Source organism: Ambystoma mexicanum, chromosome 14, assembly GCF_040938575.1.
Source record: "Ambystoma mexicanum isolate Mex_15411 chromosome 14, UKY_AmexF1_1, whole genome shotgun sequence".
NCBI lineage: Eukaryota > Metazoa > Chordata > Amphibia > Caudata > Ambystomatidae > Ambystoma > Ambystoma mexicanum.
The window spans coordinates 574045089-574117177 of NC_090940.1; positions in this window are offsets into that span (position 1 = coordinate 574045089).

The following is a 72089-nucleotide window of genomic DNA, read 5'->3' on the forward strand; positions in this document are numbered from 1 at the left end:
ATGGAAAAATAACTCCACAAAAATTTTAAACACAGAAAGCAAAAACAATCTGACTTTAATATTTAAGAAATGTATCTTCCCTGTTTATATAAAAGGGAAATGGGCGGATAAGCGTGTGTGTGTCTGTGTGTGTCTGTGTTCCAAATATTCTGCATACTTGCCAACATGCTACAAACCTGAAATGTGGGATATTGGTAGGTTCTGTGGTGTAGACAATGTAACAACTATAAAATATACCTTTGTTGTATTTTCTTTTAAGCGGTATGCAAAGTTTACCCCTGCCGTATGGCTCTTTGCACTGTAGTTCTACGTTCATTGTTCTTAAAGTTCAACTGCTCATGAAAACTTCAGCAGTTAATTGCTCCTAAACTTTCCATCTCAACAGTACGAAGATTTCATGCTTCAGCCGTACACATACAGGTACGATACTTCAAGATTACCCGCTTCAGCCCTACACCTCTCAACGCTCCAACTCAAAGTGGCTGGAACCAATTTCCAGGATTCATGCTTTTATCATGGTCAGCTTTATGTGGCTTGCTCCAGAGTGCAAAACAGAGACAATTTGTTCACACTAGGTCCCACAGAAAAGACTAGCACTATTGTCTAGAAAGAAGCAATTATTTAGTTCATTAAATGAACTTCAAACTAGGACTGAAGTAGGAATTACCGAACAAAGCACTGGTACACCTGCTAGTAAATATATATGTATGACATGTTGTAATTTAATATTTCTATGAATATATTTTGTTATAACATGATGAGCTAGTTTTAATTAAGTAATATGCCCCGAGCAGCGGAGGCATTACTGACTCAGGTAATGCCCTGGGGCTCATAGTTATAGGCCCGAGCGAAGCAAGGTCATTAAGAAAGGCCCTGGGGCATTACCTGTGTCAGTAATGCCCCCGCCGTGAGGGGCATATTGCTATTAGCACCCCGGCCTGCAATATCTGCGTGACCGGGGCACTAAAAGCATTTTGTTCCTGTCCTGAAACGCTGAAGCATTTTGGGACAGAAAAAAAAGAAAAGAAACTACCAAGAAGTCCATTTTCCCTTTCCATGATGGCCATTGGGAGCGGACGTGCTGAGAACAGAAGTGTTCCCAACGCGTCTGCTCCTGAAACAAAAGGAGCAGAAGGTAAGTGGGGTCGGGGGGGTGGGAGGGGAAGAAAAGAAAACGTACCTGCGTACCAGCCGTGTGGAAGCGTGGAGCGTGGATGGCCCGCTCCGAGTCTCCACACGGCTGGAGGCTGCCATCGTCCCCCACCGGGGACGAAAGAGCAAGAAGGTAAGTGGGGTGGGGAGGGCAGGGAGAAGGGAGGAGGGAGGAAAGGGAGAAAAAAACACAAAAAAAGCCTTAGCTGAGTCCCCGGCAGGGGGCCAAGTCAGCCTCTCAGCCGTGGGGAGGCTTGGAGTGGGGATGGCCCCGCTTCGAGCCTCCTCATTTGCTGAGGGGCTGCCACGCCCGCCCCACCGAGGACAAGGCTCTGGAATCCAAGCCGAGAATCCAAGGATTCTCGGCCGGGTAACGACCGGCGAGAGCCAATCAGAATGCGTGTTGCATTCTGCTTGACTTTTACCGGGTACTAATATGTAACATGTTTACCATAAATTCCAAACATTGGGCTCCTTACAGTTATTCTTACAGTTTATACAACATTTTTATTTTGAGCACAATTTAATATTGTACTAGTTTGTTGCAATGTCGTTCCCCTTTTATGCAAAACTACAAATTCATGGGTTTAGTTGTGGGTAATGTAATTTCAATTCTCTGCACTGACACGTTAAATGTAAGCCCTTTCTACATGGTTTCCTTCCATGATTAAGCGGCAGGAGTAAGCAAAGCGTTGGTTATTTGCTTGTTGCTCTTTATTACATTTTATGCAATGAAGAAAGTGTTGTTGCATATATATTTTATATGCAACAACTTTAGAGGCCCTTGGTCGATCCTAATTACATTTTCCAAAAAGATTGCATGGTATGCGCTCATCCCCTAAATTGGAAAATTTACGGCAGATTTGCTAAACCATTTAGAGGTTCTAGATGAAAAAAATTGTTTTATGGCGGGAGAGAAAAAGGTGCATGGTTTGAACAGTAACAGAGCGACAGTCGCTGAATGGTTTTGCACCAAACAAGAAACAAGTTGGACAAAAATCTGTGCAGATGATATTAGTGGTATTGTATTGTTAATCTGTCAGGCACTTCTCCAAACCCTTCTCCTTCAAATGTTCTTGATAGAAATAGACATATCGGTCTAAACAAAGTTCACATATATCCCAGATATTGCAATGCAGCACTAAGGGTTTCCAGAAATGAAACTCTGTCATTTTCATTTTTTTTTGGTTCGATACAAACTATTCCTGCGATAATACAGCAGGAATGAAAACAAGAAAAGTGCACAAAATGCTATTTGCAGGAGGGAAAAGGGAGGTTTCATATCAGGGTAGCGTTAGGTAGAAAAGCTGGGGTTGAATCTTTGGAGAGGACTAGAGAGGTGTTTTTAAGTCAAAACATTTTCATCTTACGCTGAAATCTCAGGGGATTCCCACGGATGAGGAGCAACGATACTGCAGTAACAGAAGTGTGAATTGGGAAGCAAAGAAGGTGACGTATTATTAGGAGAGGGACTGGGGCAAATTGCCCTAAGTTGGTGTGTGAGAAGACACCCAAAATATGGTGAGGGTGCATATGCAGAATTAGAGCGGGCTTAAAAGAAATGTATTTTTAAAGGCCCTTTTGCCTTCGTCATACAGCGAGAATCAAAGCACGTTGCATTGCTGCAGTAATAATTCCCGGGGGACCACCAGAGCAATTGTTCCCATAGAAATATTTCTGTGGCAAAATCCTGCAAAAGGAAAGAAGCACACAAAGAAAACACTAACTCCATGAGCCACCGTCTTTTTGTAACATGACTGGTTTGAAGTGGCAAGCCTAATGGGCACAAAGTGGCACTGGCCATGGGTAGTTGGACGGAGTAGTTGACTACTGAAGGTGGGGCAATGACCGCGGTCGAAGGACATGGCAGTGGGACACGGGGAAAATCTCATTGGGTGCACCTAAAAAACCCGAAATTGGCGCTAAGTGGGTCATGGTCTTTTATTTTATCCTAAATTTGTTCAATGGGGATATATATATATACACTGAAAACACTTAGTTAAGTTGCACTAATAAAAGTGCAACTTAACAAAGTCCACATTATGGTTAAGTTGCACTAATAAAAACCTATGAAATTCAGTGAAAATGCATTGTTACAGGGACGTTATGGTTACAATTAAAATCAAAACCCTCCATAAATTCACCAGTCATGGTAAGATAACACCTTAACTCACACCATCACTCTGCACTGCTAAGACTAACACTCAGGACATCAAAGATGACATCATACATGTAATTGATGACATCACTGATGACAATTTATGTGAAATACATTTTGATGAAAAGTCCCTACATGGGGTTGTGTTCATAATGTTGGTAACAAGATGTCGGAGGGTGATTGTGAGACCTATCGTGAACTACTTAATGTATTAAAGAATGTACTAATCTAAACAAAACATAATATTGGAGGGTTGTTGTTAATACAGGAACCTAACCATACATACACATAGGCAACAGCTGCAGCATGCACCATAGAATGATAATATTTTTAATCTGGTGATTTTGAATAGTAAAATAATGAATGCTACCTTATCAGAGTTTTGAGCAATGTTAAAGATGGAATAAATAGCTGAACATGCAAGACTTACTACAGACTTTTGTTAGTACAAACAGTACCTATGAAGACCCACAATGCATGCAAATCCGAGGCACATACAGGGAAACTAAAGTAAGGAAGAAAGAAACAAGATCACCAGAAAATGTCAATAACATTAAAGTTCATCTTCGTGTATACAAATGAATTGGTTGTTTGAGGCCTGCTTATTGACCTGTGCATGTGCACAATGAGTTAAGACCAGACCCTAAGGAAAGTACTTTAAGAGTATACAACAAGGTTAACATCTAGATATTTAGCACCTTTTGCATTTACTTTCATATTCTGACTGTCAGTGAACTAAAACCCCTGGCCTAGATATGTCAGTGAACCCACACAAGTGGCCTATATAAGTGATGTCATCAATGGCATTGTGATGTCATCTTTGACGTCCTCTGTGTTAGTTTTAGCAGTGCAGGGTGGTGGAGCGAGTTATGGTTGCTTAGCTTACCATAACTGGCGAATATCTGGGGTTTTTCCGTTTTAATTGTAACCATAACATCCCTATAACAAAGTCTTTCCACATGATAATGTGCCTAAAGGAAGACATTTTCAGGGTGTTGTGTATTTTAATGCAATTCATGTTAATAGAAAAAAAAATGTAAAGGATCTTGAAGTCTGATTGTTGTATGTGTAAGGAAACAGCTCCCTCTAGCAGTGATACCATGAAATACACATTTTGTTCACCTGGAAGATGAACTTGAAGTCCTATTGTATGAGTAAGGCAACAGTTCCCACTAGCAGTGATAAAAGGTGAGGCAGGCAGAACGGCTTCCGACAAACATACATCTTGCCATTTATTATTTAGTATGATTTATAGTACAACATTAATTCTTTCTCTATGGATGGATGCGTAGGTGGATATGATGGTATCTCAATGTGTGCAAAACAATTCAACCAGAATCCATCGCAATTTTTTTGCAGCTGATAGTGCAAGCTGGCAGATGATGGAGCCAAACAGAAACATGTGACGTGCGGTTTCAGTTCATTCTCTCACAAAATGTGCCTTCATCACAATGGCTTGTTTTCAGCACTTTGACACAGCCACAGTTAAGTAATGGGATTTTAAAATAATACAGATTTCACTTTTGCTCAGCACTGCTATGCGTGCATAAATGTTTGGCATCCTCGGATGAACCTGTGAAATGTGCCACCCATTGTGAGGAAGAATGCATATATGTATATATATATATGACACTAAACAATGCTGCCTTTTGATGCATTGTTTTTTTGGCTATTGACTAGGATTGCAGGGGTGGGGACAGTGTAACAATAATTTCAGTGCTAATGCTCAACACATTTTTAGATGGGAGGGGAGCGATAGACTATCTTGAACGTCAGTGGGTCGGGCTATTGATGCAGGGAAACATTATTCACATGGGTTATCTAGGCTGAAGATTGGGGGTGGGGGGTGGGGAGGGATATTGTAATGCACTGCAGAAACTGCCAATGGTCTAGTCCAGTGGAGGGTAACCCGCAGCCTTTCAGCTTTGTTGGCCTACTACTCCCATCATCCCTAGCCAGTATAGCCAAAGGTGAGGGATCAAGGAAGCTCTAGACCTACACATCGGGTGGGAGGGAGGTTGCCCACCACTTGCCTAGTCTGCATGCGGGAGCAAGGGTGGAATTGATACTTTCTCCTCCATGCCATTCTCCCCCTTTGCTGGTTAGATTATTGTTTCGCTGCTCCTGATGCCAGTAATTCAGCAATGGGAGTAAAGGGGGGTGGAGGACACCGAGATACTTAGTCAAGGTGAAGGGGGTTTCATGACACCCCTACAGCCCCCTACCAGCTCTTGACACTTGAAGTCTACACTTACCCCTGAACTTGCCACAAGCTGGCCAAACCTTTTACCTATTTATTTATTTATGTATTTATTTATTTATGTATTTAAGTATTTATGTATTTATTTATTTATGTATTTATTTATTTATTTATTACTGTTGATCCATGTGTTGAATACCCCCTCCCCCATTGCCCTCACACCTTTCCCTTATCCTCCTCCCTTCACTTGCATGATCTCAATGTCACCTGGCCTACTAAGATAGTTGTCTTTGTCTTCCCTCTGTTTCCCCTCCAAGGCCTCGTCGCTTCTCGAAACACTTGTATATAGGCGCGTTATAAATGCCATATCATATCATATTGTGTTTTCAGTCTTACTGGTCAAGGCCTTTGTTGATTTTGGAGCGGGGATGACACTGGTGCCATGCTAGGCTCATCTCAATGTCAATAGCCAGGCTGCTGAGGCCCCAAAACATTGTTCTATATTTTGTTATCTAGGAACCGGGTACTGGCTGTTGATTGGAGGGCAATAGTGCAATACTGCTTACAATGCCAATAGTTTAGGCTGCGTGGTGTTGTAATGGTGGGAGTGATTGCATTCTTCCTGGTGCCAGTCGCCTATTTTGCTGATGAGTGTAAGGGTCCATTCTTCCAGATGTCAGTGATTAAAGCACTGAGTTATGGGGGATGGGAAGCACTGAGATACTTTGCACTCATTTTATGTGATCTAATCTAGTGGGGTGGGAGTAGTGAAGCATTGCTCCCCCCGTCGGTGTTCTGCACTTCATCATTAGTCTTGGGGTAACCTAGCGGTAAATCTTCAGAATTACCACAAGCCTTTGTTACCATTAACGTCACTCAGACCGTCGGCATTTCCACAGGATCACGAGTGTTGGCAAGGCAGTATGGATTGTGTTGTGTATTTACTGCAAGCAGTAAATCCGCAGAGTTTTGGCAACAAGGTGAAAAATATACCTCCAGCTTAGTGCTTAAGAAAAACTATAACCTTACTTGGAAACTTGTGGCATGGTAATGCAATGTTAAAGATTGGATAATGCAATGACTGGAACTTTAACACCATTTTTACTGCACTGCCATACTTGCAATGTTATGATATGATAGGATAGTTTATTTATACAGCGCCTATACACAATGTGTTTCAAAGTGCTACAAGGCAAGGGAGGGAACAAGGGAAAATACAATGACATTCTTACAGGCCATGAACAGTAAGGATGTGAAATTAACTATAGTACTTGGCCTGACGATATTTCAGATAGTGCAAGTGCTAAGACATAGAAAAGGAAGGGAGGGGGAGAGTGGGAAGGAAATGGAAACAGACAGGCGACTACAGTACTAGGCCTGATGACATTTCTGGTAGAGCAGGAGAAAAAACATGTGTTTGTGGCCTAAGATGCCATATGGAGCACAGTGATATCAGCAGTTAGAATCAAGCTCCTTGCTACAGGATGTTGGAGGTAAGTGATACTTTTTTTCCCTTGAGCGAAAAGTTTTGGGTTGGCTTAGTTTAAAGAGGCATTGCTCTGCAGCTGAAACTGTCCCTGTTGCAGACCTGGGGGAGGATGGAGGTCATTAATACTTTGCTAGGAGGTAAGAGGTTCCAGCCTACTGCGCCTGTGCTACGTTGATGTCATAAGCTCAGACAGCCAGCAGGTGATAAGGGAAAGGTATACATATTTGCCATTATCACTGGTCGAACCTATTAGGGCCTGATGCAATGTTACCATTCCGAGATAATTTAGGCTGCTCCAGTATTGATACATTCTTACAAGCATTAGTTGTCCATTGTCCCTGGACGTAGTGACATATACTCGTAGCACAGTCTGAAGGCTTTGATGCATTATTGCCAGTATCAATAGCACAGTCAGCTGGGACAGTGATACACTGTTGCTATTGTCAGTGGTTCCACCTGCTGCTGAAATTGACTGAATGCCGTATAAGTCAAACACCCAAGCAGCAGAACAGGCAGGAAGCAAAGCAATGTGGTCGGAGTGTGTGGTGGCCGATGTTGCCATGAGGCGCATGGTGCTGGAGAAGTGGCAGATCATTGTGTGGTGTTTGCTGAAGACCCTACATCCTTATTCTCCACAGATCTGGATGATAAGGATATACATGGTGCAGCTGTGCATTTCGTCACTTCCTACTTGAACCTCAAAAGTATGAACCTGGAATGAAGGCTAAGAAGAATAGGGTAAAACAAGCAGGTTTGTTCTCTGCTTCCCCCCTCTCCCCTCTTCTTAACCAATGGCTCTTTGAGACAGCCGAAGAGGCATTATAGTACCTTCTGTGGAGTCCAGCTATGGTAGGGAAGTTGTGAGTAAGTGGCGGGGCATGTATTTGGCAAGCAGTGGGTGGAGCTTTCATTTTAAAGGTGCAGAGGAATATTTTCAAGGATTTTTCTCTTTGTATTCATTCTAAATGTCCCTTGCCTATGCCCATTTTCTTCCTGAATCCAGCTTATCCAAGCATCTTTCTGAAACAGGCACCTTTCTCTCTAGTGGTTAAATCCAATAACAGCCCCACCACCATACATAATTAAACATACACACGGCTCACACTCAATCGCTGCTTTTGTACAGACTCGGACGAAGATGCCCTATTAGCATTTGCCGTACATCACCATGTGGTACTGTTATGTCATGGGCCTTAAAGTGTGATGCATAGAAAACAGGGCTCTCTGTACATTAAATCATTCCCCTACGGGGTTAAGCCTACTCCATTCTGGAAGACATGATTTCTGTGATCTTCTTCCTTGTCGGGGCCTCTTTGCGGTGCTGCTCCTCTCTCGATCTTAGCACACCACAAAATCTTTTTCCCAGGAAATTCTTACTCCAGCCATACTGTGGAACATACATAACATGCATGTAACAGGCAAAACTGTGAACTCTCGAGTGGACACCTTCCCATAGAACAGATCATTAAACTCTGTTTGTTCTCGTAGAAGGGTACCCGTACCTCTTTTTCTATGTTTTGGAAACTTAGGGTTGGTCACCCTAAGTTACCCACGGTTATCCAGACGTGGACCCCTTGCTCACTGTGTTCAGAGAGGCACAACTCCAACTCACTGATGAGGCCCAAGTAGGCCGAAACACATGTCTGGGGTTGCTCTTGATACTTTTGCTCAAAGGAGCATTGCCTGTCATTTCGGTGCTGGACTGCTGAAGTGGGCGGGACAAAGACTGATATGCAAATGGATATTCCTCCTTTGTGAATGGTACACTGAGCTACAATGTGGCTGCAGACTCTCGAGTGGGCACATTGCCATAGAACAGGTCATTAAGTCGTGTTTGTTCTCACAGAGGGGCACCCATACCTCTTTTTCTATGCATTTAACAGGTGTGACCTCTTCATAAATTATGAATTGTTCCCTCCTCTTTATAGTCAATGCATCTCAGTGAGTCAATGCAACATTCAGCAATGACCTTCTTACTCACTAAAAGTATGTAGCTACTGCTTGGGAAGGAAGTTGGAACGGGGCAGTATATTCAAAGAATTAAACTCTTATGTCATATATTGGGTTCAGTTTGCATCTCAGGCCTTCAGCCTTATAAGTGTGGTGCATTGAATACCATTGATTTTGATAATAGCAACACCGAACATTCCAGTGCCTGGAAGTACGTGGTGCGGGGGGGTTGAATCAGCAGTAAGCCCGAAACACTCCAAATAGATAGCTTGAAGGTCTTGATAACGGCTAGATCCGCTGACTTGGGACTTTACACTAAGCAATGAACTTGCAGACTGAAGCCCAACCTCAGGAAAGGGTGCTCTCCCGGTCACCCCGTTATCCGACCTACCAATCAGGACGTCCATTGCCATTCATGGAGACTTTAGATGCTCTACTGCAGCCATTTTACCACGCTGCAATCCCTCTTCAGACTCCTTCTCAACCCCTGCAGTTTGAGATGATGAGCAAGCTCTGTAAAGTGCTATGCAAGCTATCTATGGAAATTTAGACCTGTGGGCGGAATGATAGGCGTGCACCCATGCTAACATCTGATATCCTTGCAATGGGAAGAGACTTGACCCTAACTGTAATAAACAGACTTGTCCATTTTGTTTTTCCCCTGTCCTCCTGTCAAAGTGTAGGAACATTCGCTGAACTCACTGACTTTCTCCTTTAATGGGAAATTTGCCCCCTAGGCAAATATGACACAGGACGATCTACTAAAAAGAAATCACAAACTGTATCTAACATTGTAATTATTTTCCATTAATGATATTATGATCTCTGATTTTGTAAAGGTTTTGATTAAATTAAATACAAATATTAAAAATATATTTGTACGCACATATATATATATATATACACCAAGAAAGTTATGGGGGATTTAAAAAGGTTTGAAAAATCCCTTTCACCTGAAATGTGAAAGTAGGAATGTCCATTTGAGTAAAGTCACACATTCCACAATGCCAGCTACAAGCCATCGCTGGAAGTTCACCTCCAGTTCGGAACCACATATATATATACACACACACACACTAGGGGGGATTGGGCACCCTGGTGCTTTCGGTGCCCAACCCCAGGAGCCCCCCCCCCGAGGTTTGTGTCACTCGCCCCCCCCGGTCCCCAGGGGACTGCTGTGTGTAGGACTTGGCGGCTTAGGAGCTTGTATGGATACCACCAAGGGCTTGCTTCATTCGCTTCCCCCGCCTTGGGGAATCCAAAAGTTGGACATTATACCAGTATACCGGGCAGGAATGTGGGACGGAATTACAGCAGACCCATATCTTTAGGACATATAATGACCCCAAGTCAAAGCATCATAGTACCGTCTCTTACACTTACGTCACTTACACAAGTTCATCACACAACTTAATCAGCAAATAAAAGTTAAGACACTTAAAATGCCTTGGCAATTGTAGATTTGGACTGCATACCAGAAAGTTGGGCGCATGTGGGATGGAATGACACCAGACTCACATGAAACATTACACAAAATCGTCACTTATAGACAACTTCATACACACCTTCATCAATGAATGAACTCCAGTGAATAGACTTCAAATGCTTCACTTATGCACACCTTCATCAGTGGATAAACTCCAGTAAATTGACTTCAAATCACTCAGAAAGTATATCACTGAAGTGGGCTAAATATGGAACGGAATGACACTAGTTCCATGTTTGTAGGATATACGTTGACCCCAATTTCAAGCGTTACAAAAATTGTTACATAAAACCGTCACTTATGACTTTTTATTATAGGGTATATATTCAATTTTCAAATAAATAGATCCTCAGACCTGCTCAATAGACCATAGTAGCTTATGGTTGGCACATAGAGCATCCCAGAAAGGCCCAGCTATACCTTGAAAGTTAACTTCTTTTTTGTTGGTTTACGCTGTCACAAGAGACATAGAATAATCATGTATTTGGCATATTGGGCCAGCAGAGATTAAAGCACAGTTAAAGTTTTGTGAGATATATTTTGATTAATACTTTAATTCTGCATTAGGTGCTCATTACCAATATAATGCCCTCTGGCCGAGAGTCCCACCCTGCAATAACGGGCAGCCAACAGGCAGTGTTCTCAAAACTCAAATTTAGCTACAGAAAAATTGGAGGTTAGATCAAGAAAAAAGTGATCCCCAGTTCTATGCATGGGAAGTCACCACAATGTTACTCAAACACAGAAATCTTGTGCACAAAAACAACTGACCTGCCTGCACAAATCTTACTATTTCTCACACACCAACACCAATTTACATAAATCAATTATCTCTTTATATAACCTTCAGATTACTTATTTGTTTTTTACATTTTTGTAATGCCCAGACCCAAGGGAATCACAGTGCATAGGTGAAGAAAAGTACATCGAAAATCAGCAAATGCAAAACACAGATTCAGATGATATTCATATTTGTCGAACAACCAGGTCTTGTCTGTTTTTTTTAAAGGTGGTGAGAGGTTGTTCGTTTCTGATGTGTACAGGTTTAGAGTTCCATAGCGAGTGAGCCGTGATGCAGAAGTTGACATTGCTGGCTTTTTTGCTCTTAAAGCGGGGGGTGATCAATAGTGTACTAGCTTTGGATCTGAGCACTCGCACGGGAACCGTTTTGGTGATGCATTTGTTGAGGTAGGGGGGAGCCTCAGTGTGGATGCAGCAGTGTGCGATAGAGTTCTGAAGTTCACCCAAGCTTTTATGAGGAGCCAATAAAGCATGCCAAGTATGATTCATAGGATGCCCATAAAGTGCCATGTTTCTCATTGATATAGTTTTTTTGTTTTGTATGTTTTGTTTATTCTTTTATAATGTGCACCAGACCCAGAGATATCAGGGCACAACAGTTAAGGTAATGCAAAGCTTGATTAACAGGTTGCAAACATAGCAATACGATGTAGGCAAGGTAATAATACAAATGTGATACACAGAAGGTACAAAAATGCTGTGAAAATATACATAGGTGAAAATATAGTACAGGTGTAGCAGAAAATACATAGGTGTAGTACTTACAAATAAGATACACGTGTGTAAACATCTATACAGGTAAGATTTGCGGGTTCCAGAGTGTAATCATAGGTATAGGATGTGGGATACATATGTGGGATACATTAGTTATCATTCAACGTGAGCCATTGGATATAACATAGTCTGAACTTTGGATAGGATTGTTCTTCTCTAATGGAATGTAGTAAGGAGTTCCAGAGTTGGGCAGCTTTGACAAGGAAACTGTTGCCAACAGCCTTAGAAAGCTTGAATCTGGGGATAGTTCAGGAGTAAATGGAGAAAAACTGTGTCTCTGCACAGGAATTATGTACAGACACCTGACTAGTCTTGTGTGATTCGCTGTAAAATGTAGTTTTCAAAATGCATTCAAATATGTCAAAACATGGAAATTAAAGGTACTGTGGTGAGATTTTCAAGTCCCCAAAGCAGACAAGCCCACCTGTCGAAGTGAGATGATGAAGTGCTCTCCTCCCGTAGTGTCCCAAAGCACTCCCACATTCCATGGTCCTATCAGCACACAGGGGTGAGTGGGGTAGTGAGCATTAACCAATCTCTTCTGTGGGAATTAAGACAAGTGTGTGATGTCATTTGCACTATAACTAAGTCATCTCACCTCAGAGCTGGACTTTTCCCACTAATTCCAAGAAATGACCTGCTGCCTAAATCTGGAGAAACATCCCAGCAGAAGGAGGCCTAATGTTGGAGTGGATACAGGAGCCAGGAGACATAGAAACTGGTTGAGGCCCCTTGGAAGGAAAGATTGGAGACCCTTGACTGACCCCTATGGCGGTCCCAGCAGTGGTGTCCTGATGCTCTCTGATGTCTAGTCCAGACCACTCCTGTATGTAGAAATATACCAAGCAATAGATTGTGTAGGCCCTGTATTCTTTCAGCATTGTCTGAGTTATTTCTCCATTGAAGAATATGCTGTTTGCCTGTGTATTTTAGTTATTGTTCCCTTGAAAAATCTCCCATTTGCCTGTGTAGATCCTTAGCATATTGATCAAAGTAAATCAATTGATTCTCCCTTTTAATTCACAGGATCCGTATTGTTGGCATTCGAAACCAACAATCATTTCCCAGTGTGTTGTGAGCCAGTATAGTCATAAAGATTTGCCAAAAGAATTAACTTCAAAAAGCCTTGTTTCCATGTTTGTCCCATTGTAAGATGCAAAACAAAATTGTCCCTTTTTTCCCATTGTAAGGTACAAAACTAATTCCCATCTGCATTTTCTTCCTTCCATTGCAGTTGTGCTAAACATGATTAAAACCGATTTTCACATTCTGGTCTGACCATAATCCTAAAGCCCTATTTGTTCCTGTCAGGTATAGAAAAAACAAATTCCCCATTTTTTTCCATTCTTCCCCATAGCAGTTGTGCTAAACCATTCAAACCGATTTTACCTTTGTGCTCTGCAAAACACGTTTTCCCATTCCCTTTCTGTTCCCCATGATGTTTCTGTGAGCACTACCCAGAAAACGATGTTCCCACTGTGTTCACACTGCCTGCCACTGCTTTCCATTCAAAAGAGTCAAGCTTAGTGGATGTTTGGAGGGTGAGGGTTGCTGGGAGAAAAGTATAATTCTGTTCATTTCCTTTTGTGCTTTGAATTGTTCATTGCTTGTATTGGGGAGTGATATAAAAGGTAGTTAGTGTAACTGCATAGTCTGGTGCCAGCTCTGTGGTGGTACTTTACTAAAAAGGATATTTTGTCTTTGTGAGGCCATAACATTGGTGACTGATGTAATCTGTTTGTTCTAATTTGCAGCAGGCGAGTGTGTGCATCACCTTCTCGGTAATCCGGAACACCAGAAAGGGTATAGGGCATAGAAATGGGACACTTCGTCAGATATAGGAAGAAACAAGTATATATATATATACATATATATATATATATAAATTCAATTCAATTAAAAAAACTTTGTTAAAGGGACGTTATGGTTACAAGTAAAACCGAAACACCTCAGAAATTCACCAGATTTGCCAGTTATGGTAAGCTAAGCAACCACTGTGCACTGCTAAAACTAACACTCAGGACATCACTGATAACATCACATATCTGAGCAACTCACTGACATATTTAGGCCAGGTGGTTTTGTTCACTGACAGTCAAAATATTACAATTCAAAAGGTGCTATGTATCTAGATGTTACCCTTGTCGTATGTTCTTAAAGTACTTTCCATAGGGTTTGGTCCCAGTTCATTGTGCACATACATGGGGCAATAAGCAGGCCTCAAACACACAATTCATTTGTGTACATGAAGATGAACTTTAAAGTTATTACCATTTTCTGGCGATGCAGTTTCTTTCTTCCTTACTTTAGTTTCCCTGTATGTGCCTCTGATTTGCATGTATTGTGGGTCTTTATATATACATTGGCTGTACTAGCACAAGTGTGTAGTAAGACTTGAATTGTTAGCTAGCTATTACATGCTTAACATTACTCAAAACTCTGATAAGGTACCATTCATTATTTTACTATCCACAATTACAAGATCATAAATATTGTACTTCTTTTTTTATTTTTATTTTTTATTTTTTTATTTTGATATAGCTGAATAAATCAACTTTTCAAAATCACTGACAAGTAAAAAATAACAATTTCGTTAAACACAATAAGATCAAACATGATACAGAAAGAGAAGGTTTGGAAGTTAGAGTACATAAAATGAGATAAAAAAGGAGCAATTAAATGAATAACTAAAATGGGTAACAGAAACACAACAAGGCCAAGGTATTGATAATTAATTCTGAATTCAAAAACCACTCTATAATGTACTAGCAATATGACAAAATTAGGTATGTATCTCTTCAGGTAAAACAGCTTCTAAAAAATGTACCAAGGCCTTTATAACCGAGAATCTGACACTCTTAAATAAAATGCTCCATATCTCATTGTCATCCTTTTCCATATACAAACTCAACAAATTGTTACAAAATTTCTCTCGAATAGCCTTTAGATTAGGGCATGACACAATTATGTGTTGCAGAGTTTCCTTTACACTTTGATTCTCGCAGAAGCGACAGAAGTTAAGGTCAGCACCCATAATTTTACGCCTGACCAGCACTTCTCTCGTCAACCATAAATTTAGCCTCATCCGCAATAGTTTGTTGCGAATGTTTGCAGATGGACTTTTCAAAAGATAGCCAGCCACTTGACCCAAACATTTTGTTCCAAAGAGGTTGGCATCAAAATCTCTGTATGTCACACACAGATCGTAATTTGTGATCCAATCCAGTAATAACACTTTTTTTTTGCACAAACCGGATTTTCAATAAGGAACTGTAAAGAGATGTTGGCTTGAACTAGGGTGTCCAAAACAAGATTTCGCCATTTTGAAGGAAAAACAGCAAGGGAAATAGACAGATGGCGAGCTACCGTGCTCAGAATGTTATTGTTGGCCAGTCCAAGGAGGCTTTTACGAAAAAAGGAGCACATTCTCCATTTGACTCTGCTATGCAGAGAGTTCAAACCCAGCTCGAACCGTAATATGGGCAGGGGCGAACATTTCGGAAGACGCAAAACCCTTTTCCAAAAGGTGGCCTCAAGTCTATTCCATGTGCTGTCATTTGAATATAACTTGGCTTCAGCACGATAGAGTAGAATGGGAACAACCTTCTGCTCATAAAACATCAGAATATGTTTTAACGTGAATTTCCCATACTTATGAACAAGAATTTTGGCTTGGGATATCAGACTCAGTAATTTTGAGTATAACATATGCAGAGATTTGCCATCACAAACGGTGTTTTGAATAAAAACTCCCAGGTATTTATATTTCGAGACAATTTCCATAGTTTCTTGTTGCAGAGACCATATCCCGTTGTAAGTTTTGCAATTACCAAGAGGCCTACAGACCAGGATCTGGGATTTGGACAAATTTACTGTTAGATAATTTGTCTCAGCATAATCTGATAAGGCAATTAGCAAATTCTGTAAGCCTCTAGGAGTTTGAGAAGACAAAACCAGGTCATCAGCATACAGCATCCATGGGATACGCTGGCCACCCAACTCCAGAGCATCAGCTTTGATTCCAAGGAATGAAAGACCCATATCAAGATTGAAAAGGTTAAACAGTATGGAAGCCAGTATGCATCCCTGCTTAAGTCCCACAAAAGTCGGAAAAGAGGCAGACAGAAGGCCTTCGAGTGTTAGCCTGATTCTCATAGTGGTGTCCGTGTGTAAATGAATGATTAAGGCCAAGAGTGAGGATGGACAACCAAGTGCTTTTAACTTAGAAAAAAGAAGATCACGATTTATGGAGTCAAAGGCTGACCGGAAATCAATAAACACAAAGTACAGAGTTTGCTTCCTGGAGGCATATTGAGACTTGAGCATATTGATGGTAATTATGTTGGGGGATCGTGCCGAGACCACTAACAAAACCAGATTGAAGAGGGTCCCGTTTGAAATGATTCTTTGTCCAATCATTCAGTTCTCTCAGAATAAGACGACAAAAAATCTTTCCCGAGACATTGAGTAATGAGATGGGTCTATAGCTGGCCGGGTCGGCAAGGTCACCCTTCTTATAAATCGGAATGACAATTGATTGCTTCCATGATATCGGGATTTTTTGCAAGATGTTGATCGATTCAAACATGAGATGTAAAATGTCTGCCCAGATATCCGAAAATTGCTTCAAATGCACATTTGATAGGCCATCAGGGCCAGGTGCCCTAGAGTTGCTAGCTTGATTGATGAAATATAAAATGTCTTCTTTGTCAAAGCATAGATGGAACGGGAGCTCAGACTTCAAAACAGGAGCAGAAGGGTGTGCTCGAGGGATAGCGAATAAGTCAGAGTAATAGCGTACCCACATATCCTCTGACACATCATTTGTTTGAATGGCAACCTGGTGACCTGATATTGCTCGAATTATAATATGCAAAGACTGGGAAGAATTTTTAGATGCCAAAAATGCTAACATGTTACTTCCATCAGTTTGGAATAATTTGGCCTTCATGCCTCTTGCCCAATTCCTGTAGTTGGTTTGTATGCGAGAAAGAGCAGCCCAACGTAGGTCTGGAGGGAGCTTTAAGGCTTTCCTTTTTTCAGCCCGAACCAAAGATTTTTTGAGTCTGATTTCATGATCAGTGATGTGCAAATGCGGTGTTTGTCTTTGTTTGTGTATAGTAGAGCTCGGTTGGAAAAGCTGCATTAGATCATAATACACAACATCTGACGGGAAGTCACTCACAGCATTACTCTTTAGTTCAGCATGATAGCATAGCCTAAAGGCTTTCAAGGATTTTTCAGACCACGTTAGGCGATTTCTAGCAGGATTTACCTCATAGGACCCCTTAAGATAGGACAGTTGAGAATTGGGTATAGTCATATTCGAACAGCAGGTTGTGTGCAAAATGTTGTGATCACTCACTTCTGATTCAATAATTTGGAAATATGTAACCATGTTTAGCAATGCGCGTTGACATAGGTAAAATCAATGATCCCCTGGCTACATGTGCGATGCCAGGTACGTCTAGGTGGAATATCCTGTGGAAGGGCACCATTTAACATGTAGAGATTGCGTGATTCAGTGAAGGTTAGCCACATGTCAAGGCGTTTTTGCTGAGATTTAGAGTGAGGACACAAACAATGTAAGTTTAAATCACCCGCTAAGTAGATCAAATCTATAAGCCCATCTATGGTGATGATATCGAAAGCCTTGGTTAACGATTCCATAAAATAGTCATCACAGATGCCCATAGGGTTCCAATAAATGTTAATTACGGCACATGTAAGGCTTACCCCCACAATTCTGGACATTTGTACAAAATCATTTGGACAAAAGCACGGGGCAATTTTTAGGCCAGAAGACTGCTTGACAGCCTTTAACAGACCAGAGGTTGGACCTCCCAAGAGGTGCTTCACTGCTGGTACCAAACAAACATCAAAATTGTTCCAAGAAGGTGGACTGGACAACCAGGATTCTTGGAGCAAAATCACATCATGATCCGACAGATGCAAGGTACGATTGTTCAATAAGTGCCGATTTCCTCTGGAATTCCAGCTGACAAAGGAAAGATCTGATTTTAAGGGATTTGGATGCTAACATTGCTTGCTCTGACAGTGACAACTGCAAGGTTGTGCAGATCGAATTTGGGACTTGTTTGATTGTTGGATCATGTGCGCATCCTGCTGACGCATAAATGATCTTTGTGATGCGTCAGGAGTAGGTAGTAGTGTAAAGCCAAGGTCAGCAAATTGGGACTTCACAGCCCAAATAGCATTCACCACCACCCTCGAGTTGATCCAGAGATTTACAGAGGACTGATTTGATGGGACTGCGAACTCAACAAGTTCTATATTCATGGAACCAATATCATCGAGCTCATGGATCTCACGAAAAATCGACAACACAGAGGCCCGATTAAGGTTATACTGTTTAGTAGGCAAAGGCTGACAGCTAAGGGTCAAAGAGTGTACCGCCGGGCGCTTAAAACGTGCGGAGGTAGGTTTCTGTTTAACTGATGGTGGTAACTCATTTGGGATTGGGTGAGGAATATTACATACTTTCGGCTGTGGGGCACATTGAGAGGCGGGGGACGTCTCCAAAAACTTGGTCAACATTGTCTGCATCAGTCTTTCCATGTCATCAGAAGTGACAAAGTTAGAGACATTAGCAGATTCTCCCTTCTGTGAAGGCGCCAGAGAGCCAGTAATCGCTGCATCAGTCGAGACAGGCACACTGGCTTTCTTCAAAATTGGAACCACTGAGGGTGATGGTTTATGGGAAACAGCCGGTGCCGGCTGTGCAAAAGTTACATTTTTAGAGACAGCTTTGGAGGGCAGATATTCATCAACTGCCTTTCTTATCTCTTTGCGACGGTTTTCTCCGTTTAGTAAGTTCTGAGCCAAGGAGGCATTAGAAATTGAATTATTTACAGGTGGATTGCAGGTACTGGACGCATTAAACGTGAGACAGCTTGTTGTTGACTTGATGGAAGTTTTTTGAGACATCTGATCAGCCACACTTATCAATTTACTTAAAGGGCTGTAAGCCATAACAGGATCAGTAGGAGCAGGACATATCTTAGCTTTTTTAGCCTGCATATGTTGAGAATATTTTCTTGTGATCGCTTTAGAGGCCAAGACAGTGGGAGTAACTGAAGTTGAAAGCTTAATAATAAAAGCTTTAGTTTGAGAAGTGCGATATTTTTTGTTTTCTTTTTTCTGATTTAACAAGGGAGTCTTTTTGGAGAAAAATCCCTCCTTGACAGGAAGGGAGGTTTTTGCCTCAAAAAGAGAGTAAGTGGGTTTCTTCTGCAGGTCAGTAGTTGTTTCATGTGCATTATCCATGATGTCAATTATAGGATCAAGTATAAGGGTATAGGCTGATAAGTTTGTATAGACGAGACAGCCAAAAAGGATGTCTGAGAAAATACAGACTTTTTAGTAATTGGTACTGCTTCTGAAGGACTCAGGCTCTCAAGTCTATTTGAAATTGTAAATTGGTTAGCAAGTAACTGGTCAAGCTGATTTGAATGAACTTCAGACTTTATAACTAAAACTTCAAACAGTTTAGCCAGCGCTAAAATGGCATTATTCATAGATGTGAGCGCAATGCTAGCGCTCACAGTCTGAGAATCAGTGCTACCAACATCAGTGGAGCATTTTGCAGCCACTTTTCTGGGAGTCGGAGCACTAAAGGACAAATTTGCGACAGAATTAACAGGACTGACATTTGTGAAAAGTGTGGGTGACTTGGACAGATTTTCAGAGATGGTATGAGGTGAAAAAGCCGAGGCATTAGTGTCCAATTCAATTACAGGTATGTCCTGAAGAACAGGACTCAGAGATGGTTTAGCAGTAGATGTAACACTTACAGATGAGACAGAAATATTAAGTGCATCAGAGGGCCGAACCGCAACACCAGTTAAAATATTTGTTAAGATGATGCTATCAGTAAGGGAAACATTTTCTTTTGCATAAGTAACTGAGGGGCCAGGCATTGTCACAGATTTTAAAGTCTCACCGTTTGTGCCCTCTACCACAGCATCTGAGGGCATTGTTTGACCACGTATACCTTTCCCAAAAGTGCTGGTTTTCGTGGCATGTCCATGCGAAGGGTCTTTTAGGTCCGTAGCTGCCAAAACCGGATGTCCAAGGGTTGTAGCAGAAGGATTTCCAGTAGTTCGTGTGGTGTTTTCTAGATGACTAGAGTCCCTGCAAAACGAACAAATGTTCATTCCTAGAAGAAGATCAGCTCTGCTCTTTGTAGAACTTATGGCGCTTGTGCGCGGAGTAGAGCTAAGACGTGGTTTTTTTGTAGCTGCAGGAGAAAAGGTTTGGGAACTGCTCACACCATTGGTGCTATGTAATGCAGTTACCGCCGGCATTCCGGCTTTCAAGGAGTTTATGCCTCGTTTCATGGTTGAGAGAGAGTGAGATTACAATCTAGGTGCTTAACGCTTTGCCCCGACGAGCGCGGAAAAGCGGCAAAGCGGGACTTAGACCGGGACTTGCTCCAGTGCGTGCACGCGGTGAGTGCGCGAAAGCAGTTAAATGGAGCCGCCCACAAAATTTGCATGCAATGCCTAAAAAAGAAAATCACAATAAGTACAGAGTCCAAGTACAATCGTGGTATACTTGTGGTATACTGCTGGTTAAGATCACCTTCTGGTCGCTGTAGTGCGAGTGTCCCAAAAGTTCCAAAGTTCAATGTGCACGAAGCACAAAACACGAAGAGAGCAATTGTACTTCTATGGTGCATGCTGAAGCCATTGACTATGTGTATGTATGTATGTATGATTAGGTTCCTGTATTAACAACAACACTCCTATATAATGTTGTGATTAGATGAGTGCATACTTTAATAGAGTAAGTAGTTCATCCCGATCACCCCTAACACCTTGTTACCAACATTATATACCTAACCCCTGTAGGGATTTTCATCAAAATTAATTTCATGTGATGTCATCAGTGATGTCAACAATGTCATTTCTGATGTCATCTTTGATGTCCTGGGTGTGAGTCTTAGCAGTCCATGGTGGTGGCACGAGTTATGGTTGCTTAGCTTACTATAACTGGCAAATTTCTGCGGTTTTACGGTTTTACTTGTAACGATAAAGTATTTTTATAGGTTTTTATTAGTGCAACTTAACCATAACGTCCCTTTAACAAAGTTGTTTTTCAGTGAATTTCATGGGTTTTTACCTGTGCATGCTAGTTTCCTACAACTTATTAATAGCATACTTACCCCAATATAGCAACAATCTTGACCAATTTACAAAGTTTCTCTTTAAAACTCTGCCATTTCCCACCTTCTAGCATTATTTTTAACACTTCTGTACAAGTTTTACAACTTTTTTCACTGATTTTGTGTTTGTCAACATCCGCGAACATCTGACGTCATCATGAACTTTTCGGACAGTGTCACGTGACAGCACTCGCACCCGGTATGATGATGTGTTCGCGAACGCGTCCGCACTTCGCGATCAGGTCCGTGCTTTGCGGATAGTTCTGAACTGCACTTTCTAAAGATCTAGGAAATGTCAAGCTCAAAATGTTCCCCTTGCGCAGCTCCTACACCTATTCTTACTCATTATCCATTAACAATTACAGATACCCCTTTGCTGCATAATGTACGACTTGTAAGAAATGTAATTAAGTACTCTAAGTCTGTAAACATTGTAAAATTATGTCTTAGACAAATGCATATGATGTGATTTATATCTTAGACAAATGTATATTTTGTAAAATGTTTAAACTTTATTCCTGTCATTATACCTTTGAAACCTTCCTATGTAAGAATTGCGCCCAGATGCCCCCGGTCTTGGAGCGCCATACAAATAAACGATATACAAATACAAAACAATCTAGTACAGAGCACATACTTGGAGGAATATAAGCGAAAATGCTACTTATCTTAAAAATGGCATCAACTATTGCCATCCCTGGTCCCCAAGAGCCAAAAGCAGCTGGAGGACCTATAGAACAAAAAAAGCACAGTACTTCCAAAGACAATGAAGAGGACCAAGGAGATGAGGTAGAGGACGTGCCTACCTCTAGCACCAAAAGAGAATCATGGGTGGGGCAGTTATTTATCACTGTTGGGAATGTACCAAAGGCTAAAGCTACCAAAGTGAAATGCACTGAGTGCAACATTGTTCTCAGTCGCAGGCAACCTGGACAGTACTCCTATGGGACCACCTCCATGCGCCGCCACACCCATTCCAATCACCGAAATGCTCTCAGAAAGGCTGTTCCTTTATTAGCAAGTAGGAGGCTGTCTTCCTCCACCTCATATTCCTCAACCAATACTGTAACCACACAGACTACTTCTGTGGGACACAAACTCCCACCAGCTACTTTGCAAGCAATCCAAGAGGCTGTTGATCCATATCTTTCGAAGACAACAGTCCTCTGTATATACAGCAACGCACCACTCTGCAGGGGGCAGCAATTTCGAAGTGCTTTTGAAGCTGTAATAAAGGAGCATGAGAAACACTGTCCCCTACCTTAAATGTAACACACACAGAGCATCTTCCGCTGTCCTCCTGCCCCTCCATATTAGTGCTTGGTGCCTCTTCCCTAATTTCCCTCCTCACCTTAAGTTCTAACATCTCCTGCAAAAAAACCACAACAATCAAAAAACAACAAGAAAGTTTCCTTTAGGAACCGCCTTTCACAGTTAAAAAATAGAATTAAAAAATATCTTATATACTCGATGTACTTTACGTTTCTCTGTAAAGTACATAGACTCAATAAGGTTTTCCAACATTTCCATTAGCATTTTTTGTTATGCTAACAGCAATCATGTGGCAATCATCCCCCGTTCTAGGGACTGGAACGGGGGGTAACAGCCAAGCACCCCAAGTTATTGGCCCAAACCAAGTGAGGGCGGACAGCAAGGGCTCCGGACCGTTATCCCCCCATTACAGCCCCTGCAATGGGGGATGAAGGCCATTACCACCCTAAGTTGCCAAAGCGGTAGCTTGGGGAGCTAAAAAAAAGGATGTTTCTTCCTACACCGGGATGCGCGTGGTGTCCCGCTGTAGGAAGGAACATTTTTTTCCAGGATGGCCACCATGAAAGGGAAGGCGGGCCAACATTATGCCATGACTCAGACAATCTGGCCACTGCCCATGGCCACAGACTATACCTCATTCACCAAAGGTATATCACTATTTTTTGTATCTACATTATGACACTTGTCAAAAAAGAAAACACAGACACATTTGCAAAACCATGCTTTCATGTCCTTGCCAATGCACCTTACACAAATTTACTGAAACTCCACCAGACATTGGAAAAACATTTATATCTAGATCTAAAGTTGTTTTGCAAACTTCTGTGCAGATTCGTCCAATGTCACTGCATCAGCCTCTACAATATTTTGAGACCCCCCTCTAATTTTGGCCTCTCCTGACAAAATCGCACCAAACATTGCAAAAGAACATTTATATCTAGAGCTAAAATCTGCTTGCAAAGTTTTGTGCACATTTGTCAAATGGCACCACACTTATAAGCCTTTACCATATCTTGAGACTCCCCTCTTATTTTGTTCCCTCTTAACAAAACAACACCACACTTTCCATACCCATTCAGAATCAGGTCTAGAATGGCATTCCAAAATGTCATGCAGTTTCATTGTGTGAGGCCAAAGTAATAAGCCATCCAAAAACTCCTTTTCACCAACCCTGTAGTGCACAAATAAGAACAGATGCCACTGCACATCTAAGATGTGGACATCGGAGAAAAAAGACGCCATTTTTTTGTCTTTTCAAGGCCATATCCCATCCCATCCTCATCACCCCTCACCTCCCCACAGATTGTAGGAAGAGTTTGAAAAGGGCAACGTTGTGTTTTTAATATGTTTTTATCGCAATGTTTCGCGGACACCGGCACCTGTCCATGAATCCAACATGGTGGGTGTTTCCAAACATCTGACGCACTTCACGCGTTTCACCATCCAATCAGCAGCCGCGTCCGATGTCCGCAGACATCACATCACCCTCTGGACCAATCAGAGGCCCATCCACAGACCGAACCCACATATAACTATTTTTCTTTGTACTTACTTTTTGGTCATTTAAAAAAAAAAAAAAAAAAACTACTGGATGGATTTACACCAAAGTTTTCAGAAACACACTTTAGGGACCAATTCGCCACTCCTCCTGCAAATTTGGTGAAAATCTGTCAAGCAGTTTGGGCTGTAGGTGTGAGCAACATTTATTTTCCTTTGCATCTATAGGAAAAACCACACATTTTGGGACCCTCACTAGAACTTTGCCCCTCTTGATGAAACCTCACCACAGGATCAATCTGATGGGGCCATATACTTGTTTGGTGAGGTTTGGTCCAAGGGGAGCTAAGTTGTAAGGCAACCAAAAAGTGCTCTTCCTATGGGTTGAGCAACTTAACCATAACTATAGGGCACCTACAGCAGGCCTTATAATTCAGTGAACAAACTTTGATAAAGGGACAGTATGGTTACAAGTAAAACTCAAAAACCCGAGACATTTGCCAGTTATGGTAAGCTAAGTAACCAAAACTCGCACCACCACCTTAGGGAAGTGAGTCTGTGGACCGAACCCATATATCACTCATTTTGTTTTTATCTGTTTTTTAAAAAAACTCCTGGACGGATTTACACAAAATTTACAAAAGCACACTTTCGCTCCCAAGGCACCACTCCTTGGTGAAACTCTGCCAGTGGTTTGGGCTGTAGGCGTGAACAACATTTGTGTTCCCATTGCTTATATGAGGAAAACCACTGATTTTTGTACCCCCCTATAACTTTACCCCTGCTGGGAAAAATCTCACCAGACATTGCAGAATCAATCCGAGCGGGCCATATACTATGTTTGCAAAGTTTCGTGAGGATTCGTCCAAGGGGGAAAAGGTATAAGCTGTCCAAAATGTGCTCTTCCTATGGGTTGGGCAACTTAACCATAACTACACAGCCACTACCGCAGGCTGCGTAATAACAATTCCTGAGTAATACTAGAATTTCTAGTTGCACTTCTAACCCTTTTCAGTCAATAACAACAACTCCCCTGCCTTACTATAAAATCACCTTTGCAAATGAATCAAAGAAAAACCCAATAACAGCAACTATTTCTAGAATCAGAGACTGCTGCAGGTCCTACATTTCTTTGGCATACATGTGATACTGTGGCTTTCTAAAATATGAGCACCACTTGCAATATTCTTAACAAAACTTCTGCATATTTATGGGTTATGTTTCCAAGTCACAAGGTACACAATTTCAGTTCCCCCACACAACCGGAAATGTTTTAGATTACATTTAACAAATATGTATGTATGTATTTATTTATGCATTTTATTTATTTATTATTTATTATTTATGTATTTATTTATTTAGACATGTGTTAGGTGCACCGAACTCGAGGGCATCTAGGCGCTGATCCCAAACTCCCAGAGGGGTCCCCTAATGAGCTGTTTAAAAATAAGGTGCCAACTGAGATTTATAGTCAAACTTTTTTCGGGCAAAATAAATTGTTCCTCTTAACTTGCTCTCAATTTAAAATAACGTTGGCCTTCACAGAACATATATTATCAAATGTATCGTCATTAGTTCATCGTATGGAGCTCTTCGTACCATGGTCTTATGTTGACAAAATAGGTGAAAGTCGCTTAGGGTAAGTTGTCAATATTACGTATTCATTTACACTCTCAGCGCAAGGAAACATTCCCTTTTTTACAGCACCCTCACAGCAGAGAATCTACTTTTAGAAATTTGCAGGCCGATTCATGGAATAATTAGTGTGGCACAAGTGGCCAAAAACGTGCGAATCGCAGTGGAATAGCGAAAATCGCAGTGCAAGTGCGAAAATCGCACATCGATTCATGGAAGGCCGTGCGCGAGAAAACCATCGGATGTGCGATAATAAAGTGCGCGGCGCACGTTAGCGCACAGGCCATCTAACTGCGTGCGCCAGGTCACAGCGAAAATCGCACAGGCCACAGCGAAAATCGCACATAGTGCGGCACACGCAACAAAAGTAGGCGGAACACGGGGCGTAACACTCGGAATGGGGAACAACTTGCCAAAATGTGGTCGTCACGGGGGAAGTACAGGGTACAAGTGCGCGGAACGCCCACACGCTCGCCTACAACACGTATTCATGGAATAGAATAGGGCAAAAAAGCGCACGCTCAAACCAGCGCACAGGCACAAACACGACCGCCACAAGAAAGCAGGCGGTAGCGTCTCTGCGCCTGTAAGAAATGTGCGCCAAAAGGTGCGGCAAAAAATAGCACCTATATACTGCCATGATGAATGTCCCATACTGTGGCCCTCCAGGACAAATGACGTGCAAAGGGGTACCCACAAACACGGACACCCGCTGACAAAAAATACGTGTGCGTGTATACCGGGGTGCGCGGGAAGTCTCACACGCAAATTGGCAGGGCATGTGAATTCCAGGGGTTTGCGGGAAGTTCCACACGCGATTTGTCAGGGTACGTGGATTACAGGGGTGCGCGGGAAGTTCCACACACGATTTGGCCGTGTACGTGGATTCCAGGGGTGCGCGGGAAGTTCCACACGCGATTTGGCCGGGTACGTGGATTTCAGGGGTGCGCGGGAAGTTCCACGCGCGATTTGTCAGGGTATGTGGATTTCAGTGGTGCGCGGGAAGTTCCACACGCGATTTGGCCGTGTACGTGGATTTCAGGGGTGCGCGGGAAGTACCACACGCGATTTGGCCGGGTACGTGGATTTCAGGGGTGCGCGGGAAGTTCCACACGCGATTTGTCAGGGTACATGAATTTCAGGGGTGCGCGGGAAGTTCCACACTCGATTTGGCCGTGTACGTGGATTTCAGGGGTGCGCGGGAGGTCCCACACGCGATTCGGCCGGGTACGTGGATTTCAGGGGTCCGCGGGAAGTCCCACACGCGATTTGTCAGGGTACGTGGATTTCAGTTGTGCGCGGGAAATTCTACACACGATTTGGCTGTGTGCTCCCAGGTATTCCCTGTACACCCTCGATGGCCCCTGCAGGCAGCACACACCACAGGGGACTACCCTGCACACCTGCTCATGTCACCCAGCACCCCCACCCCCCAGCATCCAGGGGCACCCTCCACCAGGCCCCCACTCATGTCTCCCACCACCCCCACCCCCCAGCCACCATGGGCAGCCCCGACCAGGCCCCCACTCATGTCTCCCACCCACCCCCACCCCCCAGCCACCATGGGCAGCCCCCACCAGGCCCCCACTCATGTCTCCCACCCACCCCCACCCCCCAGCCACCATGGGCAGCCCCCACCAGGCCCCCACTCATGTCCCCTATCACCCCCACCCCCCAGCAGTGCAGGGGCACCCTCCACCAGGCCCCCACTCATGTCCCCCTGCACCCCCACCCCCCAGCAGTGCAGGGGCACCCTCCACCAGGCCCCCACTCATGTCCCCCTGCACCCCCACCCCCCAGCATCCAGGGGCACCCTCCACCAGGCCCCCACTCATGTCCCCTATCACCCCCACCCCCCGCCACCAGGGGCAGCCTCCACCAGGCCCCCACTCATGTCTACCACCACCCCCACCCCCAGCCACCAGGGGCACCCTCCACCAGGCCCCCACTCATGTCTCCCACCACCCCCACCCCCAAGCAGTGCAGGGGCAGCCTCCACCAGGCCCCCACTCAGGTCTACCACCACCCCCACCCCCCAGCAACCAGGGGCAGCCCCCACCAGGCCCCCACTCATGTCTCCCACCCACCCCCCCCCAGCCACCATGGGCAGCCCCCACCAGGCCCCCACTCATGTCCCCTATCACCCCCACCCCCCAGCCACCAGGGGCACCCTCCACCAGGCCCCCACTCATGTCTACCACCACCCCCACCCCCGAGCCACCAGGGGCAGCCCCCACCAGGCCCCCACTCATGTCTCCCACCCACCCCCACCCACCAGCCACCATGGGCAGCCCCCACCAGGCCCCCACTCATGTCCCCTATCACCCCCACCCCCCAGCAGTGCAGGGGCACCCTCCACCAGGCCCCCACTCATGTCTCCCACCACCCCCACCCCCCAGCAGTGCAGGGGCACCCTCCACCAGGCCCCCACCCCCCAGCATCCAGGGGCACCTTCCACCAGGCCCCCACTCATGGCCCCTATCACCCCCACCCCCCCGCCACCAGGGGCAGCCTCCACCAGGCCCCCACTCATGTCTCCCACCACCCCCACCCCCTAGCAGTGCAGGGGCAGCCTCCACCAGGCCCCCACTCATGTCTCCCACCCCCCCCACCCCCCAGCAGTGCAGGGGCAGCCTCCACCAGGCCCCCACTCATGTCCCCTATCACCCCCACCCCCCAGCAGTGCAGGGGCACCCTCCACCAGGCCCCCACTCATGGCCCCTATGACCCCCACCCCCCCCCGCCACAAGGGGCAGCCTCCACCAGGCCCCCACCCATGTCTCCCACCACCCCCACCCCCCATCCACCATGGGCAGCCCCCACCAGGCCCCCACTCATGTCTCCCACCCCCACCCCCCAGCCACCATGGGCAGCCCCCACCAGGCCCCCACTCATGTCCCCTATCACCCCCACCCCCCAGCAGTGCAGGGGCACCCTCCACCAGGCCCCCACTCATGTCTCCCACCACCCACACCCCCCAGCAGTGCAGGGGCACCCTCCACCAGGCACCCACTCATGTCTGCCACCACCCCCACCCCCCAGCCACCAGGGGCAGCCCCCACCAGGCCCCCACTCATGGCCCCTATCACCCCCACCCCCCAGCATCCAGGGGCACCCTCGACCAGGCCCCCACTCATGGCCCCTATCACCCCCACCCCCCAGTATTCAGGGGCACCCTCCACCAGGCCCACACTCATGGCCCCTATCACCCCCACCCCCCAGCCACCAGGGGCACCCTTAACCAGGCCCCCACTCATGTCTCCCACCACCCCCACCCCCCAGCAGTGCGGGGGCAGCCTCCACCAGGCCCCCACTCATGTCCCCTATCACCCCCACCCCCCAGCAGTGCAGGGGCACCCTCCACCAGGCCCCCACTCATGGCCCCTATCACCCCCACCCCCCCCAGCCACCATGGGCAGCCCCCACCAGGCCCCCACTCATGTCTCCCACCCACCCCCACCCCCCAGCCACCATGGGCAGCCCCCACCAGGCCCCCACTCATGTCCCCCATCACCCCCACCCCCCAGCCACCAGGGGCACCCTCCACCAGGCCCCCACTCATGTCTACCACCACCCCCACCCCCAGCCACCAGGGGCAGCCCCCACCAGGCCCCCACTCATGTCTCCCACCCACCCCCACCCCCCAGCCACCATGGGCAGCCCCCACCAGGCCCCCACTCATGTCTAACCACCCACTCCCCACCCCCAGCCACCATGGGCAGCCCCCTCCAGGCCCCCACTCATGTCCCCTATCACCCCCACCCCCCAGCCACCAGGGGCACCCTCCACCAGGCCCCCACTCATGTCTCCCACCACCCCCACCCCCCAGCAGTGCAGGGGCAGCCTCCACCAGGCCCCCACTCATGTCTCCCACCACCCCCACCCCCCAGCAGTGCAGGGGCAGCCTCCACCAGGCCCCCACTCATGTCTAGCACCACCCCCACCCCCCAGCCACCAGGGGCAGACCCCACCAGGCCCCCACTCATGGCCCCTATCACCCCCACCCCCCAGCATTCAGGGGCACCCTCCACCAGGCCCCCACTCATGGCCCCTATCACCCCCACCCCCCGCCACCAGGGGCAGCCTCCACCAGGCCCCCACTCATGTCTCCCACCACCCCCACCCACCAGCAGTGCAGGGGCAACCTCCACCAGGCCCCCACTCATGTCTCCCACCCCCCCCACCCCCCAGCAGTGCAGGGGCAGCCTCCACCAGGCCCCCACTCATGTCCCCTATCACCCCCACCCCCCAGCAGTGCAGGGGCACCCTCCACCAGGCCCCCACTCATGGCCCCTATGACCCCCACCCCCCCGCCACAAGGGGCAGCCTCCACCAGGCCCCCACCCATGTCTCCCACCACCCCCACCCCCCATCCACCATGGGCAGCCCCCACCAGGCCCCCACTCATGTCTCCCACCCCCACCTCCCAGCCACCATGGGCAGCCCCCACCAGGCCCCCACTCATGTCCCCTATCACCCCCACCCCCCAGCAGTGCAGGGGCACCCTCCACCAGGCCCCCACTCATGTCTCCCACCACCCCCACCCCCCAGCAGTGCAGGGGCACCCTCCACCAGGCCCCCACTCATGTCTGCCACCACCCCCACCCCCCAGCCACCAGGGGCAGCCCCCACCAGGCCCCCACTCATGGCCCCTATCACCCCCACCCCCCAGCATCCAGGGGCACCCTCGACCAGGCCCCCACTCATGGCCCCTATCACCCCCACCCCCCAGTATTCAGGGGCACCCTCCACCAGGCCCACACTCATGGCCCCTATCACCCCCACCCCCCAGCCACCAGGGGCACCCTTAACCAGGCCCCCACTCATGTCTCCCACCACCCCCACCCCCCAGCAGTGCAGGGGCACCCTCCACCAGGCCCCCACTCATGGCCCCTATCACCCCCACCCCCGCCCAGCCACCATGGGCAGCCCCCACCAGGCCCCCACTCATGTCGACCACCCACCCCCACCCCCCAGCCACCATGGGCAGCCCCCACCAGGCCCCCACTCATGTCCCCCATCACCCCCACCCCCCAGCCACCAGGGGCACCCTCCACCAGGCCCCCACTCATGTCTACCACCACCCCCACCCCCAGCCACCAGGGGCAGCCCCCACCAGGCCCCCACTCATGTCTCCCACCCACCCCCACCCCCCAGCCACCATGGGCAGCCCCCACCAGGCCCCCACTCATGTCTAACCACCCACTCCCCACCCCCAGCCACCATGGGCAGCCCCCTCCAGGCCCCCACTCATGTCCCCTATCACCCCCACCCCCCAGCCACCAGGGGCACCCTCCACCAGGCCCCCACTCATGTCTCCCACCACCCCCACCCCCCAGCAGTGCAGGGGCAGCCTCCACCAGGCCCCCACTCATGTCTCCCACCACCCCCACCCCCCAGCAGTGCAGGGGCAGCCTCCACCAGGCCCCCACTCATGTCTAGCACCACCCCCACCCCCCAGCCACCAGGGGCAGACCCCACGAGGCCCCCACTCATGGCCCCTATCACCCCAACCCCCCAGCATCCAGGGGCACCCTCCACCAGGCCCCCACTCATGGCCCCTATCACCCCCACCCCCCCGCCACCAGGGGCAGCCTCCACCAGGCCCCCACTCATGTCTCCCACCACCCCCACCCACCAGCAGTGCAGGGGCAACCTCCACCAGGCCCCCACTCATGTCTCCCACCACCCCCACCCACCAGCAGTGCAGGGGCAGCCTCCACCAGGCCCCCACTCATGTCCCCTATCACCCCCACCCCTCAGCAGTGCAGGGGCACCCTCCACCAGGCCCCCACTCATGGCCCCTATCACCCCCACCCCCCCGCCACCAGGGGCAGCCTCCACCAGGCCCCCACCCATGTCTCCCACCACCCCCACCCCCCAGCCACCATAGGCAGCCCCCACCAGGCCCCCACTCATGTCTCCCACCCACCCCCAGCCACCAGGGGCACCCTCCACCAGGCCCCCACTCATGTCTCCCACCACCCCCACCCCCCAGCAGTGCAGGGGCACCCTCCACCAGGCCCCCACTCATGTCTACCACCACCCCCACCCCCCAGCCACCAGGGGCAGCCCCCACCAGGCCCCCACTCATGGCCCCTATCACCCCCACCCCCCAGCATCCAGGGGCACCCTCCACCAGGCCCCCACTCATGGCCCCGATCACCCCCACCCCCCAGCATCCAGGGGCACCCTCCACCAGGCCCACACTCATGGCCCCTATCACCCCCACCCCCCAGCCACCAGGGGCACCCTCCACCAGGCCCCCACTCATGTCTCCCACCACCCCCACCCCCCAGCAGTGCAGGGGCAGCCTCCACCAGGCCCCCACTCATGTCCCCTATCACCCCCACCCCCCAGCAGTGCAGGGGCACCCTCCACCAGGCCCCCACTCATGGCCCCTATCACCCCCACCCCCCGCCACCAGGGGCAGCCTCCACCAGGCCCCCACCCATGTCTCCCACCACCCCACCCCCCAGCCACCATGGGCAGCCCCCACCCGGCCCCCACTCATGTCTCCCACCCACCCCCCAGCCACCATGGGCAGCCCCCACCAGGCCCCCACTCATGTCCCCTATCACCCCCACCTCCCAGCCACCAGGGGCACCCTCCACCAGGCCCCCACTCATGTCTACCACCACCCCCAGCCCCCAGCCACCAGGGGCAGCCCCCACCAGGCCCCCACTCATTTCTCCCACCCACCCCCACCCCCCAGCCACCATGGGCAGCCCCCACCAGGCCCCCACTCATGTCTCCCACCCACCCCCCTCAGCCACCATGGGCAGCACCCACCAGGCCCCCACTCATGTCCCCTATCACCCCCACCCCCCAGCCACCAGGGGCACCCTCCACCAGGCCCCCACTCATGTCTTCCACCACCTCCACCCCCCAGCAGTGCAGGGGCAGCCTCCACCAGGCCCCCACTCATGTCTCCCACCACCCCCACCCCCCAGCAGTGCAGGGGCAGCCTCCACCAGGCCCCCACTCATGTCCCCTATCACCCCCAACCCCCAGCAGTGCAGGGGCACCCTCCACCAGGCCCCCACTCATTGCCCCTATCACCCCCACCCCCCTGCCACCAGGGGCAGCCTCCACCAGGCCCCCACTCATGTCTCCCACCACCCCCACCCCCCAGCCACCAGGGGCAGCCTCCACCAGGCCCCCACCCATGTCCCCCTGCACCCAGGTCCTCACAATCACCAACCATGTGCGTAATGGTCAGCCTCCACGCCAAAAGGCCCTACCAAGTAACCCATTCACCCACATGGAAATGAAAATTACATGTTACACCCCCAACGTACATAAAGCAAATGAACCCATGTCTGTCACACACAATGGTTGCAAATGAATTTGAAAACACCCAACATGACATGCATGAAACCAATGAGATGATACCACACAGTGAAGTATGAAAACAAAAATGTATTAAAAAAATATGAATGCAAATAAAATGAAACAAACTACAATGCCAATGAAAAAAAATAAAGGTGCATGTCCGTCCCAAAAAATGAAAAAACACCAAATCCCAAAAAAAGTACTTCAAAGTCACATTAAAAATGAAATCAATCCGACAGAAAAAAAATAAAATCCAAACACCATTGCTCCATGGAGAAGAAAAAATAAAATTAAAAAATAAAACAATCCAATGAAGAACTATGTACAAAATATCCAAGGGTCCATGAGCCCAACTGAACAAAGGAAACCTACAAAAAACCCTAACTAAAATGCAACTATATACAAAAAGTGGAGCAGTGTCCGTCGACTCCAAATCATAAGAACAAACAAAGGAAACCTAAAACTAAAGAACTATATACAAAGGCGGCGGGCAAGTCCAGCGGCTCACTCTGTGGTGTTCCGGGCCAGGGCATCATCAAACTCCTCGTCTATGTCCCGCAGGCGGTCCTGTTCCATGGCCCCGAGGGTCCGCAGGGACGACGCCATCTGCTCCTCCAACCCCCTGCGGATTGCCTCGAGGCACTCGGCCCGCCTCAGGGCCCTCCGCATGGAGTTCTCCTGCCTGACCATCGTGAGCCGCTCCTCTTCCGCCCGCCGCCGCTCCGCACCTATCTGCTGGCCCAACCGCAGCCACACGGAAGACACTTCCTGTCTTGGGTCCTCCTGCCCTCCGGCCGATGCCTGCCCCTCCGATGTTGATGGCCCCGAGCCATGATGCCTCCCACGTTGACTCTGCTGCTGCCTCCGACGCAACTGCCTCTGCCCGCACGATGGCATCCAGGCTGATGGAATCCACCAACGCCGTCGTGCACGTGCCCTGCCTGATGATGCCGGCACATCCTCCATCTGCTGGGGTACAGTTGCTGTGGTGTCCACCCCTGCTTGACCTCCGACTCCCGACTGTGGCAGGGATGGGATCCCCACCGAGCTGGCTGCATAGGTCAGGGCAGGTCCACAGGGGGCTCTGGTGGCATCTGGGCCGGAAGACGGCAAGGAGAACGACTGGCGTATAGCCTCCACAGAGGAGGAGAGGGCCGCCAGATTGGCCAACACATGCAGGAAACCCCCGAACATGGAAGATCCCAATTGGGCCACGTCGGCACGGTGCTCTTCGTGATGATGTGCGTGCTCCTCCCGGGAAGCACGCACGTCATCACGAATTGCACCCGCGCGCATCGCAACCCCAATCAGGACCTTCTCCATACGGACACGGGTCCCCTCGTCCGCAGGTGGAGGGGAGTCAGGTGACATGGACATCCCCTCTACCTGCGGACGGGCCTGGGACGGGGCAACCCTGCTGGTGCATGGTGGTGCACTCACAGGGTCAGGGACAGCGACATGCACAGGCCCCTCCACGGTGACCTGTGCTGCCTCCTGCCCCTGGCCCTGGACTGCACCACTTGCACCAGCAGGGATGCCCCCACCAGGCCCCATGTGTCCCCTGTGGCGGCCTCCTCCTCCTCTGTGGAAACCGCCAACCTGGATGGCTCCTCACCGTCTTCCACCAAAGCAGGCACCTGTGGGGGCTCACCCACCCCTTCCGCTGCAGCCGTGGGGGCATCCCCGCCGCCTTGCTCCACAGCGCCGTCTCCGCCCTCTTCTTCACTAGCCGCTGCGTAGAGGGAGACAAAGAACACAAGCATCAGGGTACTGTACAATGGCCCCCTAGACAGGAAGCAATAGCAGATGAGTACCACTGTCAAAGTACACTTCCATCATGTCCCTCCACAACACATGGGTCAGTCCAGGCAAAACACACACAGTAACAGGCATGGTGCATGCCATGGACATTTCCATACATGCCCAATGGACTCTTGAAACATACAATGATATGGAACTCACATGCATCATGGGTCATGCCTATCACATGCACACACTTCACCTTAGTCACATCCATCTGGCCCCAAACACAACAAACACAGCGGATACAAGGGTAACTAGGCTGCATCAGTGAATCTGTGCATTGTCACACACATGTGTCATGCATCCATGGCATGCACAAGTCACAGGCACGCAGGTCAGGCACACAGACATGGCTACCATATATGTACCTGCCATCAGCACCCAATCCGTCACCCCCACCCATGTCCAGGAACAGAGACTGGCATGCTCTCATGTCTAAAATCTGCATAGGGCTCCCCATGTGGCATTTAAACACATGCAACAACCATGTGGTTCACACATCACTGGTCGCACATGTATTACCATGATGTCCCTGCACACATACATGCATACATGGCCTATGTCACACATACAGGCAAGTATCAGAGAACCAGCACACCGCAACATGCCTTGTCTCACACAGCAATGCTTGGACACTTACCGCTCAACTCCAGACGGGTCTCCCTCTCAAGGATCTGGGCGTGGAGCGCTGGGCGTACGCGTTCCAGGACCCTCATTTGGATGGAACTCATGCGGCCCCGGCCCCCCTCCACGAGGCACCGGGCCTTCACGAGGGTCCTGGACCTCAAGTCCTCCCAGCGCTTCTTGATCTTCTGGACGTCGCAGGTTGCCACCCCCTCCGCGTTGATGGCAACCACACAGTCGGCCCAGATCCTCTCCCGTCCTTCCTTGCTGGCGCGGGACGATCCAAAGAGGGCATCATACTGCCCCAGGACATGCTCCACCAGGACACCAACTTCGGTGGCAGTGAAGCTGGTGCCCCTCTGGCCTGGGGTTGCCACTGGTGCCAGATGTGGAAGTGCCCGACATGGCAACCCCAGAGGCAGGTGTGGGTGGGCAACTGGGTCCTGGGACTGGGCTGTGGAGCGATGTAATCCCAGTCGGGAGTCTTCAGTTCCAGCAGGGGTGGACACAGCAACTGGACCCCTGCAGATGGCTGATGTGCAGGCACCAAATGGCAGGGCACGGTGGCAGCAGGCAGGCAGGCAGCAGCAGATGGCACGTGGGAGGCTGCTCGGGGCACTGGGGGGCAGTAATTGGGCCTTCTGGGCAGGAGCGTGGTCTTCCGTGTGTTTTCGCGTGGCCAGCTTGATACGGAGTGATTTGGCATGTGAAAATCCTGCACGTCAGCGTGAAAATCGAGGATAGGCCCTTAGCGCGTAAGCGCGTCAGCACGCATACGCGATTCTATTGGACCAAAGGCCCTCAGCGCGTAAGCGCGTCTGTGATGTGACCCGCATGGGTGTTTCCCACACAGCACGTGATGACAGAGCACACGTGGAAAGACTGCACGTCAGAGTGTCATCGCGTGTAATTGGACAAAAGTGCGCGTACACGCGATTGGCCTATGTACGTGTATATCAGGGGTGCGCGGGCACTTACACACGCAAGTACGTCAGCGCACCTGTATCCCGGGGTGCGTGGGAATTTCCACACGCTATTGGACTGGGTACTGGATTTCAGGGGTGCGCGGGTCACACGCTCGCCTACAACACGCGCAACGCATAAATTTGCGCGCTAACAAAATAACAAGCTCAGACCCAGGATGAACATACCGTTCCTAGCAGCAGTGGGCGTGGGCTACCAAAGGAGGAGGAGGAGGATAGTCAGGGCCAGAATATTCACACCCAGAACCAGCCTTTTCGGGATGCCTGATGACCAGGTGTATGGGAGGTACAGGTTTCCACCACACATAATACTGGACCTGGTGAGTGAGTGGGAGGATGACCTCACATCACCCACCCTGTGCTCCCAAGCACTCAGCCCCCTGTAGAAGGTCCTCAATGTACTGCACTTCTTAGCCACTGGATCATTTCAGCGGACAAGTGCCATAGTGGGTGGGGTATCACAGGCCACCCAGTCACGCTGCCTACACCAGGTCTTGAACATCATCACTGCATGCCCATCAGTCCGCAGGCACATATACCTGCCCAGAACACCTGCAGAAAGGCATGCTGCCGCACTGGATTTTTACGGTGTGGCACGATTCCCCAAAGTGCTAGGTGCCATCGACTGCACCCATGTGGCTCTACGTTCCCCCAGGGCATCAGAGCACATCTATAGGAACCGCAAGCACTGGCATTCCATCAACGTGCAGGTAGTATGTAATGCCAAGGGAATCATCACCTCAGTATATGCCAACTATCCCGGGTCCACCCACGACAGCTTCATTTACCGAATGTCCACCCTAAGCCGGGACCTAGAAGCTGGGCGGCATGGCGATACATGGCTGCTTGGTGAGTATGAATGCCACTGCACATGCATGCATGTCAGATACTGAGCAAGGTCACAACCCCACCAATGATACCAATCACCACCTCCACAGGGGACAGTGCCTACCCTCTCAGCCCCCACATGATGACGCCAATTCGGAACCCCACCACGCCACCCCAGGTAAGATATAACACAGCCCACATTACAACCCGGGGCATAGTGGAGCGCACATTCGGAGTGCTAAAGTCACCCTTTCGCTCCCTTGACCGTTCTGGCGGGCAGCTGTTGTACGCTCCCCCAGTAGTGTGCAGGATCATAGTGGCAGCATGTGTCCTGCACAACGTTGCAACACGCCGGGGCCTGGCCGTGGACATGGTGGTGGCCCCACATCCCCAACCACATGCACAGCCGCTGCGCATGGGAGGGGAAAGGGCACGGGGGAGGCAGCCCGTACACAGCTAGTGGCTAATTACTTCACATAGAAATCACACCCCTGTGGAGTGCACACTGCCCTGGCACATTCCATCTGACAATCAATGATGACTCAACCTGACACTGATCCTGAATGTCTGGAGAATCAACCGTGAAAACCATATCAGCCTGAGATTGTTCACCTGGAAGTGTTACAATGTGTGCATCCCTACCCACACAGACACCACCAATGCAGTTTTGTGAAGAAACACATTCAAGCAGCTAAAATGAATACCCACTTGCAAAATGCAACAAGAAGACAGTGCCATGTCAGCCAACCCATCCCCAGCACCGCCACACGACACACCGTGCCATGTCATGCTATTTGCAGGTAAACAAAGTAATCCCCACAACATGACACTAGTGTCACAATGTACAGTGTCCCTAATAGAAACTTGCAACACCTGAAATGCTCACAGTAATGCAGGACCAACAACAAACTTGAGCAGGTACTACCATTAACATGACATCACAAATGTAATAAATTAGTAGTCTCACCACCTGGAAATGCCTGCACTCCCACCACTACCAACTGTGCAGTGTTGGCGCCATGTAGAGTTGTAGGTGCACTGCTGCCAACATGGACCCCATCTCCAAACTAGAGGGCCTTGTGTAGACATGCGGAAGGGACCTGCAAATTGGGAGGTAGACAAAGATGATGAGTTACACATCAATGCAACATGCAGTGTACAACACAACAGCAATATGCATTAGGAATGTATACACAGTATTGACTAGACTACCCACACATGTAGTGGGAGTCCATTGTCACCATGTACGTCAATGTCACTTGGGCACACCCTTTGCAAGCCCATGGAAACGGGAAGCAGGAGGGGTGTGTGTGACTCAAACCCAAGCATCTGAACCAAATACATGAGAAGCCTGCATGTGCCCAGAAACAATGCAGCGTATTCCCACAGGAACCACGGAAGGCAACAAATTGTCCCAAAAAAATTGGGAAAAAAATAATTAAAAATAAAAATAAAAATAAAAATAAAAATAAAATAAAATAAAAAATGGCCATTGATGGGCCCGGGGGGGTTGGGGAGGCCACCCAGGAGGTCCGAGGACAGGGTGCACACCAAAACCCACCTGTGTGGATCCTGGGAAAAAAAAAACACCTCCATGGGCTCATGGCCCACACGGCTACCCTATTGTGGGAGTATCACTGCTGTCGCTATTATCACCTTGTGCAGCTGCATCCGGAGGTGGTTGCACTATGGGAGGCAGCCCACGCAAGGCCCTAGTCTGCTCCTCCATGGCTGCAAGCATGCGGGTGTGGTAGGTCTCGTTCTGGAGGATGAGTGTGCGGAGGTCCCCATGCAACAACTCACGGGATGCCCGGACCTCCGCCCTCGTTGCCTGCATCTCAGCTGAGAGCGTACGGGTGAGACGCTCCAGCTGCAGTTCTGTCCTTTGGTGTGTTGAAGCCTCAAGCTCAACAAGAGTCGTCCTGAGGTGAAGGAGCTCCTGCCTCAGGGCTTCCCTGTGGCCCTGGGACTCTATGGAGATGGCCTCCTGCAGAGTCGCCAGTGCCGCCCGCCTGTCCCTGTTGGACGCCAACATGTCCTCCCTGTGTGACTGGCAGATGGAGTCGGTTGCCTGCTGTAGTCGCTCCATCAGCCTTTCAGGGGGGACAATGGAAGTGGCCACCCTATCCATGGCCTGAGCCATCATCTCGGATGATGCTGCCTGTTGGGTTGCCATACCGTAAATGGATTGCTCCCATGCGGTATTGCCAGGTGGCGTACGGCCACCACGTCGGCGGGCACCACACCTGTCTGGGGCAAGGCGAACTGTGCCTTGCTGTGTCGGCACTGCCTGAGGCTGCAGGACTGCATTCCCCCTCTGATCTGCTGGCCCAGGAACAGGATCAGATGTCGCGGAGTGTGACCCTGCATCCGGACCCCCAAAGGCGTAGCTGCCAACACTGACATCCCCATTGAGGGTTCTGACCCTGGTGCAGGTGGGTGGGACAGAACAGAATCCCTCCCTGGAACACTCACCTGCGACGGCACGTAGGTCTCATCATCCGAATCAACACCTGAGTACAGCTCGGGGGAGGTGCAGCCAGAGAAACCCCTTGAGAGCACGACCTGCAGCACTTGTGGGTTCTCACCCACCACCACACCACGTCCCTCACTGGTGGTTGGTCGGCCCTCGGACCCCTCCTGGGTCTGCACCATCTCCACAACCCCAACAGTATCAGGTGCGTCTTCCCCTGCAAAGACATCAAAACAAAGAAATGGAAACGGGCATTAGCACCATGGCACACAATGAGGGCTGAGAAGCAAGAGAACCAGTACTTGATTGACACATGTCCCACATGACTAAAACCCTCCCATGCATGCACCCTCACTGCGTATGAAGGGGAGGCAAATGGCAAACATTGATGACACCAAGATGGAAGATGAACACATTTTCTGCATGCTGCCTGGCAGTGGCATCACACATTGGCCTGTGATTGCCAGGTGAAACACACATGCCATCACACAGATGGCATGTACCATTGCTATTGAGTGAAGATGGAGAGGAGGGCAGCACCTATTCATTCAGTCCAGTTCCCGCATGTAATAGCTTTTCTAATTCAAACAGGTCAGATTTTTCACCTGGAGCTGCCAGTCCAAAATGGTCCAATTGCACAGGGACATGTGTGAACAAATGATATCCAGGTAACAAAGTCACTCCACTTTACCATAGCCATGTCAGACATGTGACTAGAGGACTGCGAAATGCCTAGTAAAAGTGGTGGAATGCAAACAATCTGACTGAATGAACAGTGAAAAATAAGCAACAATGTTGTGGCAAGGTGACACTTCAAGGGCAACTGGTGTGCAGTTGGGCTAGATGTCTACTGTTGGCAGAAGGGATACTGCTATAGCCAAATGCAGCTGCGCAGGATGCATTGCATGAAGCACATGGCTGACCCATACGACTCAGGCACACACACTCTCACCTGGCACACAAACAGAAGCCCTCACACACACACCATGCACATGGATGACACACACATGCATGTGTACTCACCGGACAATGCCTCGTAATCAGGCAGATCTCCCACGCCTTGGATCTGTTCCTCTGTGACGTAGGTCCCAGCGACTGACTCATGTGGAGTGAGTTCCATGTCTACTACTGGAGACCCACCTCCAGTCACTAGAGTTGCGGCATGACTTGAGGCCAGCTTACTCTTTGCCCTGCGCTTTAGGTCATTCCAGCGCTTATAGCAATCATTGGCTGTGCGCCTCACGATTCCAAGGGCACTTACGATGTCCGCAACGGTCTGCCAGTGTGCCTGGCGTTGTGCAGGTGTGGTCTTGGATCCTGCAACAATGACCATCTCGTTATCATGTGCGGACACATACTCGACAAGTGCATTCAGTTCGTCATCCGTGAAGCTGGGCTTCCTCGATGGGCCGGACTGTGTAGCCGTGTCTGGGGCATCAGCCTGTGCCGGACGAGCACTCTTCCTCTTCCGCTTGGAAGGTGGTGGTGATCCTGAGTGTCCTGCGCCGCTCTGGACACTAGGGGCAGGAGCCCTGGTGGACTCTGTATCAGGAGTGTGGGATTGCACACTCAGCATGGGAGTTGGTGCAGGCGTTGGCTCAAGTGTAATGGTGTCAGGGGGAATGTCAGCAGGATGGACTAGGACCGACACTGTCCTGGCTGGGTGTGTGAGAGCTGGGGTGGATGGAGCCGCAGCTGCCCCTGCAGCCTGTCCGCCCTGCCTACTTGGGGCAGCAGATGACCTTGCTGCCCCAGATTCACGTGGCATGATGACATCAACGTGCACCAGCGCACGTGTCATAGGCCTGCTGACCTGGAAGTCAGCCATGGAGTCAGCCAGGTCTGGTGCCACAATGAGCTGGTCCAACAAGGGCTGAGCATGGATGGTGTCAGCCACATCAGCCTCAACGGGAGGGGGTGGGGGGATTATGGGTGCCCTTGACTGGTCCTCCACACATGGGGGGACAGGCTCACCCTGCAAGTAACGACCACGTCCCCTACCGGATCCACCACGGCCACCACTTGTGGCTCTTCCACCTTTGCCACCCTTACGGAATCCTCACCTCCCAGCCATGGCACTGATGTTAATGTGCGTATGGGAGTGGCTGTAAACTATTGTCCTGGGCAATTGGGGGTCAAAGGGGTTGGGTACCAGATGGTAATTGTACCCTAGTGCTCTAACAAGGCTGAATGTAACCCCTGGGGAAAGATGACGGGTCACGCTACGCACAGGAGCCCCAAAAAAGGGAGATGATGTGCACGCAACCCCTCGTAGACCACGTGTGCAGAAAGAAAAACCTGCACTCCGCTGTGGCACCCAGTAACACAAGAATGAACGTATGCGTGTCACACGCAGCCTAGAATGACCTCTGAAGGGGTAGGCTACACACGGGGCAAGCACAGATGTTAGATACGTGCGTGACTCACCGTCTGCCAGGTAAAAGAGCGTGAAAAAGGAGCGCGTTTGGTTGGCAACACCCCCGCCAAAAGAAGATTTGTACGCTGTCTGAGGAGACAGGACAACAGTAGAAGGGAACACTGTTTGAGGGAACAGGCCCAGGTAAACCAGTAAAAGAGAAAAAAGAGAAAAGGCTGTCAGAGGTAACAGGGAATACAAACTTGAAACTCCGTGAAGTAAATCGCGTGTGAAACGACAAGAAGTACAGAATTCACCCACTCGCTCTCCACGAAAAGCACGTACAAGGAAATGGTGTTCTACACATACCTTTTATACAGGCCCACACGTCCAGCGTCACTTACGCGGCGTGTACGCGCTAGGGCCATTTCCACCAATTACACGCTTTGTCACTTCTGCGTGTAGGGCCATTTCCACCAATTACACGCTTTGTCACTGCCGCGTGTACGCGCAATGCCCATTCCCACCAATTACACGCTTTGACACTCAGACGTGTCTTTCATTTTTTTAACACGCAACATTTTCAAACGTGTGCCCAATTCAACGTGCACGTGACTTCATAGACGCGCATACGCTGGCGACGCGTTTACGCGCTAAGGGCCTTTGGTCCAATGACATCGCATATGTGTGCTGCCGTGCATACGCGCATGGCCCTTTCCTCGTATTACACGCGGACGTGCAGTTTTTCACGCGTGCTGAAATGCGCATGCACGTCTGTACGCGTCACGTCACAGGGGCGCTTGCGCTTGAGGGGCCTTCTGTCCAATGAAAATGCGTATGCGTGCAGACACGCTTACGCGCTAAGGGCCTTTCCTCGAATTACACGCTGACGTGCAGATTTTTCACGTGCCAAATCACTCCGTATCAAGCTGGCCACGCGTATGCACACGGAAGACCACGCTCCTGCCCAGAAGGCCGAACTACTGCCCCCCAGAGCCCCGAGCACGCTCCCACCTGCCATCTGCTGCTGCCTGACTGCCTGCTGCCCACGTGCACTGCCATTTGCTGCCTGCACATCAGCCACGGGTGCTGTTGCTGTGACCACCCCTGCTGGAACCGAAGACTCACGATTGGGATTCCATCGCTCCACAGCCCAGCCCCAGGACCCAGTTGCCCACCCACTCCTGCCTCTGGGGTTGTCATGTCGGGGCAAACACCATCTGTGACCACTGACAACCCCCGGCCAGAGAGGCAGAGGGGCACCAGCTTCAGTGCCACCGAAGTTGGTGTCCTGGTGGAGCAAGTCCTGGGGCAGTATGATGCCCTCTTCGGAAGTTCCCGCGCCGACAAGGAAGGACGGACTCGGATCTGGACTGACATCATGACTGCCATCAACGCGGAGGGGGTGGCAGTCCGCGACTTACAACATGTCAGGAAGCGCTGGGAGGACTTCAGGTCCAGGACCCTGAACAAGGCCGGCGCCTCTTGAAGGCAGCGGATGCCAAGGGGCGCCAGGGCCACTTGTCGGAAGAACAGATGAGGGTCCTGGAACACATATCCCCAGCGCTCCACATCCAGGTCCTAGAGAAGCAGACCCGTCTGGAGTCGAGCGGTGAGTGTACATGCATCCTGATTGTGAGCAGTGCGTGTGGTGATTATTCGGTAGTGTGCAGGTTGCACATCTGTTTGTATGGGGTCGAGTATGGGTGGGGGTGTACAGGGCCGTGGGGCTGACACATGCGAGGGCTGTAATGTGTGAGACATGGATGGTGCTTGTGTGTGTAGGCTTGCATGCCAAATGCAGTTGTGTGGGCACACATGTTTGGATGAATGTGTATGTAAGTAGACATGTCCGTGATGTCACGCATGTATGTTGTTTTCGGCTGCATGTATCAGCACTGTGTACATGTGCATGTGTGTGTATTTGACAAGGGTGCAACAGTGATGCAACATGTATGCATGTGACAGCGGTATGTGGAAGCCTGATTGGCAGATGTGACATGGATGCCCGTCTGAACAGTGCGACACTTGGCAGAGGTGTACACATGCATGCAAGTGTGGTGGTGTGTGTACATGTGTGGTGCACTTCCTGTGTTGCATGTGATGTCGGGCTCACCTTTGGCTGCTCATGCTGTTGTATGTGTAGGGATGGTGGTGGCAGTTGCGATATGGCTGTGGTATGGCTCATGTGTGCGAGTTGTAATGACATGTGTGTTGGGGATTGTGATGACATGTCTGAGGTTTGCCAATGCCACTCATGTGCAATTGTCATGTGTGTATGTGTCCATTGTACAGTGCCCTGATGCCTGTGTTTTGTTTCTCCCTGTCTGCAGCGTCAACTGATGAAGAGGGCAGAGAAGGTGCTGTGGAGCACAGCGGCGGGATCCCACCGCCAGCCGGAGACGCAAGGCCCGGCTCCCCTCCCGTGTTGTCATCTCGTCGGGGAGTGAGGAGTCCGGTGCCGCGTCCCAGGCCGCAGCTGCCAGGGGGAGGTGCAAGAGGCGGAGGTTGGAGTTGGACTCGTTGGCAGCAGAAGGGGCAGCTGGGACCCCACAGGGTCCAACAGGGGAAGATGGCACGGAGTCATCCAGGTTGGTGGGGGGTTTGGTAGAGGAGGAGGCCGTGCAAGCACCAGAGACGGGGTCTGGAGGTGGGGATCCCACTGGTGCTAGTGGTGCATTGCAGGACCGGGGACAGGAGGCAGCACAGGCCGCCGCGGAGGTGCCTGTGGGCAATCCTGTCCCTGATCCTGCCCCTGCATCATCTTGCACCAGCAGGGATGCCTACGTCCAGACCCGTTTTCAGGCAGGGGATGAGCTGACGTCAACTGGCCTTCCTCTGCCTCCGGACATGGCTATCCAGGTCCGGGTTGAGCCTGTCCTGGCTGGTGTGGCGTTGCGTCAAAGGGCCATGCGAGGTGACCTGCAGTCTTTTCATGGAGAGACTGCACGTCATCTCGAATGGATCGTTGACCACGTCAGCCTGCTGGGACAGGTCACCCAGGCCGGATTCCTCCGTCTGATGGGGCTTGCTCCGACCCCCTCCTCAACTGGACCCCCTACGCGCCAGTCGTCCTCTGTGCCATCTTCCCACCCATCAGTCACCTGGGTGCCCTGTGGAGCTGCCTCTGACGGTGCGGCCAGGCTGGTGGAGGAGGCATCCCTGCCACAGTCGGGAGTCGGACGTCCAGCAGGGGTGGCCACATCTACGACTGCACCCCAGCCGGCGGAGGATGTGCAGGCAGCAGGAGGCAGTGCACGGGCAGAGGCAGAGCAGCAGCAGCCACATGGTGGAAGCCATGAAGGCTCGGGGCCTTCGACATCGGAGGGGCAGGCATCGGCCGGAGGGCAGGAGGACCCAGGACAGAGAGTGTCTTCCGTGTGGCATCGGTTGGGCCACGCCTTGGATGCGGAGCGGCGGCGGGCGGAAGAGGCGCGGCTCACAATGGTCAGGGCGGAGAACTCCATGCGGAGGGCCCTGAGGCGGGTCGAGTGCCTCGAGGCAATCCGCAGGGGGTTGGAGGAGGACACGGCGTCGTCCCTGCGGACCCTCGGGGCCATGGAACAGGACCGCCTCCGGGACATCGAACAGGAGTTCGATGATGCCCTGGCCCGGAACACCACGGAGTGAGCCGCTGGACTTGCCCGCCGCCTTTGTATATAGTTCTTTAGTTTTAGGTTTCCTTTGTTTGTTCTTATGATTTGGAGTCGACGGACACTGCTCCACTTTTTGTATATAGTTGCATTTTAGTTAGGGTTTTTTGTAGGTTTCCTTTGTTCAGTTGGGCTCATGGACCCTTGGAAGTTTTGTACATAGTTCTTCATTGGATTGATTTTATTTTTCATTTGACTTTGGACAACATTTTTTTGGATTAGGATTTGGTGTTTTTATTTTTTTAAACGGACATGCAGCTTATCTTTTTTTCATTGCCATTGTAGTTTGTTTCATTTCTTTTGCATTCTTATTTTTTTTAATACAATTTTGTTTTCATACTTCACTGTGTGGTATCATCTCATTGGTTTCATGCATGTCATGTTGGGTGTTTTCCCATTCAATTGCACCCATTGTGTGTGACTGACATGGGTTCATTAGCTTTATGAACATTGGGGGAGTAACATGTAATTTCCATTTCCATGTGGGTGAATGGGTTACTTGGTAGGGCTTTTTGGCTGTGGAGGCTGACCATAACGCACATGATTGGGGATTGTGGGGACCTGGTGGAGGCTGCCCATGGTGGCTGGGGGGTGGGGGTGCAGGGGGACATGAGTGGGGGCCTGGTGGGGGCTGCCCATGGTGGCTGGGGGGTGGGGGTGGGTGGGAGACATGAGTGGGGGCCTGGTGGTGGGTGCCCCTGGATGCTGGGGGGTGGGGGTGGTGGGAGACATGAGTGGGGGCCTGGTGGAGGGTGCCCCTGGTGGCTGGGGGGTGGGGGTGGTGGGAGACATGAGTGGGGGCCTGGTGGAGGGTGCCCCTGGATGCTGGGGGGTGGGGGTGGTGGGAGACATGAGTGGCGGCCTGGTGGAGGTTGCCCCTGGATACTGGGGGGTGGGAGTGCAGGGGGACATGAGTGGGGGCCTGGTGGGGGCTGCCCATGGTGGCTGGGGGGTGGGGGTGGCTGGGAGACATGAGTGGGGGCCTGGTGGACGGTGCCCCTGGTGGCTGGGGGGTGGGGGTGCAGGGGGACATGAGTGGGGGCCTGGTGGGGGCTGCCCATGGTGGCTGGGGGATGGGGGTGGGTGGAAGACATGAGTGGGGGCCTGGTGGAGGGTGCCCCTGGTGGCTGGGGGGTGGGGGTGGTGGGAGACATGAGTGGGGGCCTGGTGGAGGGTGCCCATGCACTGCTGGGGGGTGGGGGTGCAGGGGGACATGAGTGGGGGCCTGGTGGGGGCTGCCCATGGTGGCTGGGGGGTGGGTGGGAGACATGAGTGGGGGCCTGGTGGAGGGTGCCCCTGGTGGCTGGGGGGTGGGGGTGGTGGGAGACATGAGTGTGGGCCTGGTGGAGGGTGCCCCTGGATGCTGGGGGGTGGGGGTGGTGGGAGACATGAGTGGGGGCCTGGTGGATGATGCCCCTGCACTGCTGGGGGGTGGGGGTGATAGGGGACATGGGTGGGGGCCTGGTGGAGGGTGCCCCTGGTGGCTGGGGGGTGGGGGTGGTGGGAGACATGAGTGGGGGCCTGGTGGAGGGTGCCCCTGCACTGCTGGGGGGTGGGGGTGGTGGGAGACATGAGTGGGGGCCTGGTGGAGGGTGCCCCTGCACTGCTGGGGGGTGGGGGAGGTGGGAGACATGAGTGGGGGCCTGGTGGAGGGAGCCCCTGCACTGCTGCAGGGTGGGGGTAGTGGGAGATATAAGTGTGGGCCTGGTGGAGGGTGCCCCAGGTGGCTGGGGGGTGGGGGTTGTGAGAGACATGAGTGGAGGCCTGGTGGAGGGTGCCCCTGGTGGCTGGCTGGTGGGGGTGGTGGGAGACATGAGTGTGGGCCTGGTGGAGGGTGCCCCTGAATGCTGGGGGGTGGGGTGGTGGGAGACATGAGTGGGGGCCTGGTGGAGGGTGCCCCTGCACTGCTGGGGGGTGGGGGTGGTGGGAGACATGAGTGTGGGCCTGGTGGAGGGTGCCCCTGGATGCTGGGGGGTGGGGGTGGTGGGAGACATGAGTGTGGGCCTGGTGGAGGGTGCCCCTGGATGCTGGGGGGTGGGGGTGGTGGGAGACATGAGTGGGGGCCTGGTGGAGGGTGCCCCTGCACTGCTGGGGGGTGGGGGTGGTGGGAGACATGAGTGGGGGCCTGGTGGAGGGTGCCCATGCACTGCTGGGGGGTGGGGGTGGTGGGAGACATGAGTGGGGGCCTGGTGGAGGGTGCCCCTGCACTGCTGGGGGGTGGGGGTAGTGGGAGACATGAGTGTGGACCTGGTGGAGGGTGCCCCTGGTGGCTGGGGGGTGGGGGTTGTGAGAGACATGAGTGGGGGCCTGGTGGAGGGTGCCCCTGGTGGCTGGCTGGTGGGGGTGGTGGGAGACATGAGTGTGGGCCTGGTGGAGGGTGCCCCTGAATGCTGGGGGGTGGGGTGGTGGGAGACATGAGTGGGGGCCTGGTGGAGGGTGCCCCTGCACTGCTGGGGGGTGGGGGTGGTGGGAGACATGAGTGTGGGCCTGGTGGAGGGTGCCCCTGGATGCTGGGGGGTGGGGGTGGTGGGAGACATGAGTGTGGGCCTGGTGGAGGGTGCCCCTGGATGCTGGGGGGTGGGGGTGGTGGGAGACATGAGTGGGGGCCTGGTGGAGGGTGCCCCTGCACTGCTGGGGGGTGGGGGTGGTGGGAGACATGAGTGGGGGCCTGGTGGAGGGTGCCCATGCACTGCTGGGGGGTGGGGGTGGTGGGAGACATGAGTGTGGGCCTGGTGGAGGGTGCCCCTGGTGGCTGGGGGGTGGGGGTGGTGGGAGACATGAGTGGGGGCCTGGTGGAGGGTGCCCCTGGTGGCTGGGTGGTGGGAGACATGAGTGTGGGCCTGGTGGAGGGTGCCCCTGGATGCTGGGGGGTGGGGGTGGTGGGACACATGAGTGGGGGCCTGGTGGAGGGTGCCCCTGCACTGCTGGGGGGTGGGGGTGGTGGGAGACATGAGTGTGGGCCTGGTGGAGGGTGCCCCTGGATGCTGGGGGGTGGGGGTGGTGGGAGACATGAGTGTGGGCCTGGTGGAGGGTGCCCCTGGATGCTGGGGGGTGGGGGTGTTGGGAGACATGAGTGGGGGCCTGGTGGAGGGTGCCCCTGCACTGCTGGGGGGTGGGGGTGGTGGGAGACATGAGTGGGGGCCTGGTGGAGGGTGCCCGTGTACTGCTGGGGGGTGGGGGTGGTGGGAGACATGAGTGGGGGCCTGGTGGAGGGTGCCCCTGGTGGCTGGGGGGTGGGGGTGGTGGGAGACATGAGTGGGGGCCTGGTGGAGGGTGCCCCTGCACTGCTGGGGGGTGGGGGAGGTGGGAGACATGAGTGGGGGCCTGGTGGAGGGTGCCCCTGCACTGCTGGGGGGTGGGGGTGGTGGGAGACATGAGTGGGGGCCTGGTGGAGGGTGCCCCTGCACTGCTAGGGGGTGGGGGTAGTGGGAGACATGAGTGTGGGCCTGGTGGAGGGTGCCCCTGGTGGCTGGGGGGTGGGGGTTGTGAGAGACATGAGTGGAGGCCTGGTGGAGGGTGCCCCTGGTGGCTGGCTGGTGGGGGTGGTGGGAGACATGAGTGTGGGCCTGGTGGAGGGTGCCCCTGAATGCTGGGGGGTGGGGTGGTGGGAGACATGAGTGGGGGCCTGGTGGAGGGTGCCCCTGCACTGCTGGGGGGTGGGGGTGGTGGGAGACATGAGTGTGGGCCTGGTGGAGGGTGCCCCTGGATGCTGGGGGGTGGGGGTGGTGGGAGACATGAGTGTGGGCCTGGTGGAGGGTGCCCCTGGATGCTGGGGGGTGGGGGTGTTGGGAGACATGAGTGGGGGCCTGGTGGAGGGTGCCCCTGCACTGCTGGGGGGTGGGGGTGGTGGGAGACATGAGTGGGGGCCTGGTGGAGGGTGCCCATGCACTGCTGGGGGGTGGGGGTGGTGGGAGACATGAGTGGGGGCCTGGTGGAGGGTGCCCCTGCACTGCTGGGGGGTGGGGGTAGTGGGAGACATGAGTGTGGGCCTGGTGGAGGGTGCCCCTGGTGGCTGGGGGGTGGGGGTTGTGAGAGACATGAGTGGGGGCCTGGTGGAGGGTGCCCCTGGTGGCTGGCTGGTGGGGGTGGTGGGAGACGTGAGTGTGGGCCTGGTGGAGGGTGCCCCTGAATGCTGGGGGGTGGGGTGGTGGGAGACATGAGTGGGGGCCTGGTGGAGGGTGCCCCTGCACTGCTGGGGGGTGGGGGTGGTGGGAGACATGAGTGTGGGCCTGGTGGAGGGTGCCCCTGGATGCTGGGGGGTGGGGGTGGTGGGAGACATGAGTGTGGGCCTGGTGGAGGGTGCCCCTGGATGCTGGGGGGTGGGGGTGGTGGGAGACATGAGTGGGGGCCTGGTGGAGGGTGCCCCTGCACTGCTGGGGGGTGGGGGTGGTGGGAGACATGAGTGGGGGCCTGGTGGAGGGTGCCCATGCACTGCTGGGGGGTGGGGGTGGTGGGAGACATGAGTGTGGGCCTGGTGGAGGGTGCCCCTGGTGGCTGGGGGGTGGGGGTGGTGGGAGACATGAGTGGGGGCCTGGTGGAGGGTGCCCCTGGTGGCTGGGTGGTGGGGGTGGTGGGAGACATGAGTGTGGGCCTGGTGGAGGGTGCCCCTGGATGCTGGGGGGTGGGGGTGGTGGGAGACATGAGTGGGGGCCTGGTGGAGGGTGCCCCTGCACTGCTGGGGGGTGGGGGTGGTGGGAGACATGAGTGTGGGCCTGGTGGAGGGTGCCCCTGGATGCTGGGGGGTGGGGGTGGTGGGAGACATGAGTGGGGGCCTGGTGGAGGGTGCCCCTGCACTGCTGGGGGTGGGGGTGATAGGGGACATGGGTGGGGGCCTGGTGGAGGGTGCCCCTGGTGGCTGGGGGGTGGGGGTGGTGGGAGACATGAGTGGGGGCCTGGTGGAGGGTGCCCCTGCACTGCTGGGGGGTGGGGATGGTGGGAGACATGTGTGGGGGCCTGGTGGAGGGTGCCGCTGGTGGCTGGGGGGTGGGGGTGGTGGGAGACATGAGTGTGGGCCTGGTGGAGGGTGCCCCTGGATGCTGGGGGGTGGGGGTGGTGGGAGACATGAGTGGGGGCCTGGTGGAGGGTGCCCCAGCACTGCTGGGGGGTGGGGGTGATATGGGACATGGGTGGGGGCCTGGTGGAGGGTGCCCCTGGTGGCTGGGGGTTGGGGGTGGTGGGAGACATGAGTGAGGGCCTGGTGGAGGGTGCCCCTGCACTGCTGGGGGGTGGGGGTGGTGGGAGACATGAGTGGGGGCCTGGTGGAGGGTGCCCCTGCACTGCTTGGGGGTGGGGGTGGTGGGAGACATGAGTGGGGGCCTGGTGGAGGGTGCCCCTGCACTGCTGGGGGGTGGGGGTGGTGGGAGACATGAGTGGGGGCCTGGTGGAGGGTGCCCCTGCACTGCTGGGGGGTGGGGGTGGTGGGAGACATGAGTGGGGGCCTGGTGGAGGGTGCCCCTGGTGGCTGGGGGGTGGGGGTGGTGGGAGACATGGGTGGGGGCCTGGTGGAGGGTGCCCCTGCACTGCTGGGGGGTGGGGGTGGTGGGAGACATGAGTGGGGGCCTGGTGGAGGGTGCCCCTGCACTGCTGGGGGGTGGGGGTGGTGGGAGACATGAGTGGGGGCCTGGTGGAGGGTGCCCCTTCACTGCTGGGGGGTGGGGGTGATAGGGGACATGGGTGGAGGCCTGGTGGAGGCTGCCCCTGGTGGCTGGGGGGTTGGGGTGGTGGGAGACATGAGTGGGGGCCTGGTGGAGGCTGCCCCTGCACTGCTGGGGGGTGGGGGTGGTGGGAGACATGCATTGTTGATCAGTAGTGCAAGGTGACGTGTGGGTTGGCTGGGGGGCATGCCCATGGTGGATGGGCTGCCTGTGGGACATGAGCAGGGGTGCAGGGTAGTCCCCCGTGGTGTGGGCTGCCTGCAGGGGCCGTGGAGGTTGGGGAGCGTTCACCTGGGAGGACCCACACAGCCAATTCACGTGTAGTACTCCCCAGAACCCCTGAAATACACATACCCTGCTGAAATCGCGTGTGGTACTTCCCGCGCACCCCTGAAATACACGTACCCTGCTGAAATCGCATGTGGAACTTCCCACGCACCCCTGGAATACACGTACCCTGCTGAAATCGCGTGTGAAACTTCCCGCGCACCCATGGAATACACGTACCCTGCTCGCACTGGGCCAATCGCGTGTGGAACTTCCCGCGCACCCCTGAAATACACGTACCCTGCTTGCACGGGGCCAATCGCGTGTGTATCTTCCCGCGCACCCATGGAATACACGTACCCTGCTCGCACTGGGCCAATCGCGTGTGGAACTTTCCGCGCACCCCTGAAATACACGTACCCTGCTGAAATCGCGTGTGGAACTTCCCGCGCACCCCTGAAATGCACGTACCCTGCTGGAATCGCGTGTGGAACTTCCCGCGCACCCCTGGAATACACGTACCCTGCTGAAATCGCGTGTGGAACTTCCCGCGCACCCATGGAATACACGTACCCTGGTCGCACTGGCCCAATCGCGTGTGGAACTTCCCGCGCACCCCTGAAATACACGTAACCTGCTGAAATCGCGTGTGGAACTTCCCGCGCACCCCTGGAATACACGTACCCTGCTCGCACTGGGCCAATCGCGTGTGGAACTTCCTGCGCACCCCTGAAATACACGTACCCTGCTGGAATCGCGTGTGGAACTTCCTGAGCACCCCCGGAATACACGTACCCTGCTGAAATCGTGTGTGGTACTTCCCGCGCACCCATGGAATACACGTACCCTGCTCGCACTGGCCCAATCGCGTGTGGAACTTCCCGAGCACCCCTGAAATACACGTACCCTGCTGAAATCGCGTGTGGAACTTCCCGCGCACCCATGGAATGCACGTACCCTGCTCGCACTGGCCCAATCGCCTGTGGAACTTCCCGCGCACCCCTGAAATACACGTACCCTGCTGAAATCGCGTGTGGAACTTCCCGCGCACCCCTGGAATACACGTACCCTGCTGAAATCGCGTGTGGAACTTCCTGCGCACCCATGGAATACACGTACCCTGCTTGCACAGGGCCAATCGCGTGTGGAACTTCCCGCGCACCCCTGAAATACACGTTCCCCGCTTGGCGTTTGCTGTTTGCCAGCCCGGTGAACTGGTCCAGGGTTAGCGCAGCCCTTTGCGATGATTTAGCGATTTTGATGGCCTTTCCTTGCGCGAGGGCGTTCTTGGGGGCGTTACTGGCGCTGCTGCAGGGTCGCTGCGATTCTCTGCGCCACGGCTGGTTTGGGAGCCTAAAATCCATGAATACGCTGTGCGCGGAAATCGGTTTTAGCGCACGTACCTGGCGCAGACAATCGCACGCGGACACTCTGCGCCAGCCGCTTGCGACACTTTTCTGCGAAATTCTATGAATTACCCTGATAATCTCGCTCTGTCTTAAAAACATTGAGATCAGCATGTAACTCGCTGTAGCAAACCGCAATATCCTTTCCTCTTTCCATGAATACTATTTCATCAACCCCTCTCTGCGCAGGAATAGCATGCGTTCTATAGTCAGTCAATTGTCTGAAAGCATTGAATGCAAATGGAAGCACTGCTGCACCCGTTCCGATAGCACAGCAGTAGAGCACTTGCTTTGACATCTGTGCAGAGCCTGAAGGCGCAGGTTCAAATCCCAGCAGTGCCAAACTCATCCTTTTATCCTTCGCAGAAATGAAGACCACACAAGGTGGGTAATAATAATAGGCAGTGCTCAGCTTCCTGAGGTTTCGTAGCGTTATGTAAATGCCCAATTATTATTATTATTATTTCAAGCTAAAATGATTTGTTTCTATTTGTAAAGGTTGCCCCCTATTACAATTACCATCCCAATTCCCTTGCACCCCCTGCCCCCTGCCCTAATAAGTGCAATCATCCCAGGGGTCACATCTAATTATATTTGGCCCAGAATATATGAACTGGTTGGGACTATTTGTATATGATTATGAATATATCAAGAGTGATCCTTTCTGGGCTTATTGTCTCTACAAAAATAGCCAAAAAGTGCATATCGCCATGTATCATTTGTTAATTATTAAAAAAAACGCCTAGATAGTGTAACAAGAACTAAGCAACTGTGAAAATGAAACTGTTGTCGTTTTAAAATAATTTGTTTTAGAAGGTCCTTTAAATCCCTGTCAAATGTATGGTGTTTTTACTGTGTATGTTATATTGTGTTTGTTTTAAGAGAATAATGTGTTCACTATACAGTGTTTACTTTTGTTTTTTGTGTTTTTAAAGTTTCTTTGAAACTAAACAAATAAATAATAATAAAAAATAATAATTATATTTGGGGAGTTGGCATGCTCACCTTCAATTGATCTTTCATGTCATGGATCCAGCATATACTTTCATGCTTTCCTGGGAGTTTCAGACATCTGGCCGGTCTTGGTCCTTCCCTAAAGTAAGGAATGCCTTGGGTTAGGTTGGTGCCAATCCCTCCTGAACAAGGCCCTATTCTCCAGATCATACCCAGGTTCAGCACTCATCTAATGGGGGACAGGCAACCCTGGTTTCTAAAATGTCATGTTAGTGTTCTTTTAGGCAGGGGATGAAGCAAAATGATGTCTTTGCCACACCAGGTCCCTTCTCTTCTGCAGAGCAGTACCTTTAGCCATGCATTCAGGCAGGGGCGCATGAGTTTGGCGGTATTGCCATAATACCGCAAAGCTTAGTAACTGTTACTGCCACTCAGTCTGGGGTATATTCTTCTGGATTGATAGCGGTGGTACGGTAGTATTAATTCCTGTTTTTTGGATCCCTTTGGACTCCATGGGGAGGGTGTACGACAGTATCAATACCGCTTATGGTAAATCTGCCAGTTTCTGCTGGTAAGGTGGTGGAGATAACCCCCATCTATATGCTCCCCCACTTTACCTCCAACTTCTGCTTTGGAGGTGTGGGAAAATAGGCAGTGATAGAATTACCATCTTGCTACCGCAACTTTTTCCTGCCCCGCAAAACTCTTCACGACACACTAGATTGCACTGGTTTCATATCAGTCCGTTACCAAGCTCGGGGGGAGGGGGCTACCTTACTAACCTAAATGTTGAGAATGGACAGCTCACAAAACATTCATTTGGAAACTACTCATTCTATGAGCTATCCTCATTGCTCTACTGAGTCATACACGTCTGCATAGTTGCCAACATGGCCATTCCAATCTTTAGGTGCTTATCCAGTCCTGGATATTTCTTTGCATTCTGGGACGTGTAGTTTGAGTTATATAATGGGAAAGGTGTAACTATATATCCCAGAATGCAAAGAAACGAAACATGACTGGATAAACACCTACAGATTGGAATGGGCCAGGTTGGCAACTGTGCACGTCTGTGGCCATATGGTCCTCATGTAATCCCAGCAGACTGCCACTAGAGGGCATTCAAGTTGTTTCAGTATCTTCCAGCGAATGTTTTAGATTCTTTCCGAAAATGTTCACAATGAGACTTGAGTGGACGCCCTTTAAACGTAAGTGGCGGGACACACGTTTCAAAGGGCTCTCTACTTGGGTTTTGTTAAGGTGTGCAATGGGATGTCAATGTTGATGCCCCGTTCATGTGGAGACATGAAAGGCGAATCTGAAAAAAAACGTATGAGTAGATTACTCCGAACCCACAAACAAGTTCATTTTATCTGGGCGCATTGTTTGTTCAACAGAAACTTTGCACCAGCGCCTACGTGAAAACTGCATTAAAGAAACAGAAATTGTTGCCCTGGGCAAATGCTACTGCAAAGTCTCCCTGCAATAGTAAAAAGATGTGGTAATATCAATGCAAACGTTATCGCAATTCATCGGAAAGAAACGCCTTTCAGCAAAATGAAAGGGAGAAAAGGCTGAGTTCGCCATATCAGAAGTGACAGTTTTGAGCTGCAGCTTAATTTAAGCGATTTGGGCAGACTTTAGAACGTGACTGGTCGTGAAATGTAAGCGTAAAAGCAAGGTGTAATGTTTTGATGCCTTCATTATGCGCTCCAGCGCATTTTCGTTCTGGCACGAGGCGGGGGAGTGGCACAGAGCCGATTTGACGTCTCTGCTGTGCTTTTCGGCTCCTGTGTGAGCATATAGCAAAGGAAAATAGCAGGCATATTCCATAAATGTCGCCCGGCAAGAGCAATTTCCAGACAGCGTTCACTTTTTTGCGAAGCCAAGAGTAAATGTTAAGAGTTAAGGTCATGTTGCCTTGTATTACACTTTACTTTTGCTCTTTGCCTTACAAAAGGGGAAATTTGGCTAATACCCAAATTGATCGCAAACAGTTGAACGAATGGTAGATTTGACCGAATTCAGTCACTACCATTAGTTCCAATTTGTGCGTTCAATTTGGATCTGAAAATACCAAACATGAACAACTAGAGTTGCGTGGGTGTCCACCGCTCCCCATGTTCGGTATCTTCCACCTCTGGGGTTGCAGGGGTGTCCATCGCTCCCCATGTTCAGTATCTTCCACCTCTGGGGTTGCAGGGGTATCCCCCGCTCCCCATGTTCAGTATCTTCCACCTCTGGGGTTGCAGGGGTATCCCCCGCTCCCCATGTTCCGTATCTTCCACCTCTGGGGTTGCAGGGGTATCCCCCGCTCCCCATGTTCGGTATCTTCCACCTCTGGGGTTGCAAGGGTGTCCACCGCTCCCCATGTTCGGTATCTTCCACCTCTGGGGTTGCGTGGGTGTCCTCCGCTCCCCATGTTCAGTATCTTCCACCTCTGGGGTTGCAGGGGTCTCCCCCGCTCCCCATGTTCGGTATCTTCCACCTCTAGGGTTGCGTGGGTGTCCACCGCTCCCCATGTTCTGTATCTTCCACCTCTGGGGTTGCAGGGGTGTCCACCGCTCCCCATGTTCGGTATCTTCCACCTCTGGGGTTGCAGGGGTATCCCCCGCTCCCCATGTTCAGTATCTTCCACCGCTGGGGTTGCAGGGGTATCCCCCGCTCCCCATGTTCGGCATCTTCCACCTCTGGAGTTGCAGGGGTATCCCCGCTCCCCATGTTCGTTATCTTCCACCTCTGGGGTTGCAGGGGTGTCCACCACTCCCCATGTCCGGTATCTTCTACCTCTGGGGTTGCAGGGGTGTCCCCCTGCATCCTTAACATGGACGGCCGGGGACAAAAATTGCTCGGGCCCCCGTTTTTAATGAACGGTCAAAACGGGGGGCCGAGCCGTTACACGACGGAAGTCCACCCGCGAACAAAACATTCATGGGCAGACAACCCAGATCCTAAACTTGCATGGAGTGGCCCCGACAGCACGCACGTGCTCATTTCGGTGGTCGTCTGCATGCAATTTCATTTTTTTTAATGAACTCCCATAATGAGTCATGGTGCATAGAGTGGTGCAGGAAATGAACGAGTAAAATGCTCCTTCATTTCAAGCGCCACCCAATTTTGAAACACTGACAAAAGTTGACAGAGCACACGTGCTTTATGCCTGCATGTCAATTTCACGCACGTGCAAAACAAATGAATACCTGTGGAGTCTGCCTCCATCCAACACCTGCTAAAAGCAGGCGGACCCCGTTAGTTAGGTATCAGGTCATAATATCCATATATATATGGTTGTCATATATAATGTCGCTGGGAAAAGGTTGTGGCGACATTCTATAGGTGACCATATATATATAGGTTCACAAGGAAATACAAAAGCTGTGAGAAATAAATTCAAAGAAAGCTACTAATTCTAATTCACTTAGCATCCAAAAAATGGATATCCTAACCTGAAACTGACCAGGGTAGCCAAGAAAAACATACAGCAATGTAAAGTCACACCAAACACAACTTGTTGAAAAAAATATATTACAATTTTTATTACACAAAGGTAAATACATTTAACAAATACACAAAATCCTATGCTTTAAACAAATACATGATGGATGTATTTTCAACAAATACATGGAGACAACAGAATTCAACTTCTTAAGTGAATATCCTGGTTTACCAATGCCTGAAACAAGTACATGAAGACAACAAAATTCAACTTCTTTGGTGAATGTCCTGATTTGCCATAAAGATGGAAACCAAAAAGTTGAAAAAAGCCAGAGTGAACTAATCAATTCAGTTGATCATGCAGAAATATATAAATGCGGTAATACAGGTCTGCCGATTGTGCAGAATTATATAAATGCGGTGGTACAGGTCTGCCAATATATATAAGGACAGGGGCAGCTGGGGTTGCGGGGGTGTCCCCCGCTCTCCATGAAAAATAAAAAAGGGTTTGGGGGTTGCGGGGGTGGCCCCCGCATGTTACATGTAATAATGTCCCGACCAAAATAGGCAATTTTTCAGCAATTTTTTTGCATGGCAGTATTTTTGAGGGGACATTATTACATGGAACCGTTATAAATTCTGTTTAAATGGAATTGTTCCTAGCTTCTGCCCTTCACTTTCACATTCCGCCTTGCAAAAGTTTACATTGGTATGGAGCTGACCCAAGAGCAGGCACGTGCTAATGGATGATGGCCACTTGCATGCAATTTACACTCGGTATAAAATGGCCAACACCAATCGGTCTTAGAACATTTCAAACCTCTGAGCGATCTCTCCTGTGGTAAAGTGCAGCCATTCGCTCAATAAATATGCTACCATAAATGTCTCCATATGTATGAAGAGGACCATCAAAAAGAAAGGAATTGGGAAAGCTTGCCCTGGCTTTAATTTGGCTTTTTAGTAACATTTGGCATTCTGCTGACAGCTGCCTTCCACATAGTATGCTGTCTCTTCTCTGGTAGTAGACATCAACGTTTGGTTTTGCTTTAGTCAACCCGAGTGGGACATATATGTCCAGACGTGAGTCCTGGGCCTGCTGGGGCTATGGACCCGAGCTACTCTTCATTGATGACGCCCAACAAGGCTGAAAATTGTTTGTTCATGCTTGCGGTCTCGTGCAGAAGGGATGTGACCTAGCAGTTTAGTCTGGTCTGCACCTTTTGGGGAGGAACCAAGCCTGGTTTGCATATGGTTATTCCCCTTTTGTAATGGTTTGACAGGCGTAGAACGATGGTATGGAGGGCTGCCTTGTAAAATTGCCAGAGGTTTAGGATTCATTCCAAACCTTCCAGCCATTACCTCTGTGGGATGTTTCAACACACTAGTCCGGGCCCTGCAACATTCCTGTGTGCTGCTTGCATCAGGAACATCACAATGGCTGCCGGAGAGCATTTTGCTCGCTAAAAATCATCCACAAGTGCGCAGTAAAAATCTGAAAAATAGGCTGCCATCCACTTTTGCCTATGTCAGTGGTACCACAGGAGACCACTGCCAAAACCCATCACTTGGCTGCCCACAGAGCAAGGCTGATTGCAAAAGAAACACAGAGCTGTGTGAAAATCCGTTTTTTTCTTGTTTGTCAAATTTGCAACCAAAAGATCCAACCTCCTGTTGGGTGTTGAACATCATTCTACTTCAAGAAACAACATAAATATAATGTCAGAAGAAGTATATGTTATCTGAACAAAGTCCACTTTTGAAGATGGATGCTGGAAAGAAATCTGTCAAAAATGGGTGCAATACCGTTACTCGCCTCTGTCAGACACTGGCGATTTCTAAATCTGACAGGAGAAACTTGTGTCTCAAAAAGCTAAATATGCCAAGGAAGGGACTTCCATCAAATGCGATATAGGGTGCCACACATTGATTTTCATGTTGAAAACGACTGGAATTGAAGATATGTTTGCTTATTTTAAATTTGACTCTGTAATTTTGCACAAGGAACAATGTTAAAATGGACTATAAGATAACCTGAATCAGCTAAAACTTCAAAGAGGCTTTCTTCCCCTGAGAACACCCCACCATGTTCCTTCCCACAAAAAGGAGAATATATCACATTGGGATGCTAATGAGAAGGGGGGGACTTCCTCTGCTTTTCTGGGAAAGAGACAATGTAGTCCTTGAACTGAATGGAAATGCTAATTTGGGTGTGACTGACATCAACTGCCCTGGCAGGAAGACAAACCATGTGACTCTCTAACTCAGCCAAGCTTTGGAGGCGGGCCAGACTGAAAATGTGGATTTGAAATTGGACTAAATATATGTTTAAGGAAAAGACTTATAAAATATTGTACCAAACTGACAAAAATATGAAACTTAGAGATCATTAAAATAAAAAATTCAGTCACAGTTTAAAACTTATCTGTAATCTGTGCAACCTTCAGAGACTGAACCACAAAATGTTTAATATTGTAGCTATTTTGATTATGCTGGGAACATGATAAATTACAGGAATATGCCTAGATGGTATGTGCATGTATGTGTAAAAAATCATCCAGATCCGAAAATGTGTAACCAACCAAAAGCACGAAAAATTGTCATTTATGAACCAAAATTTGTAGGAAGATAAGATTTTGACAGAAACGTACCTTAGGCAATCTGTGATGTGTATATTTATTATTAGCAAGTTGTGCATATTGAAAATATGTTTTTGGGAAAATAGATTTTCTGGGTAAAGGCAAAGGAGAGGTTCTTCCCTAGATTGTAAATGGCAGCATCACTCTGACACATGATGACACCTCATGATTCACTGTTCCTTTATAAAATCAGGGGGCAGGGAAGTCTCTGACCTATCAGATCCTTAAAGTTTGGGCATAGAAAATCAGCCTCCTCACCCACTTTGGAAAATGGATGAATATGGACTGCTGAGGACAGGCAAGACACAAACTTCCACTCATCAACTGATCCACTGGTGAAACACCCTGCAGGAAGATTCAGACTCCAGAACCAGACTCCAGATCCAGACTCTAGAACCAGACTCCAGAACCCTGAAGCAGAGGCCTAATCCAAAAAGCTGAACCCTTTTCAGCAGGCCTTTAGAATCTTTTGCAACCTGATTCTAACCCCAAACTTCCACGGGGCCTAACTAAACCATTCAACAGCCTGGCCGAGCTGTTTTGCTTCTGGGCAAGAACCCGTGCTAGAACCCAAGATCCAGACCAGTTCAGCAGAGCTGTAACCCAGAACCTGTTAGATCCAGTCCAAGAGGCCAAGCAGACCAGAGTGCCTTACTGAGAGCAGAGTCCAGGTGCCCTGATCCTGTCCGGTGGCAAGCAAAGTCCAGTCCAAACCCTTGACCAGATCTTTGACGGGCCATTCATTCCAAAGCCATAGTTGTAAGTATTTAGTGTAGAACTGTCTATAGTCATCTCTTAGTTTAAGTAATCCATCCAACCCATTCCAACATATCCAGACTGCATTGTAGAATCTCTTTTGTCCATTCTGAATCCTTTCTCATCCATCTAATCCTATGAGAATTGTTAGTGTAAGCCAACCTGTTTGTAACTCAAAGCACAATTTCATTTGAAATCTTGACTGCTTTTGAGAAAAATCTACCTTCACTAAAACCTCTGTATCTTTTGAACTGTACGTCCTTGAAACTAAATTTTGAAGCTAACATCCATAGCTTCAAATGAACCCAAAACGACATGCCTTATAGTTTTTCCGTAATCGCGTTTCCCGCAGGCAGAAAAGTTGCTGCGATTTCGCTTTTGGCTCAATTTCAACACCTGTAAAAACAGCTATTTCTTGTTTTCAACTTTTGAATTTCATTTTCCATCTGCTAAACATTCAACCATCATTGCTAGTGTTTACCTGACACAATCCAGAGCAACACTCACTAGTTTTGAATCTCATTTAGCGAATTAAAATCCTTTTTTAGCATTTTCCCATCCAATTCAAACCACATCTAAAAGCAATTGACCTGTTTTAAAATAATTACTGTTCTCTCTAAATTTGCTGGGGGGGAATCGGAATTGAAACTGCAATTGTTGATTGTTATTCCTGATACCTGTGTGCCCTCATTCATATCTTCATATTGCATATTGGGGGGAGTGAGTAACAACAGGTGGAAAGAGTGATTATATTGTCTTTGGTTGTATTCATATCAAGTTTCCTTCTGTGTTGCATTCTTAACTATCATTACATTTCCTTGAACCACACAAAGTTATTCTCTGCTACATTATTCTCCCTATTCCTACTCCTAATTGATTAAAGAGATTGTTGATATTGTCATATTACCCATTGCCGATCATTGTTCATATTCATAAGTGTGCTATTCAGATATTATCCATATTTATAAAAGTGTGATATATATATTGTTCAATTCTTCAAATAAATCTTTTAATTTGCAAAACAAACCTATTTCTTGGTTCAGTGGGACCGGGGGAATTCAAAGGGAGGGGTGTTATGTAAGGGTACATCATCCAGAATTAAAATAACTTTTGACATAAAAATATATAAATAAGAGTTTCCATTGGGCATCCCATACTAGCATTGACTTAGTTGGAATGCTGAATTGAAATCACTTACACCTCTTTTGTTGTGTGATAGTAACCCGGCATCGGGCGGGTATGCCCAGATGTAGGTCGCGTGCCTGCTGGGCCTAGAGACAAAAGATATTCCTCATTGATGATGCCCAATGAGACAAAAACATGTCTGGGGATGCTTGTAGTCTCATGCAGAATGGATGTGACCTAGCAGTTCTTCTGCAATGGTAATGGTATGGAGGCTTGCCCAGAGCTGTGCCCGTGATTTATGATTTATTCAAAAACGTCCAGGCATCAACTATTGGTTTTGCTGTTCTCTTGCAGCAGTCATTGTGATGTCACAACTCAATTGTAAAAGTATTAGTGATGCAGCTCTCTCCATATATAGCACGGTTTCATCACCAACAAAGTTATACAAACTTATTTCTTTTAAAAAACGTGCAGGGTGTGACCTTGTTGGTGGTGAAACAGTTTTTCTGCAGCTATGAGATTTTGGAATGGGTAGGATTTGTTTTGTTGTTTCATTCTCATCATCCTAGCAATGTGTCCCTTGTTTATATGCAAGCTGCTCTTACTTACAGGGGCTCACTTCACACCGAAGTAGCTCAGTGAATATGGCAGCCGTAAAATGCTAAATTCTGATGGGATTTGGGAAATTAAGCCAGCAAGGAAACAGTCATGTTATTTCTATTTCCTTTTGACAGCAGCGGTGGGGATTCGTCCCTGCTTGCTTTGATCTTGTAACACACAGAACCGCGCATCCCTACTAATGGCCAACACCACCACACCCGCGGTGAGATGCACAAAGGAGTTGGAGTTAAAGGATTCCTTGTACGGGCTGCTAATGCGCTCAAAGTGGCCCTGCACATTCCTTCATTTATATATTCCTTTTATAGAACTCTGCAAATGTCTAGATTCTGAAGTTTGTGTATGTGTGTCTAAAAATTACTTCCTGCACATCTGTGCTATTCTTTCTATGTACCTTAATACGAGTCTGCCGGTCCATACATAAGGGTGCAGGTCGAAACGTACCGGAGCCCTTTCCGGCCCTGCAGACTACAACTCTGGTTCCTGGGCCTGGGTGCCTAGCGGGTCTGACCTGCCGGGCGCAACTGCCCTTGAAAGCAGAGTTGTCACAGAAGCACTGGCACCATTAGGAACAGTGCCGGTGCTTCTGTGTCCCCACCCACTCCCATGGAGTCCTGTGGGGCTCCATGGAAATGGGGACTAACATTTTCCGCCGGGACTTGTGTTGTTCCAGTGGCACTGGGATATCAGGTGGCAGAAAAAGTGTTTCAGTCTGCCGGCAACTCGTAGGTAGCACCGGCGGGTAACCGCCAGACTTGTAATGAGGCCCTATGTCTGTGCTGAAGCACTACGGTGCATTGAAACAGCATGGACAACAGGAGGTAGAGGGTACAGATGGGAAGTTGCGGTTCATCTAACAATCCTCTGGCCTTTGGTGTTCCATAAGGCTCAGCACTGTCACCACTCCTTTTTAACATCTACATGCTTCCTTTGGTGCAAATTGTAGAAAAAGAGGGTTTTGAGCGCCAACTGCTTGCAGATCACACACAAATCCTGGTGAATGTCCATGGGAGACATGTTGGACAAATGAGTAGGTGACATACAAGGTTGGGTGCAAGACAACTGTTTTCAGCTAAATGGTGACAATACTGAAGTACTTTATTTTGGGACCTCTATCAAGGCCCCCTTCCTTTCCCATGCCCTGCTATTATAGGTGTTTCTACTTCCCCTGTGGAGGTAGTTAGAAATGTAGGCATTTTATTTGGCAGTCCACTGTCATTTGCCCACAAGTGGATTCAGTTGGGAAAAGTGACCATTTGCATTTGTATAATATCAATTGCTGCAGGTTAAAGGCCATCTTAAAATGGTCATTCATGCAGGTGTCCTAGCCAGAATCCAATATTGTGTGTGTGTCTCTCTATTTGGGATTCGCGAAGGAAGTACTAAAGCTTCAAGCAGTGCGTGTTGTGTGTAATTGTCACGCATGGCGGTCGATGACAGCTGTGGAGACGCTGGCATAGGAGCGGCCATTGACATGAGCCGTCACGCCGCACGCATCCGACTGCAGCGGTCCAGCCTTTCCTCCTGCGGCGTATTTTTACGTGCGCCAACCCGGAAGCCTGCGCGTTGCAACCTATTCGCGTTAGGCTTCCGGGTTGGTACGCTGCAGTTCTTTCCTCTGCAGCAGTTGCTGCTCTCTTTCTCTCTCGCTCTGGCTCCCCTGTTTCGTCCCCTCTCTGCTCATTCACTTAATGCTCAATCATCAGTAGTGTTATATTCCCTTGGAACTGCTACCAAACACTACTCTCTGTGGATATCCCGAACGCCTGGATCCTTCTAACTCACGCAGTCCTGCCTAGGAACCTGTCGTCATTATCAGCAAGGAAGGTTTTTTTTGTGCCTTTTGGCTTTTTCCCCTAAACCGGTCTGCCCCGGTTCGGGGGCCCCCTTGGCCCCAGGTTGGAGGGGCAAGGTGGCTTCCTCTCGAGGCAGACCTCATCTACACTCCAGAGAAGTGGCATTGTGGTAAAAGAGATTTGGGATTAAATCGGACGAGGAGACCACAGGTGAGCAGGAGGGTGTAAGGGGCACTCGGGAGACTGGGGTGAGTTGGCTGATTCAAGGAGTGTGCCTGACAGTTTGCAATGCCAAAAGGGAAACATGGCCACCCCGAACAAATACAAGAACTAGTGGCCGCAGTCCAAGCCATGAACGTGGAATTGCAGAACGCGAAGGCTGACAACGCTGTCTTGAGACAGATGGTCTCTGCTCGGGAAACTAGGGATTCCGACTTACCTCCCATGGCCTTATCCTCGGGCAAGTTTGACGGAACTCTGAAGCACCTCAAGGAATTCTTGGAAGCCTGCTCCATTTATTTTGACTTTAGACCTCAATTGTGTTCTAATGATCACACCAAGGTGGGGTTTATGGTATCCAACATGACAGGGAATGCCCTAGCTTGGGCCACCCCACTGGTGACCAACAACAATCCAGTAATCAGAGATTATGGGGAATTTTTGGCCTTACTGCGCCAAATTTTGAACAACCCGATATAATACATGTGGCTGCTGAAGAGCTATTGGATGTACAACAGGGTTTCAGTGACCTGCTGACATATATCTCCACCTTTAAATGATTGGCCTCTGAAGCAGGGTGGCCAGAACAGGCCCAGTATACAATTTTCTGTCGAGGTTTGAAAGAGGAGATAAAGGATGAACTGGCAAGGATAGCCCGCCCTACTACCCTGTCTGACTTGTTCTCCATTGTCACTCAGATTGACTATCGCCTCAGTGAACGCAAGGTGGAAAGGAAGAAGCATAAGGCCCCTGTCTCCCTTCCACCAAGTGCCCACTTGTTGCCCTCTCTGCCTCACTCCAGTAACAAGGAAGAACCTATGCAAGTTGGGTCTGCAAGATCCCCCTTGACACCCGAAGAGAGAAGATGTCGGAGGGATGCTGGGCTCTGCATGTATTGTGGATCAGATTTCCACCTACTTCAGAACTGTCCAGAAGTTCTGCCTAGGCGGTCGGGAAACGAACGACCTCAGAACTAAAGGGGACGAGTAAACGAGGTCAGAGCGCTAGTCCCTATGTCACTGTGATAGTAGCTTCACACCCAACCACCTTGGACTCATGCCTCATGGTGGTTCCAATTCAATTGGAAACTCCGACAGAAGTACTTACCACCATGGCTCTGCTGGATTGTGGCGCTGCAGGGGTATTTATGGATACCATGTGGGCACACAAACAGGGTCTCCCTCTGTTAAAAAGGGAAGAAGTTCAGAAGGTAGAAGGAGTCGACGGTTCCCCAGTTTCGTCGGGGCCTATCAACCATTCCACCGTATCCATGAAGGTCCGCATTCTCCAGCATTCGGAACAGATGCAATTTGATTTAATTTGAGCAGCCCATTTTCCAGTAATCCTTGGAATTCCCTGGCTGAGTAGGCATAATCCGCTCATTGATTGGGCACAGAACACCATGGCCTTTACTTCCTCATTCTGTAAACAAAATTGTTTATTTCATCCTTCAGAAGATGTGGTACAAGTCCTCACTCCCCAACAAGAAGGGGTAAATGAAATCTGTAAGGTTCCCCCGGAATTGGCCAAATTCAAGGAAGTCTTCAAAGACAATCCTGTCTTAGATCTACCTCCACATAGGCCTGAAGACTGTGCCATCGAGCTGGTGTCAGATGCTCTGGTTCCATTTAGTCGCATGTTTTCCTTGTCTCTACTGGAGAAGAGGGCTCTTCGCAATTATTTGGACTCCCATCTGACGAATGGCCTCATTCGACCCTCCAAATCCCCGGCTGGAGCCTCTCTATTCTTCATACCTAAGAGGGATTCCTCTGAGTTAAGGCCCTGCATAGACTATCGGGGTCTGAACAAGGTCACGGTTCATGACCGCTACCCAATGCCTTTGATAGCGGACATATTGGAAGCAGTCCAGGGTTCAACCATATTCTCTAAGCTAGACCTCCGGAGTGCCTACCACCTCCTCCGAATTAGAGATGGGGAAGAATGGAAGACTGCTTTCCGGACTCCATTTGGCCTTTTCGAGTATCGGGTGATGCCATTTGGCTTGGTTAACGCTCCTGCCATATTCCAGCGTTTTATGGATCGCCTGTTTTCTGACCTGTTATACCTCAGTGTCATAGTATACCTAGATGACATCTTGGTTTTTTCGAAGTCCACCTCCGAACATACATTTCATTTTCAGACAGTTCTCCATTGTTTACAGTCACAACACCTATTGGTTAAACCAGAGAAGTGCCTCTTCAATATGTCTTCCGTTCCATATTTAGGATACATCCTATCCCAGGAAGGCATCACCATGGACCCGAGGAAAGTATCTGCCATCTTGTCCTGGCCCACACCCACCTCTCTGAAGGACGTTCAACGGTTCCTGGGTCTAGCCAACTTCTACAGGACATTCATCGGACATTTTTCGCAGATTGTGCTGCCCATTACCACACTACTTAAGAAAGACGCCAAACCTTTTCACTGGTCAGAACCAGCCAATCAAGCCTTTATTGAACTGAAAAGGAGATTCTGCTCCGCTCCTATTCTATCTCAACTGGATCAAGACCAGCCCTTCATAGTTGAGGTTGACGCCTCTGCTAGCGCTTTAGGTGCTGTACTCCTTCAACTCAAGGATGGCAAGGAACATCCTGTAACATACCTTTCTAAGACTCTTTCCACAAGTCAAGGGAACTACTCTGTAATCGAAAAAGAACTTTTGGCTCTCAATATGGCTTGTGAAGAGTGGAGACACCTGCTACAAGGCAGAGCCCATCCATTTACATTACATACAGTCCATAACAATCTGAAGATTCTCAGAAACATAGAATGCATCAACTCAAGACAGGCTTGCTGGGCGCATTTCTTCAGCCAGTATGACTTTACCATAACCTACATTCCTGGCACCCAAAATAGTTTGGTGGACGCCCTGTCCAGATGTCAGTCTTCAGAGTGCCATTCACCTCCCGTTAGTCACCCTTTGTTTCCCCGAAACAGAATCCTGGGGGTAGTCTCCTTGTTTCTTCAAGAGATTAAGACGGTAACCAAACCTGATCTGGCAACCACCGTACCTGGTGACTTACGTCCTCAAATCCGTTGGTCGGAAGGTCTTTTACTGGTGGGGCAGCGATTGTACGTTCCCTCTAAGTCTTTACAACTGAAGGTTCTGGAATGCGGTCACAACCATATAACCGCAGGACATAGGGGAGTCCGAGGTACATTAGAGTTAATCTCTCGTTCCTTTTTTTGGCCTTCACTCTCTCGAGATGTAAGGCAACACTGTAGGACATGCGTGGTTTGTGCCCAGAATAAGAACTCCACCCAGAAACCTTACGGGTTGTTGATGCAACTGGACTTCCCAGGCCGGCCATGGTCCCAAATTTCTACAGACTTTATAGTAGACCTGCCCAGATCCCAGGGGTCGACCTGTCTAATGGATACGATTGATACATTCACCAAACTGGCCCATTTCTCCGCATTGCAGGGAGTGCCGTCTGCCACCGAGATGGCCGAAGTTTTCCTCAGGGACATTTTTAGACTCCATGGACTGCCTGACAAGATTATATCTGACAGAGGTAGTCAGTATACATCTCGATTTTGGGGCGCCCTGTGTCAACGGTTAGGGATAGAGAGGGCTTTGTCATCAGGCTTCCATCCCCAGACCAACGGTCAGACAGAGCGTCTCAATGCCTCTCTTGAGCAATACCTCCGGTGTTATGTCAACAAGAATCAGGACAATTGGGTGAGCCTTCTGCCCACCGCCGAATATGCGTATAACGGGTCTTAGCCCTTTTTTCAGTTCTTACGGTTTTCACCCTCGCAGTATTCTCCCGGTTTTTTTCTCACCCACTAATATTCCCACCATTGAATCCACCCTGGATCAAATAACCACAGCCCATACTACAGCTCAACAGAGTTTAGCTTCTGCTAGACGCATGTACAAAGATCTATCTGATCAAGCTCGTTTACCCTGTCCTGATTGGAAGGAGGGCGATCGGGTCTGGTTATCTACTAGATTCTTGCCTAGATGGGTAGATTCGACCAAACTAACCCCCCGATTCGTAGGACCCTTCATGATCATCAAGAGGATTAACCCAGTGGCTTACAAATTACAACTCCATGCATCGGGTGCACCCGGTCTTTCACTACTCCCTTCTCCGCCCGGTGGATCCAGGCACTCCAGTTAGGAAGTCTACAGGGTTGTTGAGTAATCCCAAGTCTATGCCTGGAGAATATGAGGTCATCTTAGATTCCAGATATCATAGGGGCAGGTTGGAATACCTTGTGTCTTGGAAGGACTATCCCAGTTCGGAGGACTCCTGGGAGCCCAGGTCTTATGTACATGCACCTAGGCTAGTCAGGTGTTTTCACCGGACACATCCAGGTAAACCCGGAGGGGTCGGATCTGGAGGGGGGCATACTGTCACGCACGGCGGTCGCTGGCAACTGTGGAGATGCTGGTGTTGGAGCGGCCATTGACATGAGCCGTCACGCCACACGCGTCCGACTGCAGCAGTCCAGCCTTTCCCGCCTTCCGACCAGCGGCGTCTTTTTACGTGCGCCAACCTGGAAGCCCCGCGTTGCAACCTATTCGCGTTAGGCTTCCGGGTTGGTACACTGCAGTTCCCCTCCAGACCTGGGACTCTAACAAGATCCCAGCTCACTGTGTAACTTTTCAAGGTGATGTGAATGATTATGTGTCTGTATTGTAACTTGTATACACCGCCTTGCCTTATGAGAATATTCTTGCAACGATAGTAACACTTGTTGCGATCTGCATCTGGTTTGGTGACACCAGCTCCTCTTTCTCACCGTTGATGACTGTCCATTGTCTTGCCTGGCTGCACCAGGTTTTTAGAGTCCACATATTTGAGCTCTGTAGCTCCTGCTATAATTGTCATATTCCATAGAAGGAGATGGTCATTGTGGCGCCGTTGGTCCCAATCACGGGTGGCGGCCATTTTTTCTCCCAAGATGGCGGCGCCGTCCGAGGGAGGTGTTCCAGTCTTGCAAGAGTTGCGGGCTGTGGAGGCTCCTCCTCCTCAGCAGAGATCCGGATATCTTGCGGCAGGCACAACGCTCGAGTGCGTTGCTACTCTTCCCAGTCAGCGCTTCGTAAGTTCGTCCCTAGGCTTACCACTATTTGTATTCTCATTTACTTCTTACTAAACCTTCTTCTGTCTCTGTTTGTATAGAAGCCTTCTTGTTGCACTCCAAAGACAGAGATTCCGCTTCCTAAACTCTATTTACGAGATCCAGTGCTGATCAAAACAGATCCCTCTCCTTTCTTCGACAACCGCTTCCATTCACACCAGGTTGGACCGTTTACACACCTTGATTCGAGTCAGCTGTTTCACTCATTTCCCAGCCGCATTGTTCATAAGGCTTTTGCTTCGATTCAAATCTGCTGCCAGGTACCTTTCTCTCCTTCTCTTCTCGTTATTTAGAACTACCTGCCCGCCCTTCCTCCCTTCTAGTCTCCTCACGTTTCCTTTTATATATATTAGGCTCCCGAAGTTACATCGCGTTATCCACGAGTCATCACTCTCAACGTTCCACAGATGAAGTCCGAACAGATGCAATCTTGAGGCAATATAGATCTCTATCCTCTTTATACTGGTAACTATTAGGCTACTGACATCCGCTCCTACTCTGTGTTAAGCACATACTTACCTTTCTCTAATCTGTGCCTTTCTTATTTTTCTTTACGGAATCTGCATCCAGTCACCTGGAAATGTGTTAAAGACTTGCCCTTACCTGCTCACAGAGAAGACTTCCAACAACTGAGGCGGACAGGGTTTTCTTCCCCAGAGGGTTTCCCTGGGGAGTTCACTCCTTCCTGGTGTAAACTATCACGGGATAGGAGGGGATTCCCCCGGGGGGGCTTCTCAAATTCCACCCGTTCAGGCTACAGGATCAGGTCAGTGGGTGCATGTTTATAGGGAAACATAATTATAACTGGAAACGAAAGAAACTGAACAGAATTATTACAGTTAGCAACGCCAAAGAAAAAAAAAAAAATATATATATATATAGAGATTATCTTAGTCTCTTTTTTCTTTTTTACTTCCATTCGGTTTCCAGGCATAATTGTTCTTCCCCTTACGCTCACACTGAGATGGATCCGGCTCAACAACAGCAATTATAGGCGGCGGTCCAGTCACTAACGGCCGAAGTCCAGGCACTTAAACAAGAGAATGCGGTGTTACGGCAACACATGGGGAGGTCCCCTAGTTGTTCCGAGCTACCTCCTGGACCTTTACCAGGGGGACGCTTTGATGGAGACCCGCATAAGCTGAGAGAGTTTTTAGAATCTTGCACAGTGCAGTTTACGTTTAAGACGGCATTCTTTCACACTGATAGGGATAAGGTGGGACACATGATTGCTCACCTTACCGGTCCCGCTCTAGCCTGGGCTACCCCTTTAGTCACTTCAAATAATCCAATATTAGATTCGTATCCAGCCTTTGTGAATAGTCTTAAGACCATGTTTGGGAGGCAGGAGGTCACAGTATCAGCTCAAGAACAACTATTGGACTTCCGTCAGGGTTCTTTGGATCTCTTGGAGTATATTACCCGTTTCAAACAATTAGCGGCAGGCACAGCTTGGGCAGATGACGCCTTGATTACGCTTTTTAGACGGGGCTTGAATGAGGAACTAAAGGATGAGGTCTCTAGAGTTCCTCTCCCCCTAATTTGGCCGAATTAATATCCATGGTTATGCAGATGGACTATAGAATTTTGGAAAGACGTCAGGAAAAAAGACGGCAAAAGAATTTTAGGTCTCAGCCTGAAAGGTCAGTGAACTCCCCACAGGGACACTTATCTGACGAACCAATGCAAATAGGAGCTGCTCGGGGTCCTTTGTCCACTGAGGAGCGGCTTCGACGTCGCACCTTAGGGCTATGTATGTACTGTGGTTCCAAGGAGCATTCTTTACAAAATTGTCCGATAATTCTCTCCCGGAAGCAGGGAAACGCTCGAACCCGACCGTCAGGGGAACCGCGGTTAGGGAATCAGTGAGCGGTTCCCCTTCTTCCTCCATTTCATCCAATGGTACTGACGTCCCTGACACCTCTATGTTGGTTCTAAAGGTTACTTTTTCTTGTGATTCTTTGGGTTTGGTTGAGGTTCCCGCATTGGTGGACTGCGGGGCAGCAGGCAACTTTATTGATGACGTTTGGGCGACCCAATTTAGAATTCCCCGTTCTTCCAAATCTATGGCTATTCCCGTTGAATCAGTTGATGGGAGTCCGTTGGTCTCAGGTCCCATTAAGGAGCAGACAGTTCCTTTACTGATGTCTATAGGTAATCATAGGGGAACCATCACGTTAGACATTATCCGGACTGCCCATTATCCGGTGATATTGGGTTTACCTTGGCTTAGAGTGCACAACCCCTACATCAATTGGTCAGCGGGAACATTTTTTCTGGGTTCTGTTCACTGTCAAGCTCATTGTTTTATTTGTGGTACTGGTGAACTACTTTCTGCCTCGTCACGCGAAGGGGAAGGATTAAGAACCACTGTGCTAAATCAGATTCAGGGGATTCCTGAACCTTATCAATCTTTCCATAAAGTATTTTCTAATACTGAATATGCTGAACTGCCACCTCATCGCAGGGATGA